Here is a 72,089-nt window from a genome sequence, read left to right on the forward strand (position 1 = left end):
GCTGAAACTGAAACCTAGTCAGTGGGGTGGCGTCGTTGTGTCTCAGCAAGCTTCCCCCCCATGATACCGCCCTTTGCGCTAAATATTCCTCCACGCATTTCACTGGGCACATGGGGGACCCCCGCACGCGCTGGACAACAACACTGTCCCCGATAGCTCCCTGATCGGTTTTGGACCTGGCTATTGTGATTACCATTGAATCACCCTTGATCAGAATGTGTTCTTGACACAGACCTCCCCCCGTATCCTGCTTATTCCTCGCCACCAGCTCGCTCACCCGCATAGCCCCATGGAATGCTAATGCAAAAGCGGCCCGGAACAGCACTGCCTCTGACTGGGATGAACATGTCGCAGGGAGTACGGACATTAACAGGGACAACCTTTCTAGCCCAATCGGGCGCCTCTCGTCCACTCTACGACCCTCGAGGCGTTGCCACCCACGCAGTGCCTTCTTTACCAGAAAGGACGATGTGGGGTCCTTGATGCCATGCGCCTGCGCCATGAAGGCAATGGCAGCCCGGTGCCTATTGGCCGATGCCGCTGATCGGCCTGCCTGGTGGAGTGACACTAGAAACTTCAGGACATACTCCTCCTGCCCCCAATGATCCCCTCTTGCTGGACCCAAAAATGACCAATAGGAACGGAACGCTCCTTCGTATGCCTTCCTTGTCCTGGGGGCTAGACTTGCTCCCACGAGGTCCTGTAATCCGGGGCACCGAGTAACCAGAGAGCTTCGGGAAATGGTGCCGCCACCAAGTCCGCGGAAGGTAGATAACCCCTGAAGGCCTGCATGTGGGAACGAGAGAGTGCATCAGCCGCCTGGTTCAGTACACCCGGCACGTGTCTCGCCCTAAACTGGACGTTCAGTCTCATACACAGTAGTACAATTTCCTTTAGTAATCTCAATATCCACTTGCAGCGTGCTGCCTGATTATTTATACATTCGACCACGGTCATGTTGTCGGACCAAAACACCACTGTGCGATCACGAAACCCATCTGGCCATGCATTCAAGGCCACAAAAATGGGGAACAGCTCAAGAAACCCTATGTTACCCGTGAGCCCACTGTCGTGCCACCACGTCGGCCATGTTTGTGCCGACCATTGATTACCGAAGATGGCGCCAAATCCTACACTCCCCGCCGAGTCGGTCCATAACCCCAGCTCCTCTGAGGAAGCTGGTGGCTTGCTCCACACCACTCGACCGTTGAAGTGCGCCAGAAATGCCAACCATATGCGCATTGTAGGAAGGTGGATATCTGACTATGGTTACCCCCAAACTTTTTGCCTGGTGTTTAGCTGGTTTTTTACTTAGTTGGCCTGGGATCCTGCTATTCAGGGCCCCAGGCCGATTGCTCTCTCCTTAAAATGGACTCCATGTACCTTAGGTGCATAAAACAATTGGAATTGGTTCACCTTATAGGCCCCTGTAACAGTGTACCATAGGTACCCAGGGCATAGGTGTAGCCAAGGCCTACCAGGGGCTGCAGCATGTATTGTGCCACCCCTGGCCTGGCCTCCATATTTGACACAACTGGCTGATCACTCAGCTGGGGTGAATTGGTGTAATCACCTCTTGCTTAGATATAGTATCCCTATATCTAACCCTAAACTGGACACATATGTTCCTATCAGCCACTCCTATGGAAGGCCTCATCAATCCTGGAGGCAGAGTGCTTGGAAATATGTGAGAGGGTGCTCTAGCGTGAGCTGAGCCTGTCTGCAGCTGTCGGGAACCACTCCCTAAGCTGTTCTGGGATATTGCCATACCATATATTCTTAAGTGCATTATAATCCTTGCGGTTATATGCTATCTTTGGTTTGGCTTTATCAAAACATGTCGAGTAAGGTGTCATACGAATTGGAATACTATCCCCTCGACAGTTCTGTCGACGGGGATAGCATTCCAACCTTCTAGAGGGACACGACATGTGTGTAGCCTTAACCCCGGTTAAAGTTAACCAGAGCCTCAGCATCACAAAATGGATGCTGCCACCACAGACACATGTCTGACCTCCTGCTGCTGGGAGTTCTTCCAGCGAGGAGGGCCTGGACAAAGGGTTTCCTGCCTGGGGAGGTGCGAGCACCACCCCAGACAGGGTTTTGTGTATTGGGTAGGACAGGGCTGAATAGATTGAGACATGCCTGGGGCACACAAGGTGTCCCTGTGCATAAGCCAGCCCAAACCGGTTCTGGGGCTTTCCAGCCCCAGTCCTGGCGAGGAGCTGGACAAAGGAAAGGGGGTGTAACCACCCCCCTTCCTGGTCCCACCCATAGGGGAGGGACCTAGCAGGAGATCCACCCCTCAGATTGGAATAAGAGTGGGAGCAGTGCCAATGCAACTCAGATCATCCTGAATGAACTTTACACGAAGAAGAAGACTGGACTTCGACATTCTGCTGCACAGAAGACTGAAGAGAATCTCCCTTGTGGCCTAGGAGTGGCCACCCTGTGAACACAGGTACCAACCAGCAACTGGACGTCTTCTTTGCCGCAGCCCGACAAGAACCAGACTCCCAGACCTCTCAGAGCCCGATCCACAGTCCCTGCAAAGAAGGGACCCGTGGAGGCACCGAGTGACGTGGGACCGGACCTCTTGGAAGACACTCGAAAAGCTGACTGCGCAGCTTCTGAGGCATCCTCGACGTTGTGCTTTGGAGACTGAGAACCCCCACCGCCGAGCAGCCCTTGCACCGAAGATCAGCCCTCCAGCATCTCCACGATCTGCGTGGGGCCCTTTTGCATTGTGCCACTCGACGCGCCATCCCGGCCACTAGCCACGTGGTCAGCGGCAATCTTGGCGACGAAACCGACGATTTACACAGCAGGTCTGGTTGCTCCAGACCTAACCCAGCTCCTGTAAAAAGGAGCACCCGCTCTGACCTTGCTGGTCTGAGTGATAAGCATCTTTCAACTTCTGCGTGGCTTGCATTTGCCAAGGCCTGTTTGCTCCGATCAGGTCGCCAACACCGCCAACAGTGAGAAGCCTACGTGGGACAGCTTTTGACCGACTCCTGGACGTCCTCGACCCCGGGTATCCACGTGGCTGCAGAAAGAAGCTACCCGACAACGCCTGTTTGCACCCGACATCGCCTGGTTCCAATCTGGTTCCACGGTAGTCACTGGCTAGTGACTTTGAACACTGTCCCCTCTGCTTTCAGGTTTTCACATCTTCAGATCCACCCTTGGATCCACCGGAACTCTTCACATCGAGCGGCCTGCAGCATCTTCAGCTCCAAGCCCCATCGACCAGCGTGACGAAACCCGACACTACTTCGACCCTGTGCACCCGCTTCCTGTGGGTGAGGTAACTCAGCTCCGCCGGTGCTCCTGCACTGGTACACATCTCAAGGGCCTGTGTCTTAAGTTTCAGCTCCGTAGGTCACTCGGAAGGTTCCTGACTTCCTAACTTTGTACTTTTTACGCACCATAGACTTTGCATTGGAAAGTGCGTGCACTTTGAACACTGCACCCGAGTCCCGTGGGCCTTTCCCGACTTAATCATTGCTAGTCTCGAATAGCTCCAGCGATTCCCAAGGCCCTAGGCCTGTTCCCTTTCCTTTTGGTATCTCTTATACCACTTTCTTAGTATATGTTTTAGGTGGCCCCTAGGGCTCATCCATATTGTGCAACTTTTGTGTATTCCAGGGGATTTTACAGTTAATAAATCAATATATATTTTCAATATATATCTGTGTGGTGTCCCTTTCATTTGGTATTAAAGGGGGTTGTGTATGGTATAACAGCTGGCTTCACATGCCTTTCAGAGTTTAGCCTAAGACTGCTTTGTCCACGTTACCACTAGGATAACTGGTCTACAAGGTTGAATTACAACCATCATCATAAGGGTTGCTTGGCATGGTACAAAGTGATCACTAAGAATTAGTGAGCATTATATACCAGGCCAACTTCTCACACGCATATCCTGGCGAACCTCTGCCGACAGTCTCGTGCGGTGGTGCCCCTCCTTGAGACCGACCATGGCTTGTGCAATAGAGCGGGAAAAGGGGCGAGCCATTGGTATCACTCTAAGGGCAAAGTTAAGCTGTCCCACAGCTTGCTGTAACTGATGGAGAGTTACTTTCTCTTTGCTAATGCATAGTTCTAGAGAAGCCCTGAACCTCACCACTTTTTCTTTGGGCAGACGGAAGCATCCCTTCACAGAATCGAGCTCAATTCCAAGAAACTCGAGTCGATGGCCCCACCGTCTTCCCTGGTGCCAATGGCACACCAAACTGCTTCATGAGCGTGCAAAATTCCAGTAAAGCCTGTGCACATTTCGTGTCACCGGCTGGCCCCAAGAACAGGAAATCGCCTAGGTAGTGCATAACCTGGGCGTAGCCCATGGCCCTGGTGAATGCCCATTGCAAAAAACAACGGAATTTCTCGAAATAAGAACAAGAGATGGAGCAACCCATTGGCATACATCTATCCATGTAATAGCGTCCCTGAAAAACAAAACCTAACAGGCGCTGATCCTGTGGGTGTACCAGGAGCAACCGGAACGCTGACTCAATATCCGATTTAGCCATCAGCGCTCCAGGCCCCAGGCGATTCAACATGGCGACGGCCTCATCAAATGATGCGTACCGTACCGTACAGATTCCTGGATCAATCGCATCGTTTACCGAAAGACCCCTAGGAGCCGATAAGTTATGAATTAACCTAAACTCACCTGGGTCCTTCTTGGGAACCACACCCAGTGGTGAACACACGAAATCATTGACTGGCGGGTGCCTATATGGGCCAGCAACCCGGCCAAGGGCAACCTCTTTTGCAATCTTACTTTCCACCACCGTCGTATGCTGCTGAACCGACAGTTGGTTTTTACACCGTGATTCCCCCCGAAAATCCCCCGCCGGGATGTGTAAACCATACGAGAAGCCGTCTCGCAACACCCCAGCGGAGACATGATCAGGGTATTCATTCAGCCAGGGGATCATTGCCATGATGTCCACGGGGGTAGGTAGCGGTGCCCCTTGGTCGACATTAGACCTGTTTGGCCCCTCCTCTACCCCCTGTATCACCATTCTTGGCTCTGCACGAACTCTCAGGGTGTGAAGAGTGTCCGCACCCCGCACACTCATGCCTGAATTTACATGTCCCTTGTGGCCTCGTGCACTTGCCTCTGTTAAAGCTCCAACAGACCCCTTTTCTACCCCCGCTCCCACCACTCCTTGGTTGGTGATCACTAGTGGTGCCCGCTCGAAAGGGCACCGCCGAATAATGGCGGGAGGACTCCGACCCATTCCCGCCAAGCGAAGACGACTTCGTCGTGCCCGGCAGGAGCTGTTTCTGCCAAGAGATGGAGTCGAAACAATCCCACGTCAGGGATGAGTCGTGCTCCTTGGCCTTGCGAAACTTACTATCATAACCCAACCATTGATTGCCTTCATAAGTTTCATAGAAATCCATTATACGTGTCTGGTAGCAAGCCAATTCAGTCAACACCTCAGGCTTACGTTCCCCCATGATCGCAGTGAACATTGCAAATGCCCTGGCCCAATTCGAGATCGTCTCATCCACCCTGAATCCCGCCATTTTTGCCCGCCATACGCTCGGGTGCAACAAATCCTTCTGACTTTTAACATGCTCCACCTCGTGGTGGTCAGTCAAGAGAGAAAACATATTCACATATTTATCAGCCCAAATTAATTCTTTTGTGGCCAGCGGGATATGTTGGACCACCCTTTCCCTTCTCGAGGGTAACGATCCCTCCCTTGCCATTGGCAACGGTTGCTTACCCGAATCGGTAGCTGGTCCTGCTGCTGTTCCAACGCCAGACGCCGGTCGTTCCGAGGGAACCTGAGGGGAAACAAGAGGGAGATTCGCCTTCGCAGCATCTCTCGATTGCCGCAACTGCTTCATTAGTAGCTTGGCCTCTTCGGCCGTGTCTCCTGGCGCCATAGCACCCTCGGTATTTTTTCACAGTCATGCGGCTAACTGGGCGGCCAACTCCGAAGGCATATCCCCCTCATTATTAGGCGTGACTACAACAGGGATTGGTTGTCCCGCGTCCGGGATCGGAACCGGGGCCTCAACAGGACTAACCGGGCTTGCCGGGGGTGACTCGGGAACTGGGGCCTCCCCCCCTGTCGCCCTATTCCTGGCCCTTTTACCTCTCCCATTGGGGACTACTCCCGGCAATGCTGGCCGATGACTTTCTTCGGCCTGCCCGTATTGTTCATTGCCGCCATCTGTTTTTTCATGCTCGCCATATCTTTCATCAGCATGCGAAGCATATGTTCGGTTCCAGCCTTCTTTCCGACCTTCTTGCCAGGCATCGTTGTCGGATATTCGAACCTTGCTGCTCGACGAGGTCCTAGATCCAAAGATTCCGAGTTGCTGAAAGAGAAACACAAAAATTACAAGTTCTCAAAATTGGCTCCTTGTTCCGTCGAGGGCTCACGTGCAACGAGGAGGTGCAGCTTCCAAGCACAGGAACAAGAGGATGCTTCCTTGGATTGTTGCTCCTTTTATCCTTCTTCGGGAGGGCGTGTACCCTCCTCCGGTCTGCCTACAGGGCGTGGCCAACGGTGTAGGTGTCTAGGACAACCCCTCTTGGGCGGGAAAAAGGCGCGCCCCGGCTACGCCGCTTCGGGCATACCAGCCGAGACACGCCTCCCGCCCAAAATGGTTTCCCGGGGGGATCCAGGCCCCCTACCATACATTCGGGGGGACCGAGTGGTCGCCCCTTTCCATGCTCGGGGCCTCCTAATTTTCCCCACCCATCATCCCAGGAACATTGCAGTGTTTTGTGCATATTGTATACCTGTCTTATTGTGTGTATTGACGTGTATTAATTACTTATTTCCTGTTTAGAAAGTGGTGTTGAAACATGAATGTCGGATGCAATGGTGTCTCGTGTATATTGTATACCTGTTTTATTGTGTGTATTGACGTGTATTAATTACTTATTTCCGTTTAGGAAGTAGTGTTGAAACATAAAATATCGGTTGCAATTTTGTTTAGGCCTTTTTCCCCTAGTAGCCTGACCATGGTATGTCATGTTGTGTTGATTTAGTTAGTGTAGTTGTCCTTTAGATCTTTTTCCACAGGTCGTCGTATTTATTAGGATATGGACATGCGGTAAGGTCATGACCGGTGAGCAGCTATTTTGAGGTCTGAGGGGGCAGCATCATCCTTTGGAGGTGTCCGCCCAGGGGGAGGGGTCACTGGCCCCTCCCAGAACTTCAGGGGCAGGTATAACTGGTGCTGCAAAGGGGCGCGGGTAGGGGAGTCACGCTATCCTTATGGCTGGTAGCCACCCCGCGCGTACTCATGACGTCAGCGAATGGCGCGAGTAAGGGCCCTCCTTCAGTGGGTAAATGGAGTTCACAGAGTGGACCGAGTAATTAACGAGCTCGGCTGCGCATGCGCACCTGCGGTAAGGGCGCAGCTAGTAGGACCTGACACTGGTTAGGACCTCGCCATATGGCCAGTAATGTTAGTATGCAAAAATTTCAGAGGAGGATGTTAGATTCGGTTAGGAAACAAGCTGTATTAGAATCTTGTTAAGGTTAGCACATCATACTTGTTGATATGATTGTATCTAATGTCCCTGAATATTTTTGCATAAAACGGTATCTTTTGTTTAATAATTTTATTATTTTGTATCTTAATAAATACGGCCTGGGGGTCTTGCGATCCCCCGCCTTCCAAAGACAATTATGTTTCGTGTCAATGTGTCTCGGGTTGATGTGGGTCCACAGGGAGGGGGGCAGTAGCCGTCGCTGACCATGTGGTATTGTTATTTATTAGGTACAATGAACAGCGCCTTTCTTCCGACAAACTCGAAATCAGTGCCAAAATACTGCTGGCAGTTATCTGTTTACTTTTTCAAAATATCTTTATACCAACATATATAAAAATCATGAGATCTTCCATTTATTAATAGGCCAGTGCTGATTTGCCGAGCATAGTACGTCTGAAGTACAGATGTCTTATATAAAATGTGTTGTCCTGAAAATAAATGTTTGTATTCTTTCTCAACATTAGCTGCTTTATCCCCGAAATACTTGCCTCTAAAATTGATATTCATCTATGTTCGGTTTTCCTGGGATTCGCAGTATAGTTAGTCATACGGAAATTGAGAGGCATATTTAGATTTTAAAGGACAACTCTAAAACGTGGAGAGTACTGTGTCTGCCAAAATCCAGTTTTGCCTGGCCTATACAGAGTCGGGAAACTGTCATGTTTCACTAGCAGAGCCTCTGCTGGCTTACCCAGTGGAAACCGTTGACTGCCTGATTAGGACACAGTATAGTTTTTAACAGTTGCCCATCTAAAGTATATAGATATTTTTTTCCACCACCTTCCTTACTCAGTACCCTGCCAGTACCATTGCTTTGATTTCTGCCACACTGATGCAACAACAATTCTATTTACCTCCATCTCTTTTAGTCCTTTTTACTGCGCCGCATGTGTATATCTCAGTCTTTCATTCTATTGCTTATTGTCTGTAAATTGGACATCAGAACATCATTTTGACGCTGAGCAATCAGATTAAGAATTTGACATCTAGTTCAGCCATTCTTCAGTTAGGCAATCAGAGAACTGTTTATCAACTGTCTTATAGCTTGCTTCCCAATCCAGAGTTAGTCAACAAAATATGTTTAGCGAACATGAACAAGTGGTACAACTCCCTTCACAAATGAACAGCCGTATAACAATGTCATGCAGTCCTTTACTCTGTACCCTTAATAAAATATTTCTTGTCTCCATTTTGTAAAGTGAGAAATCTTTATGAACAGATCCATCTGCTCAAATCTCTGTTGCAGACTAAGGGCCACATTTAGACCCAGATGGACTGTAGTTCATTCTATCACAGATCCGTGGGTAGAAACATCGTGGTTCAAGTGACTCTAAACGAAGTGGGTGAACCAACAGTTTAGTTGAAAAGCCACTCTCCCACATTAGCGGTGGGATACCCTGTTTGCCAAACTCGAAATAAGGCTGGAAGGCAAAATATATATTTTTTTTCCTATTGAGTGAAGGATGTTTTGCCTTAGCTTGTGTTCATTTTGTGATCACCAGAATAAAAGAGCATTCAAAGGCATATTGCTGCAAGAGGTATTGGGCTCCACCCATATGTTGATCTTCTTTTCTACAAACTTTCTTCTATTAGTCAGAAGGTGTGTGCTTCCACTAAAAAAAGAGTGTTTGTATTTTATCTTTTACCTTGTAAAAAATGTTATACTCACTACAGTATGCCTGCGTTGGTTACATGGTGACAAATCCATTATCAAGGCTTTAGACTTGATTAGTTAATTGGGAAAAGTTGTGAAAGGTGCCATAATTCTGATTTTCTTATGAAAAGGAGTAACACAGGAAGCGACCTGATTAACAATCATAGATGAAGCCTTTTACAAGGTACTGTATATTGATTTGCCAACTGTAATTTTTTAATTGTATGTATAATATTGGTTACAGCTATGTGTGGAACTAAGTACTTTTTCAATTTGGTCTAAAGCTTTGGCTGTCTGACTGAATCTTGTGATAAAACAAAAGTACAGACAAGCATAGAGTGGTTTTATGGCTATCCTCTTCAGCCAGTAGTCTATTCAAGTATAATTCACATTCTGCTTCCACCCATGACAGAATACAGTATGGGTTATTATAATGAATAATCCCACTTTAAACATTGGCTCTAATGTTTTTTGAGTGACAGCACCTGATTATATGTACATATATGCCTAACAAATTAGTGTGCTTTATTGTTAGGGTTTGTAGGAGAGAACCTTTAGTGATTAATTTTTTTCTTTTAAGGGTTCCTTTTCACTTTTTCATTTCTTGTTTTCTATAGATCCTCAGGCAGCTACACAGGTGATGCTATCCAGCTCTTTGCTTGCCATTTATTTAATCTTCAGTGCATCACATTCCTCGCAACTACTGCCTTTAAACCAGACAGCAAGCAAGGAATGGTATTATCCTGTATGTGTATTATTGTTTTACCATTCACCATCACAGTGAAAAACAATATGTTGGCCCTCTTTAATCGGTACAACGACACACTTTACATAATACTATTCCATGATGACTGTCTGCTTGTATGGTTAATTTTTACTGTGGAGTAGAACATGTTTCAATTATGATAAATTTCTTTCACATAGATTATCATCATTGGGACATTTCTCATACCTCGGGAATACCTTCTCCAGGAATGTTCCTTGTATTAAGAGTGGATAGCACACTTCTACCTTAGTGAAATGTTATATAGAAGTATGTGCAAAAATACGCTGTATAGTTTGTGAATGTATATTTTGTTATGTTGTTATAAGAAACCCTTGAAACCGATCATTTAAATATGAACAAACTGATTGCTAATATATTTCTAGTTCGCCTGCTTCTTCATTGAGTGTTTTTGTTGGATGAATATGCAATATCAGATCTCGGATTAATTATTGTCAATTTCGTTTAGTGCCTTGTAGCTTTCGAAATGAAGAGATATTTATTTATAGTATTTCTTTGCTTTTGTATATGATCAGGTTGGCCATTTATTTTAATTTATTTTTTCAAAAGCATTGGAATATTCCCAGTATTGGCCTAATTGCAATATATATAACAACCACAACCAGAACAATGGCAACAATGGACTTAAATATCTTCATGCTCAAAGGGCCAAAAACCTCCATCAACCACCTCCACATGACTTTAGGACATAGGTTGGGCTATGTATCTCATGAAATTTAGTTTCTCTACACTTACCCTAATATAATATATCTTGTTGTGTATGCCAAGGAAAATTATAGCAAAGATGAGTGAATTATTCAGTTCCTGCAATTGCATAGATGCCACTTTGCTTGAAAAGAGATAATCAGAGGCCTTTACATTTTGGGTAAGCATTTTGATTTGGGTGTTTAACTGTTCTGTCACTAATTCTAAACGTACTGTGGTGGAACTTTTTATTTCTTCAAAATTTCTCAATGTCTCCCTTTCTTGTCTAAAGCAACAGTCAGTCCATATAGGGGGATTAAGGTGAAGAAGAACATAGAGGTAGTTGAAGCAGCCAGACTACCCCGCTTCAGTTCCAAATAATTGTCATCAAGGTTTCTCATGTCTGGAATGACTATACCTTGATTAACAAGTCCCAGCCCAGTCGAAGGACAGCCAGGAGTATATTTTAATTCCACAAATGAAATATGCATGAACTATTGCAGGTGGTATTTGGAAAACAACACTCCATAGGGGAAACAGTTCTGAAATGAAGGTACCTCAAAAGGAATGTTCTTCACTGTTAAATCACATTTTCTGTGTCCAACAAACTTCCTAGAAATATTTGCTGCCCAGTACTTGCAAATAAATCCTTATTCTGTCATTGTATGATCGGTCACATCATGTGTTTTGTGGTTGAAAGGATTACTACATTTTCAAGGCCTGGGAAAGAAGAGGGGGAGATGGCAGTGCACTTTGGCTCTGCCTGAAGTGGGAACACTAACAGCAAGTGTAATTAAAACCTGGGGCAACCCAATCGAAGGAATGCTATTTCCCACATCAACCGGGCATGTGTTTGCACATCCAGCAGGAGGGAGACTTAACATTCTAGCTGTACTTCTTAAGCAGAGCAGCAGTTTCATTCAAAAGAAGGTGTAATACAGCTCAGTCTTAAAATAATTCCCCATTCTGCAGCGCGGATGCACTACACCATCAACCAGATGATTCAAGCAGGCCGGATTTACATGAGGATCCGGTATCCAGAAGAAGGAAGCTTCTTACTTCAGAAGGAGGCAGTAGCAAAGAGAGACCTTAGGGACTACATTATAGGGTGGGGGTGGAGCAGGCAAAGCAAGTGAGCATAGAAACGTTGACCAAACAACACATGGTAAAGCAGCATAAGAAAAGGTTTCTTTAGATATTATGGGTCCAGTCACATGTCCTGGAGTAGCCATTTAGCACTTTTGTTCATAGGAGGAAGGTATCACACATAAGGACCAAAAGGCTAATGGTAGAGTATTTCCTAGCTATCTTATACTTCAGGGTCCCATTATTTCTCTCTATCTTGCATAAGGGACTAAGGGATTATAGGTGCAATGGAAATGCTGATCTAATCCTGAAGCCGTACAAACTGCTTGCACTATCAATCATTTCAACAATTTTTTTTTATTGTTGGATTAATAAAAATCATTACCATATAAAATTAGAAATGGACCACATGTTCAAAACGGGATAATGTTAAAAAGCTTTGTAAAAAATGATTTTAAAACGGTTTCTCAAGTCCCCCCATAATGTTTGTAACTCTGTTAAACTGGAACGTGCCGATGTGGGAGTTAAGATTCTTTGCTAACTGTCCTGCAGCTGTTTTCTTACTTCAATCAAGAATTTGAGGCCCGACAGGTCAAGATTGGAGAATATCCTCCCAGCCAGGTTATGACCGCCTGCCGACAAGTTCTAATGTTCATTGGAGCAAGATGTCCCATAAGAGCAGTCTTCTCGCTGCCATAAGAGCTGTGCATGCACAAAACAAGTGGGTTAGGGTTTCGTTATGGTATCCACACAGTCTCCATTGTGTGCTTTCTTCTTGGTGTTTCCAGGATGGTCTTAGGTCTTTAGACTCGTGCAGATCCATTCGGTAGTCTGTGTAGATTTTCTTTAGATATTGGCTAAAGTGGATGGCCAGATAAGCTTGTGGTTTTTGGAAGTTGTAGGAGGAAATTACTGTCAAGGCGTGACGTCGGTGGGTCAGAGTTTTTTTGTCTTGCCTGCACTACTGCTGACACAAATTGTGTCCCTTGATTATTAGTGAGTCTACTTGGTACCTAAACCTAGGCATGAAGTCGCTCGGTAACTGCTTAGCTACTGTGATGGCAACTCCACAGGCACAGGTGTATACCACCACTTATCATGAAAACATAAACACCACAACAAGGGCATAAGAATAATTTCCTCCTTTGGGCATCTGAATGAAGTCTATCTGGATCTAGGCGAAGGGACTCCAAGGTGAAGGATCAGATGCGGAGCTGACATGGACAGCTCCATGATGTATCCTGGTGAGATTTGGGCGTAGAAATTCGGTACAACCACATGTCCAGTGCTGTCTCTCCATCCCCCTCCAGTGTCTCTTTTACATTGTTGCTTGAGCCAGGCTTGATCCTGCAATTGAGACAAATCCTTTAAAGTGGATACAAGGAATAGATCAGTTCTCACAATGTCCAAATAAGCATCATTCTTTCTAGCTGAAGCAGCCTAAACAGCAGGCCTTCTGTATGGCCCAGGCTTTCGAGTGTGATCATATGACTTTGCTCTTGTTGGCCCAGGGCAGAATGCGCATGGTCTCTAGATCAATCCACAGTAGTGGAATTAGCCTGCGAGCAGGTCTCTCTGCTGTCAGCTAATCATGTTGAATCACTTGTTTGCTAATGAAAACGATAAAAATGAACAATGCCCTAACTTCAAAAATTTGCTAAAAACTCTGGAAAAACATCATAAGAGTGAAATGACAAAATGGTGGGAGGTTAAATCCCTGGAAAAATATCATGAATCAGGAAGAGTTCCATGTGGACTCCGCATTATGCTAGCGCCAAGGTTTGACAAACCTAACCCATTATTTTTAAAAGAATGGACAGAAAGCAATCTGGATGCATCCATGCTCTTAGTATGCCTCCTTATCAAATATGCAACTGTAGATCGAGAAGTTGACTTGAAAGAAATTACTCGACTACAAGGGGAGATAGATTCACTTACCAACGATAGTAACAAGGAAACAATAAAAAAATCTCTTCAGGAAATGTTTGAAAGAAAAAAGAAACAGTAAGATACGATCAAAAAAAGAAAAGTATGGAAGTTTGCTAGGGACAAAAAATGACTATGAACAAGGACAAGTCTTTACTTTTGCCCGCAAATATGACTCAGTTAAAAAACAGAAAATCAACAAAATGGCTAATCCCTCCACGGAAGGCACTAAAACCATGACCCAATCTATATCAGGTGCTGCCCTTGAAACAACTTCTGGATCTGAATCCGGTGCTATATCGAGTGACAATGATTTAGATAGAGGTAGCACCACAGGAAGCGCACTAGAATCACTGGGCCGTTTATCGTATGCGGAAAAGATGGAATATATCAGAGAGCAAAGAATCCAATCTCTTCGACTGCGCTTTCAACAAAACGCTCAAACACAGAGAGGAATCGGCGCCGGCGCGAACAAAGGAAATGCGCAAAGTGGGCGTGGAAGAGGCTTTCAAAAGAAACGCAATTGGAAAAAGTAGCCAAAAACAATGATCAAACTATTATAAATCTGACTGACATACAATTATCTGAGGCAGAAGAACAACTACTGAGCTTGGGTCTTAGCTTTTGCCCTGAAAGCAACTTTAACTTTGTTCAAACTAGAGTTGACGTTTACAAGTTCATTAGAAAACGAAACTTAGCAAATACCACACTTTTGAAAATCATGTGGATACTAATACAGTGGAAACGGTCAACAAACCTAGAGAAATGGGTGGACTGACAGTAAGGGAAATACCACTGCTAAAAACCCTCCACAACTTACGCATAAATACCACTGCTCAAGAAGCAGTGAGCACACAGATGGTATTGGATCAAGAACAAGTCCCAACCAATCAAACTGCTGTTAGTCCCTTCAAAGCGCCATCAACTTTTGTCCCCATCATGCCAAGGGACGCTATAGACGAATTCCATGAAAGAATCACCGATGAACTTAAAAACCTACACAAAAAACATGTAAAATGAAAACTAAGGTGAAGGATAAAGACAGACAATATTTCCAACTCATGAACAAACTAAAAAGCAATGACTCAGTTGTGATCAACAGAGCCGATAAAGGAGGCAATATCGTGCTCTGGAACAAATCAACCTACAGAACTGAAGACTTTAGACATCTAAATGATGAGAACTGCTATGAGGTATCTAATGGCACGGTTGTTCGCAAAACTAATGAACAATACAAATTGGAATTAGGCAAGTGGCATAGAGAGGGACTGATCACCAAAGATAAACATAAGTTCCTCCACAACACCCATCCAACCCTGCCTACTTTCTATCTAATCCCGAAAGTATATAAAAGGGCTAAATCCTTTACAAGGACGTCCAATCATTTCAGCGATCAATAGTACCTTTGAAAATACCTCAAAGTATGTGGACTTCTTTTTGCAAGAATTTGTCATCAAACTTCCATCATATCTACAGGACTCTCGAGATTTCTTATCCAAGCTCAGTACCATACAATAGGATGAAGACTATAAGTTGATGACTTTGGACATCACATCTTTATATACTTGCATCAAGCATGGGTATGCAAGCAGAAGACTATTTTCTAAAACAAAGGAACATAGAACTGTACCATCATAATTCCATGCTATTGAAAATGATACAGTGGTGTCTGAACAACAACTTATTAATGTTTGGTGGCAGAGTGTATAGACAAACACAAGGGGTGACTATGGGGGCATGCTTCTCCCCAAGGTATGCATGTCTTCATATAGGCTGGTGGGAGGAGCATGTCCTCAGAACAGAACATCGGGCCATAGTAGAGAAACATGTGGTACATCTATGGAGATATATAGATGATATCTTTATAGTTTGGGAGGGATCTGAAAGGGAGGCAACAGATTTTGTACAGACTATCCACAACAATAATCTGAACCTTCACTTTACATCACATATAGACCCCCTTACGATATGTTTCCTTGACATTCTAGTAACTGTACAGTCAGGGAAGATAGAAACCAGTCTCTACACCAAACCAACAGCAGGCAACACCCTTTTACAAGTGAGTAGTTTTCACCCCCACCATACAATCGCCAGTCTACCATATGGTGAATTTTTAAGAATCAGAAGAGCCTGCAGCTCTGAAAAATCTCTACAAGAAGCCCAAAATAGCGCTAAAATCAAAATAATGGTAAGAGGCTATTCAGAGAAAAAACTTAACGCAGCAATGCATAAAGCAAACCTTAAAGACAGGGCATCCCTCATCCATCCAGATTCTAGTATCATTAATAACCTTGATACAGAAATAGGGAGGGCTGCCACCAACGTAGAGATCACTAATAAAAACAAGTCATGGAGATTTATTTCTACTTTTAGTAAACAATCGCAGACCATTAAAAAGATAATCAACCAACAATGGCCCATAGTACAAACTGATGCTGTTCTCGACGAAGTCTATACATCCAGACCCAACTTCACATTTGGGAAGGCCTATTCGATGAGAAGCGACTTGGTCAAATCTAGCCCTGAGTTATTCTATAAAAAAAGTGGGTTCCCCACTAAAATAGGTTGCTATAAATGCTGTACCTGCAGGGCCTGCAAGTTTGGTATCAATACCACTACATACACTAGCACATTTTCTGATATCCCTATTCAAATCAAGGGACACTATACATGTAAAATCGAGAAGTTGACTTGAAAGAAATGACTCGACTACAAGGGGAGATTGATTCACTTACCAACGATAGTAACAAGGAAACAATAAAAAAATCACTTCAGGAAATGTTTGAAAGAAAAAAAAAACAGGAAGATACGATCAAAAAAACGAAAAGTATGGAAGTTTGCTAGGGACAAAAATGACTATGAACAAGGACAAGTCTTTACTTTTGCCCGCAAATATGACTCAGTCAAAAAACAGAAAATCAACAAAATGGCTAATCCCTCCACGGAAGGCACTAAAACCATGACCCAATCTATATCAGGTGCTGCCCTTGCAACAACTTCTGGATCTGAATCCAGTGCTATATAGAGTGTCAATGATTTAGATAGAGGTAGCACTACAGGAAGCGCACTAGAATCACTGAGCCCTTTATCGTATGCGGAAGAGATGGAATATATCAGAAAGCGAAGAATCCAATCTCTTTGACTGCGCTTTCAACAAAACGCTCAAACACAGAGAAGAATTTGCGCCGGCGCGAACAAAAGAAATGCCCAAAGCGGGCGTGGAAGAGGCTTTCAAAAGAAATGCAATTGGAAAAAGTAGCCAAAAACAATGATCAAACTATTATAAATCTGACTGACATACAATTATCTGAAGCAGAAGAACAACTACTGAGCTTGGGTCTTAGCTTTTGCCCTGAAAGCAACTTTAACTTCGTTCAAACTAGAGTTGACGTTTACAAGTTCATTAGAAAACTAAAACTTAGCAAATACCACACTATTGAAAATCATGGGGATACCAATACAGTGGAAACGGTCAACAAACCTAGAGAAATGGGTGGACTGACAGTAAGAGAAATACCACTGCTAAAAACCCTCCACAACTTACACATATATACCACCGCTCAAGAAGCAGTGAGCACACAGATGGTATTGGATCAAGAACAAGTCCCAACCAATCAAACTGCTGTTAGTCCCTTCAAAGCGCCATCAACTTTTGTCCCCATCATGCCAAGGGATGCTATAGACGTATTCCATGAAAGAATCACTGATGAACTTAAAAACCTACACAAAAAACATGTAAAATGAAAACTAAGGTGACGGATAAAGACAGACAATATTTCCAACTCATGAACAAACTAAAAAGCAATGACTCAGTTATGATCAACAGAGCCAATAAAGGAGGCAATATCGTGCTCTGGAACAAATCAACCTACAGAACTGAAGCCTTTAGACATCTAAATGAGGAGAACTGCTATGAGGTATCTATTGGCACGGTTTTTCGCAAAACCAATGAACAATACAAATTGGAATTGGGCAAGTGGCATAGAGAGGGACTGATCACCAAAGATGAACATAAGTTCGTCCACAACACCCATCCAACCCTGCCTACTTTCTATCTAATCCCGAAAGTACACAAAGGGCTAAATCCTTTACAAGGACGTCCAATCATTTCAGCGATCAATAGTACCTTTGAAAATACCTCAAAGTATGTGGACTTCTTTTTGCAAGAATTTGTCATCAAACTTCCATCATATCTACAGGACTCTCAAGATTTCTTACCCAAGCTCAGTACCATACAATGGGTTGAAGACTATAAGTTGATGACTTTGGACATCACATCTTTATATACTTGCATCAAGCATGGGGATGGTATGCAAGCAGTAGACTATTTTCTAAAACAACGGAACATAGAACTGTACCATCATAATTCCATGCTATTGAAAATGATACAGTGGTGTCTGAACAACAACTTATTCATGTTTGATGGCAGAGTGTATAGACAAACACAAGGGGTGGCTATGGGGGCATGCTTCTCCCTAAGCTATGCATGTATTCATGTAGGCTGGTGGGAGAAGCATGTCCTCAGAACAGAACATCGGGCCATAGTAGAGAAACATGTGGTACATCTATGGAGATATATAGATGATATCTTTATCGTTTGGGAGGGATCTGAAAGGGAGGCAACAGATTTTGTACAGACTATCAACAACAATAATCAGAACCTTAACTTTACATCACATATAGACCCCCTTACGATATGTTTCCTCGACATTCTAGTAACTGTACAGTCAGGGAAGATAGAAACCAGTCTCTACACCAAACCAACAGCAGGCAACACCCTTTTACACGTGAGTAGTTTTCACCCCCACCATACAATCGCCAATCTACCATATGGAAAATTTTTAAGAATCAGAGGAGCCTGCAGCACAGAAAAATCTCTACAAGAAGCCCAAAATAGCGCTAAAATCAAAATGATGGAAAAAGTCTATTCAGAGAAAAAACTTAACGCAGCAATGCATAAAGCAAACCTTAAAGACAGGACATCCCTTATCCATCCAGATCCTAGTATCATTAATAACCTTGAAACAGAAATAGGGATGGCTGCCACCAACGTAGAGATCACTAATAAAAACAAGTCATGCAGATTTATTTCTACTTTCAGTAGACAATCTATGACCATTAAAAAGATAATCAACCAACAATGGCCCATAGTACAAAACTGATGCTGTTCTCGACGAAGTCTATACATCCAGACCCAACTTCACATTTAGGAAGGCCTATTCGATGAGAAGCGACTTGGTCAAATCTAGCCCTGAGTTATTCTATAAAAAAGTGGGTTAACCACTAAAAAAGGGTTCTATAAATGCAGTACCTGCAGGGCCTGCAAGTTTGGTATCAATACCACTACATACACTAGCGCATTTTCTGATATCCCTATTAAAATCAAGGGACACTATACATGTGAAACGGAATACGCAGTGTATATACTTAAATGTATATGTGGTTTGGCCTATGTAGGCAGCACAAAATTGCAAGTACAAGCTAGGATACTGCAACACTTGAGAGCCACGGTCAATTCGGACCCTACATATCCAGTGGCGAGACATGTGAAAAGCGAACCTGACAACAAATTAGATGTTTTGCAGTATTTTGTTATAGACAGCATACCATCCAACAAAAGAGGGGGAGACAGAGTCAAAAAACTACGCCAACTTGAAACCAAATATATTCTTGAGCTAGATACCAAGACCCCGAGAGGGCTTAACACCTGTGAAGATCTATACCACTACTTATAATAAATAGCCCACTCTTCTTCCCATAGGTTTACAGTATATATAATAGGAATTTCTTAAGACATATATTTATTTATTGTTTTAGGTGATTGCTTTTAAAAATATTTATACATTTTAAACATTTTTAATGTATATTATATGTGTAATTTGGGCCTGCAGTCTGAATTCAATATTTACCGTTAGCAGACCATACATTCATTTCTGAGATATAGCAATCAGGGGCTTTTGTAAACTGAGATACCCAATGCACTGTCAGTATGTTTCCGAGGTTCATGAGTTATGTTTATATTTATATTTATACTTACGTTTATACCTATGTTTATGTATACATCTGTATATATATATATATATTAAAATGCTGGTTTATTCTCCTCTATCCTATGATATTATCCACATTAGATCCTCGATTTTTGCAGTATTTGTACAGATACTAATTGAACTTCTCGCTTTACCGAGAAGCATTACCGCCTGAGTGCCATGCCTTACACTTTTCACTTTATATTTGCACTATTTTGCACACGCATTTGCTCTTTTTATGAGATTACAATGAATGGATGATCCACACAGGGTACTGATGGCACATACAGCATTATGCAGTAAATAATTGTGTTGTACACTTTTGTCGATTTAAATGATTTTAAATACATACATATTGGTACTATATATTAGGCAAAGCATTGCAACATTTTAGACAACTGTTTTTAGATACATTTTAAGAATAGTACGCAATACATGCTATATTAGAAAATAGTCTGTTTTCTATTGCCATCAATAATGCCATAGTCCCTCGTCGATATCCACAATGGAAAGTGTATCCTCATATGATTGGTGGAAGGTGATTTAAATGTATTGTAGTCATGAGCACTAATTACCAGCGAGCAAGGCGGCAGGGACCGCCGAAACGCGTTTGGTAGACACGGCTTTGCACTTTATAAAATAATTTAAAAAATACCAGATTTATGAAAGATATTTTGAGAGTCCATTTCACTCGTTTTTGTTGCTAACTGGCGGCTGAGTGTGGAAACCAGAGATATATATATATATATATATATATATATATATATATCCGGTTATATATATATATATATTATACACACAGAAATATAGTTAGCTGGACATTTCACTTGTACAAAACCATAGAAATTCCTCCGTTATAGTTAGTTCTGATAACTATAACTCACGCACACGCAATTCACTGCTGATGATGTCACATATTACATCATTCATGACATGGTCAGTGACATAATATGATGTAATATGTGACATCATCAGCAGTGCATTGCGGCTGCGTGAGTTATAATTAGCAGAACTAACTATAACAGAGGAATTTCTATGGTTTTTGTACGAGTGAAATGTCCAGCTAACTATAACACCCCTAAAATCTATGTTTTTTTCAATGAATTTCTACGTTTTTTTAAATGCTAATTTCTAACTATAACATCTCTGAAACCGATGTTTTTTTCAGTGAATTTCAAACCTTTTTCAAATGCTAATTTCTAACTATGACGTCTCTGAAACCTATAGCTTTTTTTTATGAATTTCAAAGGTTTTTTAAATGCAAATTTTTAATTGTAAATGGTAGTTATACCTATTTTTTTGCACTGATTTTCAACAGTTTTTTTATTCATTAAATAACAATATATATTTTTCTGAAAATTGCAACAAAAAAATGCAAACTGAAATATTGTTTAATTTTTATTTTTTATTTTTTTAATGCATTTATATATTTATTTTTTCCCCCCAAAAAATCAGAGTCACATACACAAGGCGAGTTGCTTTGAACCCCTCACCTGATGTGGCAAGTACGTCTGGAGCATCCTCAGGAACACCTGCAATGGACATTAGACCGGAATACGCCTTTCTCGAGCAAAACTGCGTGAAGTGTAAGAAACTTATATGCTTCAGTGACGTGTCGGTGGATTCAGTTTGTGCTGCACAGCGCAACCTGCGTTGTTACTTTTTTTGTTGTTGTTTTAGGAATGATAAGTAATTCAAAAAGTTTCCTGTTTTATTTGTTCTTTTTGTAGTTTATTGTTTGAAAAAACACCCAAAAAAATACTAAATTGTTCCCAAAAATAAAAAAAAATACAAAAGAAAAAAGAACGAAAAAAGTTCTTATCAGAACCGCCTTTTCTGGTTAAAGAAAGGACTATAATTGCAAGTTAATGTGTGAATGTTTGGTTGAATATATGTATACAGCATGATTGACTGAAAAAATGCATTAGTATTGTTGGGTGATTTTATAGGTGAAGATTTATGAGGAAGTACTGCAGCGTTACACTGCAAGCTCTTTAGCTGCACTGCACTGTGGCACTTCCGAAGCACAGGGATGTGACATATGTACATGAATATGTTGCAACTCTGTGCTGCCCTCTGCTCCGCTGCACAAGGATGTGTCTGTCATGCGGAGCTTGTTTTTGTGCAGGAAGTGACACCTTCCTGCACAAAAACAATCAGTAAAGGCATTTTCCTCTTTCAATGTACGCTGTGGAATGCAACGGCGCTATTTTACGTTTGATACAGGACATTGTCTGATATAGGTGAACTGTTCTAAATAACCAAAACTACATGTCCCAGAAGTCATGGGAGCAGTAGAAACTGAAAACAGTATGAACAGTTGCAAGAAAGTAGTGGCACCTATAGTGAGCAAGGCCGCAAGGCTGAAACGCGTTGGTGTGTCAGACAGGATACTGAATAAACAGTAAAATTGAAGTTGCTATGTGCGGCATCTTTTGGTAAAAAATTGACTTTGGCCACTGGTCTGGGCCAACGCCGGCACCCGCTGCAGAGCGATCCTGTCAGTAGACCACATTGCAGTAAACTGAATTGTAGAAGGATGCGCCCGACTAAGAGAAATGCCATACAACACGCCGAGCGAGCACCGAAGCCCCTGCAGGGTTGAGCGCTGAAGGACGGGTCAGAGAGCGCTGCCCGCACAGGAGTCTCCCTTCTGGGTACGTGCTCATAAACTCGCGACTATTTCTTGGCACTAATTCTTAATATCGAAGCGTCTTGTGTGGGAGAAAGATGAGGAGTTGAATCCTGCGTTAAACAAAACAAAGCGGCATTCCACCTCACACCACGAAAGAAGCAACTTCATATCAATAGCTAGCAACAGTGTGCCCTTGTCCCTCTGTTAAAAATAGCAACACGCACATTTCAAAACATTGGTACTGCATTTTCACAATCGACTTGAAAGAGTATAAACCATCGTGAGCAATGGAAGCGTGCAAAATAAAACATGCACAAAAGGTCGCATCTATGTTTCTGCCAAACAGTGGAGACGAAACGACAACAGACACGGAAAACCCCCAACAATCAACGGCAGACCCAAGCCTAAAACAACTCTTTTTTCAAATAGAGAAACAGTATAAATGTGAGATCAACAAGAGTTGGGAAGTACTTACTCTACAAAAATATTTAGAAGTGGACAGAGTGCCGCGAGGCTTAAGGATCTTCACTATGCCTACACATCCAGAAACGAGGATGGATAAGCTAGAAGAATGGGGGATCAACAACATGATGTGCAGTAAAAACATGATGCACATACTAATCAAATATTCAGAGAAAGACTTCCAGGATCTACATACTCTCATTAAAGAAATAGAGGAAAAAATATCTAAAAAAGTGAAAAACGATTCAGACTGATTGCGCAAGGAAATGGAGGATCGCTTAGAAAAATACGAAGACGATATCCAACAGCGCAAATAAAGGCTGATTACAAGAATGGCCAAATTCTTACTTTTGCCAGAAGGTTTAATGCTCTAAAAAAGCAATTATGCCAAAAAACAATCACAAATTGAATCCGGAAACGAATCTGATGTAAGTGTCATTGACAGTAATACCACCACAAGCAAAAACATTAAAAGCACAACCTCCACTACATTTTCTTTTTTAGAGGAAATGCACCTGGTCATTCTAGACCAGAACATCTCTCGCAACCGCGGTCAAGGCAGAGGCAGGGGGCGAGGCAGAGGGTTTGGCAGAGATGCTTCAAAATCTTCAGAAGCCATAGAAAAACCTGAAGATCAAAGCGCAAAAAGATTCTATCCTCTCAGAAATCGCACGAAGAGAAACTAATATCGGGAGATCTAGTAATCAACCTATCAGACTACTCTCTGACTCAAATAGAACATCGAGTACAGAACAAAGGACTCTCTTTCTGCCCTCAAAAACACTTTAATTATACAGACACTAAAATTGATATATAAAAATATGTGCGCAGGGGCGTGGCTAGCAGCCGATGATGGCGGCAGCAACCTAGAGAGGCTCCCGTAGCGAGGCGGCTTCCCGCATCAATCCGCATGCCTATCCGCTCACTGCTCAGTCCGAAGAGGGTGTCCTGGGTGCGGTGACCGAACGGCGCCGGCACAGAAAATTTGGGAGCGCTTGGACCCCGGTATCGGGGCGAAACTTCATCTACGTCCCTCGTGGAAGACAGGCCTGGTGACACGAGGCGAGCATCGGTGTCGAGTGAATCCTGAGGCCGGGCGGAAGTTCACCCTCCCCGGCGCAGCTATCCGGAAGTAGCCGACGACGCCACTGCCCGACATTCCTGGCTGGTGATCCTCCCCGCCGCACGCTCCATCCTTCACGCTGTGTACCCAGTGACGCTAGGCAGCTGTGCCCCTTGGCTGCGCTCGACACAAGCCGGAGGACCTGTGCAGCACCAGTCGCCATTTTGCTTGACCTAGCCGAAGCCGCCACAGCCCTGCGGCAATCGGCGGCACTCTACCAGCGTCAGCGATCTCTGGCCCGCACCCATTCTGGGCCCCCCTGCATACCCTTCCCCCCCGCGGAAAGCTACGGACCTCCGGCCCGCTCCATTATAAACCTTGTCTCACTGGACAGAAATGGCGGGGAAGGGACAGCGGCAGACCGCTGCTCAGGCGAAGCTAGGGAAATATGCCTACGACAACCAGTCGTCCACCCAGCCTGAGCAGCGCAGATCACTGGGGAAGGGCGCTGACAACGACGGTGCTAAAAAAGCCACGCTGGACGATGTACTACGAGCGCTGGAGCAGGTACAGGCCACGGTGGGCTCGACCGCGGCGGAGGTTACCCTTATCAGAGCTGACCTCCAGAAAATGGGCGAAAGAGTGAAGCAGGTGGAGGTGGTGACTAAATCTTTAATAGAAGACGTCTCCGACCTACAAGTGGCAATGGAGAGGCTGCAGGCAGACAATAAACTTCTGAAAAGTAAGCTGGATGACCAGGAGGGGCGTTCCAGACGCAACAACGTCCGTATCTTGGGGGTTCCGGAGTCTGAAACAAAGGGGGCCATGGACCTATAGGTTGAAGACCTTATAAAGTCTAAGCTGGCCCCGAAGGGACTGTCCAACTTTTTTACAGTGGAGCGGGCCCACCGGGTCCCGGGAGGGACGCCTACTCCGGGGGCCGCCCCACGCCCCATCCTGGAGAGACTCTTCAACTTCAGAGACCGTGATGCGGTCCTCCAAGCAGCCAGGGTGGCACCACCCATCCAAATCCAGAATTCACGGATTTCGTTCTTTCCTGACTACACGGCGGAAGTCACCCGTAAGAGGAGAACATTCCTCGAAGTTAAGAAGTCACTTCGCGACCAAGACCTGCCGTACTCCATGTTATTTCCGGCCCGGCTGAGAGTGGTGGCGGACAAGAAGGTCTGGTTTTTTGACTCGGCGGAGAATGCCAGGGAATGGCTGGATGGCTGGCGCACTGTGGACCGCACCTCCAACCGTCGACGCAACAGGTCGGGAGGGGAGAGCCGGCGGGGCTCACGTTCTCCAACCAGGAACAGCGAGAATGGATCACCATCACAGGACCACTTGGGAGCTGCTGGAGGCAAATGATATGACCACGGGGGACTAACTAGTTACGCCTGAACTTTACTCCCCTTCTGATTCTTCACCGAGTCGTTCATGGACGCTGGCCCGGACGACCCGAGGACTGCAAAGGGACCGCCTGCTTTGGGGGACACTCTCCCCTGACGCGCAAGTACTCTGTTTCTGACATGGGATAAGCGCTCTGCTAAGTTGGGGTGGCGGGCAGTTTTGAGTCAGTTTGGCAGGGAGGCAGGGTGGGGGGAGTTGGGGGGGGGAATTGTTTGGTTTTACGGGAGATTCATGATATCGATCACAAAACGTAGAATGTACTGTGCTGTTCACTGGAACAATGCTGGGGGGGTGGGGCCTGTACTGATGGTTTCTGTCTCTAAGTTTCGATGGTGGTGGATGCACACCCTAACGTGATGCAGGCGGGAGAGACGCGATTGGGCGGCTCCTCCCTCAGGCTTCTGGCATGGAATGTGCGCGGTCTGGGTGATAGAGTGAAGCGCGGCCTTGTTCTGTCAGAGGTTAAGCGTCATAAACCTGACCTCATACTCCTTCAAGAGACCCATCTAATGGGTAATGCCACTAAGGCCCTGGACAGACGAGGGTATACAATGTTGACCCATTCAGAATTCTCTGCTGGGTCCCGGGGCACGGGTATCCTGCTCAGAAAATCCTCCACTTTTATCACCCTTGGCACAAAAACTGATACGCAGGGCTGTTTCGCGGCAGTGTTTGGTCAATGGGAAGGGCGCCCCCTGACTATAGTATCAGTATACATCCCGCCGTCATTACACTCAGTGATGCTGCCTGCCCTGGGCGAATTCTTGCTATCCCTCCCTGAGGGAGACACCCTGCTAGGCGGGGACTTTAATGCCCCTGCTGACCCACAACTCGACAGGTTCCCAGCGACCACTCTCCCCAGGGGTCCCTCCAGATTTCAGCGGTTCCTTGAGGCACTGGGGCTGATAGACCTATGGCGACACGTCCACCCAACATTGCGACAGTACACCTTCCACTCCACCGTCCATAATAGCCTGTCCCGCATTGACCACTTCCTGGCGTTGGGGGATGGGTTACAACGCGTCGAAGAGGTGCTCATACACCCTAGGGGCATCTCGGATCACTCCCCACTAACTCTCACCATTACCTCACAAACACGCACACGCCACCGCGTCTTTCCGATGCACGCCTCTTATCTTAAGGTCCCTAAGGTCAGGAAGGCACTACAGACTGCCACGACACATTACTTCATGGAGAATGAGCCTACCGCAGCCTCGGCTGAGGTGCTATGGGAGGCCTATAAGACCGTCCTGAGGGGGCAAGCCATAAGCTCCATAACATCACATAGACGAGAACAGGCGGCTGAACACTCGGCGCTCGAGCTCCGACTGCGCGAAGCAACTGCCGCACACGAAGCAGACCCCACTGATGACACATTGCATGCGCTCCTGCTGGCCCAGCGCCTATATACAGACCACGCTCGGCACATTACACAAGGTCACATCACTGACACACAAAACCGAATATATGATATGGGGGACAAGGCAGGGAAAATGTTGGCTTGGCTCGACAAGAGAGGGGGTAGCGTCAAGGGGATCCAACAGGTTAAGGACGAAAAGGGAATTATCCAGACTGACCCAGCTCGGATAGTGGAGGCATTGGCTGCCCACTTTGAGAAAGTCTACACCCCGGAACGGGACGTCACTGCGATTGCGGCCCAAAGCGCACTGTATGATTTGACCATCCCGGCACTGTTGCCGGAGGCGGCAGCTGAGCTTGAGGCGCCCTTTACTGCTGACGAACTACGGATCGCCATTGGGGCCCTCCATACGGGCAAAGCGCTTGGACCGAACGGTATCCCAATTGAATGGTTTCAAGACTGCACTGCTGTTCTTAGCCCATACTTGCTCCGAATGTACGAGGAATGTCGTGCTACGGGGGTGCTCCCACTGGACCAACGAACGGCCACGATCGTGGCTATTCCTAAGCCTGGTAAGCCCCCGGAGGAATGCTCCTCATACCGCCCTATATCCTTACTTAACGCGGAAAGCAAAATACTAGCGAAACTTCTGGCAAATTGTCTCATGCCCCACCTATCTGACCTTATACACCCGGACCAGTCGGGGTTCATGCCCCACAGGAACACCTCACTCAATCTACGACGGGTGCATGGGGTGTTGGCTAAAACGGATGAAATCGGCGAACCCGCGGCCATCTTGGCCCTTGATGCAAAGATGGCCTTTGACATGGTGGAGTGGGCGTATCTCTTTGAGGTTCTCCAATACATGGGCTTTGGTCCTGTCTTCATCTCATGGATCAAACTGCTATACACCATGCCGGTAGCACATGTGGTGGCGAATGCCCACATTTCGCACTCCTTTCCGCTCAGGCGCGGCACCCGACAAGGTTGCCCTCTTTCCCCCCTGCTGTTTGCGCTGTCGCTAGAGCCCTTGGCGATCCGCATTAGGACCACCCCCTTGCTTCAAGGGATTCAATGGAGAGAGGGCTGGGAGGACCGCATATCGCTCTATGCGGATGATATGCTGGTCTACCTGACGGATCCTGAACACGGCATTCCGGCTCTCTTGCACATTTGCAATGCCCACGGAGAGGTGTCTGGCTACACCATCAATTGGAATAAATCCGAATTATATGCCCTGACGGGCAGCCCACCAACGGGTGGTTCCAACTGCCCTCTGCGACTGGCCGGTTCATCATTTAAATATCTCGGTATTCACGTCACGGGTGACCCGGCGGAATACGAAAGACTGAACCTAGCGCCACCACTGGACCGCCTCAGGCGAGATGCGAGCTTCTGGGCAGGATTACCGCTGACGATGCTGGGGAAGGCAGCCCTCTTCAAGATGAAATCCCTGCCCCGCTTTCTATATATTCTGGACAATACCCCCTTTGCTGTGCCCCCTAGGTACTTCAAGAGGGTAGCGGCGGTGGTCTCCGGTCTGCTATGGAGTAACCGCCCGGCGCGGATTGCTCACGCCAAGCTTTGTAAGGGCTGGTACGAGGGTGGCATCGCACTTCCTAACCTCCACCTTTACTATTGGGCGGCCCAGCTTAGGCCGATCAATCAATGGTTGCACGCATCGCAATCGGACCCAGCATTCCAGGCGGATCGGGACCAGTTGGGGGCTGGTACCCTGCTGGCCCCGCTTTACGATAAACGAAAACTCAGGTCACTGAAGGGGCCCACTAAGATCACGGTGGCCACCTGGCATGCAGCCACCGCTGCGCTGGGATGGAAAGATACTATCACCAAGCTCACCCCACTCTGGGACTCGCGTGCCCTGGGCAACCTTCAGACCAGCAAGGGGTTCTCCCGCTGGGACGACATTGGCATTTCAACGGTGGGGGACATGTGGGAACGTGGGGCTGTCATTACGTTTGACCGCCTGAAGGAACTCTACGACATGGGGCCACATGAAACCTACCGATATGTCCAAGTTCGCCATGCTCTGCTGGCGGTTATTCCGGTGGGGTCAACTCTCCCCGAGTCGTCCCCGCTAGAGGATCGCCTTTTGACCGACTACATGGTGGAAAAGGCCACCTCCCTCACCTACCGAAAACTCCTTAACAATTCCCCAGACCCGCTAGTGCCTCTTAAGGGTAAATGGGAGCAAGACGTGGGGGAGTTGGATGAACATGAATGGAATGAGGCACTAGCATCCCCTAAGGAAGCGGGCATATCCTCTAGAATGAGACTCATCCAACTCAAGGTTTTGCACAGAACATATTACACCAGGACATTGCTTCACCGCATACAGCGAGCCCCTGACCCCTTCTGCTTACGGGGCTGCGGGGAGGAGGGCACACTCTTCCACACACTCTGGGACTGCTCCCTTATACAAACCTATTGGCTTCAGGTCATGCACACCATATCACAGGTGCTGGAGGTCTCAGTGCTCCCAGACCCTCGTCGCTGCCTTCTTAATGTGTGGGAGCCAACTGACTTGTCCCGGCATGGCCGCCTCTGGGTAACGCTAGGAATGATGATGGCCAAGAGGGATATCGCGCAGCGCTGGGGGGTGGCGGACCTACCGAAGGCCTCACAATGGTGTGTCAATATGGACAGGGCCATGGTCACAGAACGGGCAGTGTATTTGAACAGGGGGTGTCCGGCCAAGTGGAACAAAGTTTGGTCCCCATGGAACATTTACCGAGGTGAGATTTGCGAGCCACTTCCTGAAGGTGACGCACTAGAGTCAGACGAAGAAGAATGAATGTGCGGGAAGGGCTTAGTGATGGAGGGGGGCAACACCGGGAGGGGGCGGGATACCGGAGGGGAAGGCTCACACTGTACCTAACAAGACGTGCAAAGTGCTGATGGCTCGGACTCAGAAGTACGCTTCCACCTAACTGGCATTAAGTTTCCTGTATCGATGGCTATGTGATTTCCCGAAGTTTTGACTGTTCTTTTTTAGGTGAAAAACAGAAAACGAAAACCTCTTAATTCAGCATGGACCATGCGCAATTTTTTCTTCACAATTTCTTTCTGGATCATTACCTTCACGTCCTCACGACCGCAGGTGCAATTGTATTGTGATAGTGAATATTTAATTTGCCTAACGCCTCCATAGCGGCCGGCCCGGTTGGGTTGTAGGCGACAAGCTGTGTAATAACTGTGAAGGCTCAATAAAGGTTTTCAAAAAAAAAAAATATGTGCAAAGATTCATGCAACTAAATCATCACCAACTTTGAGAGCACAAGATACATTAAATCTGCAACCCACGGATTAAGGATCACTGACAATCCAAAAAATACCACATCTGAAGAATCTATATGATATAGCGAATGAATTGACAGATGATGAGAGTACATCAATTACAGTACTGCAAGATTTGGAGATCCATACAAAATAACGTGAAAGCAGTGGACTCAAAAAGAAATCAAAACATTGTCCACAACTCTCACCAGGCAATAAAATAGATTCCTTTTCAGATGCAGTCATGGATGAAATTGACAAAATGGAGAAACTAAGAAACAATAAAAAAAAAGAGAAAACGTGTCAACCTGTGAAATCAAGCAATCCAGGCATTAGCAAAAAATACCAAAATAGTGATAAAGCCCGCGGACAAGGGCGGGAACATCGTTATACAAAACGTGGATGACTACAAAAAAGAGGCTTATTGTCAACTCCTTGATTCAAGCAAGTGCAGGAAATTACCATCGAATCCAATACATAAAATGATCATTGAAATTTGGAAAAATCTGGATGAATGGTATGAACACAAACTGCTAAAACTTGAGGAACGTCAATTTTTATTTAAGGAAAATCCAACTATTCCAACAATCTATTTTTTGTCTACAGTGCACAAAACAATGATAAACCCTCCAGGAAGACCAATTGTTTGTCTCATGTGACTCAGCATATGAGAATATTGCATCTTACATTGATCACTACTTGGCATCCAGGGTCACAAATTTAAGTTCATACAATGAAGACACAGGAGACTTCCTTCGTGTTCTCTCAAATACATCATGGAATCCATCTTATTTGCTGATCACCATCGACGTGGTCTCCTTATACACGTCCATCACACACTTGGTCGGCTTGAATGCATGTGCCTACTCTTTAAAACAAGGAAAAATAAATGAATTAGAACACTCTGCCATGCTACTAACCATGATTCAAATGTGTCCCAACAAAAACATTTTCTTATTCAACCATGAAGTCTATCACCAACTCTGTGGCTGTGCCATGGGCATGTCATTCTCCCCCAACTATGCCAACTTGATCTTGAGTTGGTGGGGCAAGGATATAGAGTGGGGCCCAGACGATGGTGAAACATTAGAGAAAATCGTACTATGGACAAGATATATAGACAAACTTTTCATAATCTGGAATGGAAACAAAGAATATTTCACCAAATACTTTGACTCATTAAACCAGAATGAAATTGGATTGCCCTTCACCTACAATATCAGTCACCACAAAAAAGACTTCCTGGACATCTGTGTATATATTGACCAAGGTCAAATACAAACCACTTTATATAGGAAGAAGACAGCCACCCACAGTATCCTGCACGCCAAAAGTTTCCATCCACACTCGGTAATCAGAAGCATCCCCTTTGGGGAATTCATAAGGATGAAACGCAACTATTCAGAAGATAAGAACGCTAGAAAAGAAATTGAAAAATGTACTGACAGATTGAGGAGAAGAGGCCATCGAGAACTAGATCTACAAACATCTATAAATAAAATTGAGAAACGAACACAAACAGAAATCTTGATCAGACAACCTAAGGAGTCAAATACAGCTGATCAGGGAGAAGGAGAAAAAAATCAACAAATTCCAAGATTGCTTCTATCGTACAGCAAAGAGTCCCACAAAATATGCCAAAGTGTACAAAAATATTGGTCCCTTCTAAAACAAGATCCAGACTTGGAGAAGTTAATAGGTGCAAATCCACAAATTACACTTAGAAAAGCACCATCAATCCGAGACACATTGGTTCAAAGCCATTTCAACCAAATAAAAACACAAAGTTGGCTGGAAAAGCAACAAAATGGATTTACAAAGTGTAATGTCTGTAAAGCGTGCAAAATAGGCATGAATAAAAAGAATATAAGAGACCCAGAAGGAAGACTAATCCAAATCAACAAAAGAATTACATGTTCAACAAAATTTGTGGTATACGCTTTTCAATGCAATTGCGGAATGCTCCATATAGGAAGCCCCATCTGTATGCTGAAAAAGCTAATACTAGAACACATTAGAGCAGTCAAAAATCAAGATCTATTGTATGCAACAGCGAAACACCTATTAACATGTCAAGGTGGAGAGTGGCGCAATATGAACTACTTTGCAATAGATACGGTGGACCAACATGAAAGAATGGGAGACCAAAGAAAGAAATTGAAACAATTGGAATCAAAATATATTATATGGTTACGGACAAAAAGCCCGAGAGGCATGAACTTTGATGAGGAACTTTATGTTCACTTAGAATAGAACTATGCTACCATGCTCCAAATTAGGGGTTAAAAACAGCTTTCGTGGAAAAAACAGCCTTCAAGTAAAACTGATGTTAAAAAATTGAAATGGTTGGTTGGGGATGGTACTATACCGAGATTGTCTTAAACACACATGACTAATCAATTGTCACTATCACACAAATATTTTCATGTACTATACTGAGATTAAGCGTGATACCTATACATCAATAGAATATGTATAACTGTCGTGGCAAAAATATTTTTTTCTTGATATTATCAGAAAATAAGATAATACCAACCTATCCATTCAACAATGAACACGTGTTTAGAAAAACTGTGAAATGTAAAGCACAATGGCGCTATTTTACGTTTGATACAGGACATTGTCTGAAATAGGTGAACTGTTCTATATAACCAAAACTACATGTCCAAGAAGTCATAGGAGCAGTAGAAACTGAAAACAGTATAAACAGTTGCAAGAAAGTAGTGGCACCTACCGTGAGCAAGGCCACAAGGCTGAAACAGGTTGGTGTGTCAGACTGGGCACTGAAAAAACAGAAAAAATTGAAGTTGCTGTGTGAGGCGTCTTTTGGTAAAACATTGACTTTGGCCACTGGTCTGGCCCAACGCCGGCACCCGCTGCAGAGCGATCCTGTCAGTGGACCACATTGCAGTAAAAAAAAAAAATATATATATATATATATATATTCACTGAAAAAACATAGGTTTCAGGTCATATATAGTTAGGAATTAGCATTTTAAAAACTATTGAAATTGCTCCTATATAGTTAGTTGTACTAACTATATTTCACGCACCCGCAATCCACTGCTGATGATGTCACATATTACATCATTCATGACATGGTCAGTGACATCACTGGTGACATCACTGATGACATCTCAAATGACATCACTGGTGACATCACTGAGGACATCACTGATGACATCATCCAGTGACTGTGTGTTCTTTAAAGTTTAAATATGTTTTACATATTGAAGAATGAGTGGATGTATAAGTGTCTGGGTGAAAGATTTAGTAGGTACATGACTGAATGTATGCGTGAGTGATTAAATGTGTCTTACTGAATGCATGGGTTAGTGACTAAACTCTCTGAATGTGTGCATCAGTATGTCTGTTGTTGTGTAAGCTACTGCATGTGTTGATCAGTAGCTATATGAATGGCTATATGTGTTATTGATTGGTTGCCCGAGTATTTGTATGGGACACTGAGTGTGTGTGTGGGTAGCTGACATATATAAATGACTATACATAAGAGCCACTGATTGTGCGAGTGGCTGTATGGATCATTGCGTACTTGTATCAGTAATTGTATAACAAAGTAAGTATGTGTTAGTATATGTTTGAATAAGTAAGGTATTGTGTGTATAACTGTATAGTTGAGGAAATGAAAGTGTGATTGATTCTTTGCATGACTGACTAGATGTGTGAGTAACTCCATGGATGAGTGGCAGAGTGTGAGTGTCTGTATAGGTGTTTGAGTGCAGATGATAGTGTTGTATTGATGAGTGACTGTATGAATGAGTGGTGAGTGATTCTATCGGTGAATGAGTGAATGTGTGTGTAGACCTAGGAATCAGTGAGTGCGTATGTAGTAACTGGTATTGGTGTGTCAATGCTTTCAAGAATGGTAGTCTGTGTTTAACACTGGGTGTATCTAAGGTTATATTAGAGTGTGAAGAGGTGCATCGTATTATCACATGAATGATATCATCAGTGATGTGATCAGTGATGTCAATTGAGATGTCATCAGTGATTTCATCAGTGAAGTCATTTGAGATGTCATCAGTGATGTCACTGACCATGTCGTGAATGATGTAATAAGTGACATCATCAGCAGTGGATTGCGGGAGCGTGAAATATAGTTAATACAACTAACTATATAGGAGCAATTTCAATGGTTTTTAATTTCTAATTCCTAGCTATATACGACCTGAAACCTATGGTTTTTTCAGTGAATTTGCAAGGTTTTTTAAATGCTAATTCCTAACTATATATGACCTGAAACCTATGCTTTTTTTCAGTGAATTTGCAAGGTTTTTTAAATGCTAATACCTAACTATATATGACCTGAAACCTATGTTTTTTTTGTGAATTTGCAAGGTTTTTTTAAATCCTAATACCTAATTAGGCTTGAAACCTATGGTTTATTCTGTGAATATATATATTTAATATAATATATATATATAATTTTATATTAAATATTAAAATGTTGCCATACCATCTACATGTGGTACAATCAATGGGTTGGTGCAAATTTTGGATGCTAGGGATTCAATAAAAAGAGAAAGCAGAAATGGTGACAGAGTGCATTCCTGACTAGTGCCCCATTTAATCTTAACTACCCCAGCTTTGACAGTATGTATAATAATTTTAGCCTTTTCTCCAAGATGAAGTTCCTTTAGCATGCCTAAAAATAAGGATGGGAGCCCAAATTCTCCAAAATAAAGAACAATGCTTGCCAGTCAATAAACTCAAAGGCCTTTTCTGTGATGGAGCAGGGTTTTCCCGAAGTTAAACCTGCTCGGATGGAACCCTTCAATGTGACAAATACTAACCAAGAAATGTGTGAAACTAATGAGATAAGACTAAGGGCCATATGTAGGAAGCCAAATTGTGATCGCAAATGCATGAAATTCGCAGAATTTCAGCGTTTGCGATCGCAATTTGGGCACTGTGCTATGTAGCAAACAAAAACCCACTCGCAAAATAAGGAGTCGCAAAATTTGCGATTCACTATTTTGCAAATGCATTTAAGGAATCTCAAATTGCGATTCCTTAAATGCAATTTAGGAAGCACCCAAGTTGTGCGGTTTTGGCTCAAGAAATCGCAAATTACCACCAACTTCAGGTTAGTGGTAATTTGCGATTTCCTTGAAAAATGCACATTTTTGCATTTTTCAAAGTGCCATGTGGCGCAAATACATGCCCTTAACGCATGTATGTTTGCCACATGTGCACACATGCTTATTTCCGGCGTGCATCAGGGTGTCCTATTGACACCCTTGCAACCTTGAAATTGCATTCTCAATTTGTGATTCTCCATTTGAGAATCGCAAATTGAGAATGTCTTACCATTCATTCCTATTGGCCTTCTAGCCCATAGAAATGAAGGGGAAGGTATTCCTTATTTTCAAATCTCAATTTGCGATTTGCACATAAGGAATATGTAGAATTCGCAAAATATTTTGCAAATCCTACCTACATTGCGTTTTGCGATTCTCTAATTGCGATTCTCTAAAAATCGCAGTTTGAAAATCGCAAAAACCATTTTATCTACATATGGCCCTAAAAGGGGAAAAATGAAAACTGCGCAAGCGCGTGCTGGGAGAGATGGAGTAGGCCGCAAATGCACATGACTAATGTAGAAACTAAAAAAAAGTCGAGAGGTTTTTTTTCACTAATAAATAGAAGATAAATGTGCAGGATTTCAAGATTGCATATGTGCAATACGTCTTTCAGAACCAACCCTCTATTATCGGACTGTCTGCCTCAAGTTCCTGCCATGCCTGTAACTGAATCTAGAATGTTCACAGAAGCATTACTGTAAGCAATCTGACTAACTGAGCAAATCCCAGCACTAAAGGGTGCTCATGTCATTGGAAAGCTTATGTATGGCTTCCAATGCTTACTTATTATAGTATCTAATCATATTATTTGCACCCTTTCCAATCTGTTTTAACTTTTCTATTTCATAGAACTGCTGCTTCTTCGGATGCCTGGTTAACTGTCAGTTGCCTGACTGCAAAGGTTTTCCTAGCTTCTCATACTTCAGTATGCTGAAACTAGCACAAGATCCATGTATGCACTGATCTCGTGAATCAAATTAAGGAATTGTATTTGAAATGGAAAAAAGAGAAGCAAATTTGAAAAAATAAAAGTAATCATGTTGTGCAGAGCTAAATCTTTAGAGACATACTGGTAATACTTATCCTTAAATGTAATATCTTGAAATTGAACATACACATGGGAGCCTTTTACCGTTGTTTACAATATTCAGCTGCACATATTTCTGTCATAGGCTGAGCTTCTGTGCTTCGGGTGTATCCAATGCTTGAATAAGAGTTGCGTCTACGTTCAACATTTTCTTTGTATTTGATCAGGACAATTGAATTTCTTTTTAGATTTTCATCTTGCCCATGCCAGAAACCCTTAGTTTAGTTGTCACACAGTGTTGTTTTTTTACTTTTACTTTCAGATTCACTTTGCTGCTGCAAAATGGATGTGCCACTTTCATTTCTACTGGGCTTAAACAAACCCCTTAAAGTGTTACTATATCAAACAGTAAATTCAAAGTTAGTTCCAAAGTGGTGCATTATGTAGATTAAGACTTGTTTGATTATGCAGATGGATAATGGGGTCAAAGCAATAAAAGCAACAAAAACTTAAACGTTTCTAATTTGGGAAATATGCTCTATCAGTATGTTTCTGGTGCATAATGCCAAGCCTACTCTTGTAAGGGCAGAGGTTTTGGAAAGTACTGTTTTCCTTGCAGTAATCATATATAATTCTACGAAGAAAGCCTGACAAAGTGTGTAGAACATATGACTGAGAGTACAGAGGCATGTTGGACTCATTCCCTCACAGCAGTAATTTGTGTGACAATTTCATAATTTCCTTTCAAGGGTGTTGTTGCTATGCAAGGTAATTGTAGTCAGTGCTTAGGATTCCATAGCTTGGGAGCAACATGTTGAACGTGAAAGTGCTAAATAAAGCCGTATTGCAAGACGTGGATGGGAAATATCAGTTTAGGGTAGCACAACAGCCTAGCTCTATTCAACGGTGATATGAGCTGAGCCTGAGAGTCCACTGGGCAGTAAGTCTACTTAATTTGCAATTGCACTCAGTGAGAAATGTTGGAAACTGGACAGCCTGTAAGAATATGGACAGCCAGTCAGAATGTTCCCGTTGCAGGCTATGACTATCTTTATAGGATGTTGTAATAGCAATACGACACAGCTCCTGACTGTCTCTCCTTTGCACTGGTGAAAAGAAACATGTTCTTGCGTCACAGGCACAGTGGCCTGGCTTTACCCCCCCCCCCCCCCCCCCCGCTCAACAGCAGATACCTGTCCTTTCTGAGGCATTTTTTCTTTCTTTCCTATTGAATGAAGAGGTGGAGCTGGCACATTATGCCTTTGAAGCATGACTCACTTTCTTTTTTTCCACAGTGGGCCAAGGTGTGCAAGCAATGCTCTTAGCATGGCAGGTTCCAAGAGGTGCCAATAGCCTTATTGGCCACACTTTCAGACAATACCTGTTTTTAATTATACTCACATCAATGTGACCCATCTCCTGTAGCTTGGGACTATAATTAAATAAATAAAAGGCTAAGAAATTATGTATGCTGACAAGCAAATAATAAAAAAGATTACAGTACTCAAGACAATATGCAGGATTATGCACAAGAATATGTGCGCAATCTAATTCGTTTTATTTATTTATTTCTTTACCTAACTCCAATCGCTGTATGCCGGAGTTTACTACCCCCACCCCACCCTGCCGCTCCCGCGCCCTGCCCCACCGCCCGCAGCACTCCCTCCGAGCCGTTACTGGCTAACACAGCATTAATATAACTGAAAACATGTCCGTGCTCCTATAGTTTATGAGTTATTGACGCCCTGATTATGAACTGCAGGGTACTGGTGGGATGAAAACTCTGTGCCCACTGTTTGAATTCCAAAGGGCCTAATGCGCATATATACCATATACTCTTAGCAGGTGTTAAATGTGTGTGTGTGGAGTCTGCTATGAGGTAGTGGAAGGAAGGAGGATAGAGGAGAAAAGCAGAAGTCTAATGTAGGGGTGAGAATGGTGCAGAAAGATGTTGGATGGGGCCATGGGATGAGGCCTTGTTGTTGTTGCAGCTCAATCCTAAAGCAATTTTAACACCCTTTTTCCAAGCCAATAAAATTAGATCTGGTTTTCCAATTGTACAGAATGCAATTCTGCATAGAAATTCAGACCTGTCCGATTCAAAATTTGGACTTAGATAAGGATAGGTATTGAATCGATGACTTTCCAAACCAGCAGAATGCTTTATTGAGAGCTGTAGTATGCTTTCAATACCATACCCATACATACTTATAGGATTTGTAAGGGAAATAGTGGGTTTATAGACCAATATAATGATTTATACTCTTAAGTTATGGTTTCCCTTCCAATAGGTTTCTCTTTGCAGTCATTTTCCCTTTTCAATTTCTGAGCACCCTTTTCTTAGGGGACCTATGTTCATTTCTTAAAGTCTGTTGAAAGAGTATATTACTTCCAGATTTACTTAAGTCCTTTATTTGCATCCACCACAGGATCTTTACAGCTAGTCTATCATAACTGTCACATCATCTGCCTGTTGCCAAGCCTCTCACACATTTTATCCCTGGTTATGTACGAAACACTCCATGGAATTACATTACATTAAAGTGACAGCATCCACAATTAAAAACAGGCCACAACAAATTCTCTTTTCCTTCAGGTTCCTCTTTCCAGTTTGGCAGATTCACTTTTCATTCATTGGTCTTCATTTTCTCAGTGTTCCTCTTTTCAGTCTTTGTTTTCCCTTTTCCTCAAGAATTTCTTTTCATTCATTGGGATCTCGGTTCCCAGTTTCAGTTTCAGTTTTTTTAATCTCCCTTTTCCGATTCTTTGGAGCTCTCTTGTACGCAGAGTTCCTCTTGACAAATACTATTCTCCTTCAACTTCCACTTCCTGGAGGAGACATGAGGTAGAAGCCGGCTGAGCAGGTAGGTAGTCTAACATTGTTTTTTTTCACTTTTGTTCTCTTTTCCTTCGTTTTTAAACATGTTGTTCCTTTCTCTCTCATTTCTGTGTCTCTTTCCCGTTTTCACGACCCCACACTTACCTGAAAGGGAGATGAAGTAGCTATCAGTCTATCAGGTAGGTTTTGTGGCACTGCCCCTTGGTCTTTGACTCTTTTGGATTTAAACAGGGAGATGAATCCGGAGGAGTTGTTGTGAATCCAGCCTTTCCCCTTGTAATAGGTGATGTGATAGTTAACGCTGCCTATGTGTGACAAAAATAAAATCTGGTTAGAGGTTCCAAATTGCGAAGGAGGAGGATTGTCTGTCTCTATACCCCCCATTTCAAGATCTGTCTCCTCTCTCTTCCTTTGCAATGAAATATTCATGGCTATTATCTCTCATCATAATTCATCATGGCCTATTTAAATACCTTTTATGATTCGGCATTCAGAACCAAATTATTATAAGAATCCCTAGACTTGACAAAGATATTGCAAATCGCAATAACACAAGTGCAACCAGGAGCTCATTCTATAGCACGGTAGTAGGAAAAGGTGAAACAATAGTAGGATGGGTGAACATCAAAGAAAGAAAAATCCAGATATACTCAGAAGTATAGGGCAAGACAATAAACTATGTTACAAATGTTCATGTCTGACCTAAATACTAAAATTGCAGATGTTGAAAAAACAATCATTTTGCTTCTGTATACAAAAGCAAAGACACACAAACAAAATAAGATAAAGAGCAGAAATGTATGGAAGAAAAAACATATAATAAATAAGATATAATGTAAGATCAAGAGTAAAATTAAATATATCTCAACAGAAAGGAGTTGTTTGGAATTTATATAACTGATGAATGATAGAGGAAATTAATACATTAACTGTTAGGACAGAAGCAAGATTAAATTTGACAACATCAGTAGGATTACACAGAGGACATACAACACACAGCTTCTTTTGTACTTGATACTAGAGTCAGTTGGAACAAAATATGTGACCCTGAATATGAGACGATGACCCACTTCATGCATCAAACACAACCCTTTTCCACTGGGGAGCATGCCACCACGTAATCAATCTAGACAAGTTTCTAGAAAAATTATATATGACATTACAACACTCAACACAAAGTCATTGGCTCATTCAGATTAGGCTTGGGCTATACCAAAGCTGTGCAGGCATTATATCATAGATCAGTGGCTCAGCTGCAAATGATGGGTTGTCAATCTGGACCAGTTTATATTGAGAGGGGAACTAGGCAGGGATTCCCTCGCTCCCCCCTGATATTTGCACTATATATTGACCATTTTGTTTGTAAACTTGAAGCTAATCCAGCCGTATCAACAGTTTCGCAAACTGGTTGGGACACAAAACCCTAGCCTGCGCAGATGATATTGCAGTTGTGGCACTGCTTCAGTGAAGGAACAAGCCACTTAGGGCCATATGTATCAAGATACCAATTAGCGATTCCGTAATAGAGATTTTTAAGAAATCGCTATTTCAGAATCGCTAATTGGTATATATCAAGAAAATTGCATTTTTTTTGCGATTTCTTGATATTCCTTAATTGTGAATTCGCAAATTGAAAATTCGCAATTAAGGAATACTTTCCCATTCATTTATATGGGCCTCCTGGCCCAAGGGAAGGAATGGGAATTTATTCTCAATTTGCGATTAGCAATTTGCTAATCGCAAATTGAGAATATTTTCAAGGGTGCAGGGGTGTCCAAAGGACACCCTGTTGCACCCCTGAAATAAGTATGGGTGCACATGTGGTGCACATACATGCCCTTAGGGCATGTATGTGCGTCACATGTCACTTAGAAAAATGCAAAAATGGGTATTTTTAAAGAAATCCGCAAATTACCACCAACTTGAAGTTGGTGGTAATTTGCGATTCCTTGGGGACAATTGGCAATTTTTTTTAGCTTCAAACATTGTATTTAAGGAATCGCAAAATTTGCGGTTCCTTAAATGCAATTGCAAAATAAGGAATCGCAAATTTTGCGATTCCTTATTTTGCACCGGATTTTCATTCATACATCCCATTTAGCAAATTCGCATTTGCAAAGGGCAAAATTCTGCGAATTTCGGCCTTTGCGAATGCGAATTTGTATGATACATATGGCCCTTAGTTCGGCGAGAATACGAGTTACTTGATACATAGCAATAAAATGCAACTGACAGTGAACAGTCAAATGATAACTCAGTATGCACGGGTGATTAAACATACAGTATAGCTAGGAGTTAGTATCAGTGCAAAATTAGATCAGACTATTAACCCCTTAAGCGCTGCCGTTGGCCAATGGCCGAAGGCAACGCTACCTCCCCAGTGCTGCCGTCAGCCATTGGCCGACGGCATTCCACCCGCGCTCGGAAACGCCCGCACCGGCGCGGAATTACTGCCGCGGTTAACGGGTTAAGGTCATTATTGCTTCGATTATCAGGAAAGCTAAGTGGGACTTTGGCAAATGGAAAAATCTACATCTGTCAATCGGGGGATCATTGCAATATTGTTAAAATATTATTTTTTGCCAAAGGTCATGTATCTTTTTGCACACTACCCCCCTTGAGTTTGAAAACAACTGGTTTAAAAAAACGGATGCCATGAACTCCAGATTTATCTGGTCTTATTGTAAAACAAGGAGGGCGATCAGGTATCTGTCTTTACCCAGGGAGAGAGGTGATCACCCCATCCTCAAGCTGTACCAGCTTGCTGCAGCTTTTCAAAACTTACCGCACCTTTTAGGAACTAATGCTGGTGGAAAAGGATCCAGAGAGTATGTCCCCTCCACTTATGAGTTGTTAATTGGAGAGGATGCCAAGGGCTGGCTATTAAAACTAGTTGAGCCTTGTTAATATAAAAAAAAGTTTGTCTTAAGACATTAGGAGCAGCCTTTACGATTTGGGCTGCCAGGCGGAAAAAAGGCTGGGTTGGGCAGATTCAATTGGTACACACCCTTACGGAGTAACTCAATACTCCCATACATATTTCATGATGTTTATTTGCTTCTGCGGGAGAGGCAGGGGCTGTTTAAATGTTTGTTCTGTTTAAAGACCTAATCTGGTATCATTCGACGAGCTTAATGTCAGATTCGATCTAAATCATAAACATTTCTTCAAATACCTGAAAATCTGTGATTTTGTGCACAGGAAGATCGAGGGTCATACCGATTTTTTTTTTAGAACACTTGTTGGAAACTGCTACTTTGGAAACTGAGGATTTTACAGTTAGCCAAATGTATGTAAATCTGGGTTCAAACTTTCCAAACCCGCGAAACACAATTGTAAGTGGCAGCAGAGACTTGTTTCCAACTATCTTAGCTTTAATGAATTCCTGGAGCTTAGTCGCGTTCTACTCTGCTCTTCAGGGCTGCAGGTGCAGCATTCCAAAACAATTGTTGACTTATATTATAATCCTGCAAAGGTCGCTAAATGGGGGGGCACAAAGGGTATACACTGCCAATGGTGTCGGCTTCTGGAAGCATATCTGAGTCACATGTTTTGTACATGCCTGGGGAATCGATGCATTTAGACTTGAGATTTTTACATTTCTGAGAAATGGCCTTGACACTAATCTGGTATTGACCCCACAATTATGTTCCAAGGGCTTCAGGAGGCAGGAGGTGTTATTGTTGGAGAGTCTCAAGTATTTATTGCCATGGCAGTATGCAGCATTTGTATTGCTTCAGCATGGCTAGATCTCCAATACCCACCTTCCTGCAATGGCAAGGGAGCTTTTTGTCAGAATTTAATTTACCAACTCCACTATATGAGCGCAAAGGAAGGAAGGCCAGATAGAAGTGGAAGAAAATGTGGGGGTCCTCTTCAAATTGGGTTAAATCTCCCTAGCAGGCTCCAGGTGGTCTACAGGCTGAATTAAGTTTCTTTATTGTGGAGCTTTTATGAATTTCGAGGAAATCGTATGCAATAGTGATTATGTATATGTACGTCCTCAGCACTTTAGATTTAATGTATATGCATGTTTTAAGAACTTTATGAATATGGGGATTTTGATATGGACTCTATTGCATAGCAGAGTTAATTCAAACCCCTGGAACTCTTTTTGTTTACCGAATTGGTATATAATTATGATAGGAATCTCTGCAATGCAATTTATTCTCTAGATGTTATCTATTTTTATTTGGGCTCGCTGGTTGACCTAAAGAATTGATCAGTGATGTTGGTCTTGATTCTTGATATATGTTTGTGCATCACTAGCTCTATATTTATCATGGGATGAATTAGACACTTATGCTCCAGTAATTTCTAAATCCACTATGAAAGGAATTATGCACATACGCTCTTTCAATCCATGTGTTTTTTCCCCTGCGATTTCTGGATGAAGTATATTCTGATGAACTGTTAAGTATATTTCATTCCCAGCTGTATGTTCCCGTCTTCCCCGTCTTTTGTAATGATGGAGTAAATATTTAAAGCACCAATACAAATATTTATTTGAAAATAAAAGAAATGACAACACTATAAGAAGAGAGGAGAAATACTTTCCTTGTCTCCTCAACTATGTAACTGAACATGTTATTTGTCTGGTGATCATGCCATTCAAGCTGACTAAAGAGCATCCCATGATAACAACATTTCCACAGCTAATAAAAGGTTTCGAGAAGTTAAGGAATGCACATCATGTTACATATCAATAAAGCTATGGCCCATGGCAGAAAACCACAGACAGTGGGGATACACCTACCAGTGGAAAAAAGAGCTACAAAGGCTTTAGGCACAAGAAATAATAGCTAGGAATTACAGCTAACCTCATGAGTGTTTTCTATTGCAGCTGTGCCAAAATGAGAGATTGTAAGAAATTGCATCTGTATTGGCATGTCAATACCCAATAAAGCTATTGAAGAGGAGAGACACCCAGGGCCTTTGCTGGAACACATGTGGCCAATCCACAACGGGCTTCTGACTTCATGGCGAAGGCCCCGCAGTCGTGGGGGAGTCTCCACTCTCATAGCAGAATCTCTGCAATGAGACTTCTCACCGCAGAGATTACACCCTAAGTGCGGAGACTCCCCCACAACTGCGGAGCCCCTGCTACGAGTGTGGCAATCCTTTGTTAATCAAGCCCATGATAAGCAGCTTGAATGAATGTGGCATGAGTTGTCTTTTCAAAGTTGGACCTGTGCAAAGGATATCAACAACTTAAGTTAGATGAACAGTCTCTATACATATATGTCTTCTCAATACACTCAGGTGTTTTACAGTTCAAGAGACTCAGCTTTGCAATATCGCCTTGAGCAAAAGGTTTTCAAGAAACAATCAGGAACATTTTACAGCTAGTAAGGAATAGTTTAAATTATAGTGATGATATTTTGGGCCAGATTCATAAAGGTAACTTACACTTTTCAGTAACTTTACATCTTTTGTCAATTTACAAAGGGTCTGATTCACAAAGTTAGCTTACACTCTTGAGAAATGTACACTTATTCGCAAATTCAAACTGTATGCTACTGAAAAAATCAGGAGTAAGTCCAGCACCACACATAGCTAATCAACTTTACTGCAATACCCTCCCATACAAAATAATGCAAATTGGGAATTAAAATAAAACCCCATAGGAAATAATGAAACATAATATGTAAAATACTTACAAATATGAGGAAGTATAATTTAATGTTGAAAACATATATAACAATAGCACATATTTATTATTTAATAAAAACATATTTTAAAGTCCTTTTTTACATTTAAAAATTAATGTAACAATATTTCTTTTTAAAATACCTACATTATTTTAGTAAATTTTGTACATCACTGTAAATCATTATTAATGACTGTTCATTTCTTTTTATTTGGGTGTGACTGTTTTGGGCTCCTATGATAAGGTATAGGGAAAAATAAAAACGTTTATATAGCTCAAAAACAAACATTAAAATAATTGTATTTTAATTGATTACTGCAAATGCATCAGTAGGCACCTGGAATCTAGCCTCAGTTCAGTAGAGGAGCATTTCGATGGATTGTCGTGGTCATCCGTGGCTCAATTCTAGTCAAGCTGAATCCCATAACTTTCCTTAGAGTGACAGTTGTCTGTTCTTCACCAGACAGGCTACCAGATGACACACACGTGCAAGTAAATGGGGAGTTACACCACTCTAAGGTACTCTGGCAGAATCTCACACCCTATGCTTTCTAGGATAGGCAGCGCTATACTGGAGTACAATTATGTGTTATGTGTATTTGTATAATCACTGCAAACACATAATGGTTGAATTCTTCCTCTTCTTCGCCATTCTTGTAATGCTGATACCCTTTTTTGTTTCCTTCTATTCAACATTGAAGAGCACATATTTTACACCACAGTCCAATTACTTCACTAAATATTTGAAATGCCAATAAGTGCACTTCTTGTGTCTCCCTCTGGACATGCCAGAGTTAACAATGAAAGGTTAGATCTGTTTGGACTATTTTCTTGGCGGAATTAGGGTTATCATGTTCTGAGGTTGCAGACACCAACAGGTACCCTGTAAATTTTAGGGGTCCATATGGCAGATTGTGAGCTAGCCATGGAACTATGTCAACATATTCTGATAGTAGGAGTGGACACAGTACTCTATAGTTTCGATGCTTGTGTCGCCCAAACAAACAGCCGCACAATATTAGTGAGACAGTGGCCTCCAGTTCCTGCTTGTTCTAGGCTGATCCAGTTTACACACCCGTTCCCTAGGTTTTCCTGCTGGGGTTTTCCCAGCTGGATTTTCCCACTCACTATTCTTCCCACCAACAAAAACCCTGTCCACCCCATGACCTACTTAATGCAGGCCACAGCATGACCACATAGGGACACATAGCCTGCCACTTGCCTGTTGGCTCCAGTTCCTGCTTGCTCCAGACTAATCCAGTGACACCAACGCGACCTGGGTTTTCCCACCAACGTCTTCCTGCCTAGGTTTTCGCACTCACTGTTCTTCTTGGCAATAGAAGCTCCAACCACCCAAGGACCAACCTAATGCTGGCTGCAGTGCAACTGCGCGCAGCAGAATCACGGCTGGTGCACCAAAGGCAAGGGTGTCTGTGCCTGTTTGTGCCAGGACCATGCTGAATGCCACTACTCCTGGTCCACCTGCCCCATCGAAGATACACCATCATTGAGCTCTATACCCTCAACCCCGGATGCCGCACCAAACACTGATCCAGGCTCCATGGTAGGACCTTTCACCTGCACCCACTGCCACTTCACCTGTCACACCACACACATTAGCCCACTGACCAGCCCCAACCCAAACACACCACAGACATCACCTGAACAAAAACACCAACTTGAATGTGCCCTTCACAACACACACTCACTATGTATGAATTCCACTGAATTATTGGACCTCATCTCTACCCACGCCCCCAGTATCATCTTCCTAACATATACCTCAGACCTTGCCACAGCGATTCCCAATGGATATAAAATCACTCACCAGGACTGAACCAGGACTGAACCAAAACGTGGTGGGGAGGAAAAGCAATCATCCGCAAAGAGACCATAGAGTGCACCACCCCAACAACACCACCACCCCCATGGCATATCTCAAACTCCACATGGATGACCAGACAAAATCAGAAGCAACCTGGCATACCAACCCCCAGGTCCATGCTTCAGCTTCTGCAACAACATCACAGGCTTCATTGCACCTCTTTCCTTATACTTCAAGGGCTACATCTTCCTCTGTGACCTGCACACCATTATTGACCCAGATTTTTCCCAACCCTACACATACCACAGGACATATGCTGGACTCCATTTTCACCTCCAGCAACAGCATAAAATAAAGAAACTTCACAGAACTCACTTAGACCAATCGCTCCATTGTCCATCTCCAACCTCCACAGAGCCAACCACAAGATGACCAGTGCCCCTCACTGGAGGGGGAGCAAAATCTCAAAGAACAACAAGACGGATGCCCTCAACACCTATAATCCCTTTGCTGCCAGCAACCTCAAATAAGGAGTGAAAAAAGTAAATGCCTGTATCACTAAAGGCCAGCTGGTACACCCAAGAACTCAGAAAATTAAAATGAGACAGCAAATAGCTGGAGAGTAGATAGCATGCCAGCAATAACACCTCTGACAGGGCAGCCTACATAACACCTCCCTCAACTTCTATCACCACCTACAGAGGGCAACAAAGAAGACAGCCCTCTCTGAATGCATCAAAACCAGTGCAAACAACACCAAGGAACTTTCAACATCATTGAGAAATTCTCCAAACTGGCTGCCACCGAAAACATCACACCCTCACCGGAGCTGCGCAACAACCTCACCAATTTCTGTCATGACAAGATTAGATTAGATTAAAGCTTATGGAGTGCTTGGTTACTCCAACAAAGTGTCCTCGCTCTAAGATATCCCAGTCCTTAAACAGCCAAACTCTATCCACCAACCCCTAGTCCTAGCAAAAAGACCTATCTGAGAAAAAAATAGAGATTAACACCAGTACCCCAGGGATGACTGGAAGAACCAAGTCTTAAGTTTTCTCCAAAACATCATTTCTGAAGGACAGTATCCTCAGCTCCAAAGGCAGTTTATTGTATGCTTTGTCTGATAAAAATTAAAATTGTGTAGGTGGTCTGCACACCATTTTCTCCCATTATTTTCCGTTTCATTTAATCTAAAGACATTTTTAACCAATTGCGTGCGTCCCTGGGTTGTGCAAGCCCAAATGCACTAATACTAAGTAAGAACATGTGGGGAGCGCGTAGTTACACGCTCCACTTCCAGGTCCACTGCGTATGAGGATGCAATATCCAACTCAATTTTAAACCATTCGACCTCTTCACAGTTTATACAAAATTCTTCATCAATGCTTGTCATTCTGTTGTCATAATATTCATCAAATCCACATATTTATAGTACTGCATTTCAGAAACTTCTCGTATTTCCATGTGTCCATCCAGACTTCTTTTGAAAATAAGATCATAATACACTGAGTGGTTCAGAGCAGCATTCTTTTATTTTATTTCAAACCCAATGCATTTCGGGCTAAAGTCCAGCCCTTCATCAGGGGTAACTGTGAATTGACAATTATAATAATGTATTATTTACCAATAATATCAATATCTACTTTACAGACTTTTTCAAAAAACATTTCACATGCAAGCTGTCTAATGTTCAGTACTCGGCGATGCTAAATAAATATACGAAGTGCGTGATTGTCCCAGTCCTTAATTTCCGCTACAACTATTAATTTAACTCAAGTCTGTAAAGTAGATATTGATATTATTGGTAAATAATACATTATTATAATTGTCAATTCACAGTTACCCCTGATGAAGGGCTGGACTTTAGCCCGAAATGCATTGGGTTTGAAATAAAATAAAAGAATGCTGCTCTGAACCACTCAGTGTATTATGATCTTATTTTCAAAAAAAGTCTGGATGGACACATGGAAATACGAGAAGTTTCTGAAATGCAGTACGATAAATATGTGGATTTGATTAATATTATGACAACAGAATGACAAGCATTGATGAAGAATTTTGTATAAACTGTGAAGAGGTCGAATGGTTTAAAATTGAGTTGGATATTGCATCCTCATACACTTTGTCTGATAAAAAGCCAAAAGACCCATATCCCAAACATTCTTTTTGGATTTTTGTCACTACCATCTTAGCTGTGCCAGCGGACCTAAGAGTCTAAGTAGGTCTGTAAGGGGTAAGTAATGGGTGAAGGTACCTAGGCCCTCTCTCATTAGGAATCCTATGGCAGAAACACAGAGCCTTAAAAGTAACTCTGCCCTGCACTGGTAGCCAGTGTAGCTCCCTCAGGGCTGCTTCCACTGGGGTACACCTCGGGATGTTCAATATCATCTGGGAAGCTGCATTTTGAAATTTCTGCAGCATATTCAAATTGCTTTTTGTGACCCCTAAATAGAGGATGTTGCAGTAATCTAAACAAGATGTAACCAGGGCCTGCACAATGGTCTTTTTGGCATCTAGAATATCTAAAAATGTTCGTAGCACTCTTAGTAGGCCAAAACACATGCCTGCCAGAGTTGATATCTGTTCTGTGAAAGATAAGGTGTTATCAAACCAGACTCCCACATTTTTAATCTTTGGTTTGGGCGTCGGGGTTGGTCCTAGTTCTTCTAGCAACCACCTATGTGACCAGATGGAAGGCTGTTTACCAATTATCAAGAACTGGATTGTGCCTCAATTTAATTGAAAGCAAAACCAAAGGGGATGATGGACAGAGTGTTAAACAATACAAGTACTCACCCCCAGTCAAATGATCTGGGTTTAATCCATCAGCATTCTTTAGCTCACTCCGCCACCCCTGTTCAGACATGGCCATATGCAATTCAGTGTGACCCTGTGCCTCATGGGAACAGTCCAGCCCGAACTGCCAAGCCATGTCTTCCCTGGACCGAAAACAAGCATCCTGGGACCAGTTTCTGGCTAATCAGCCATCATCAGTCAGGCTAGCTTGAATCCAGTAGCAAAGTGAGCAACTGACCCACGCCTGGGCATACCCTGCCAACTGAGGGTGAACAAAGCAAAACCAAAGGGGATGATGGACGGAGTGATGAACAATGCAAACACTCACGCCCAGTCAAATGATATGGGTTTAATCCATCATCATTCTTTAGCTCACTCCGCCACCCCAGTTGAGACATGGCCATATGCAAATCAGTCTGACCCTGTGCCTCATGGGAACAGTTCAGCCCGAACTGCCAAGCTATGTCTTCCATGGACCGGAAACAATCATCCATTTCTAATGAATAGAAACAAAATAAATAAAATTACAATTAATAAAGTGTAAATTATAATAAATTGACTACGAAAAAAACCCAATATTTTCAAAATCCCTTAATAAATATTAAAAGCGATGCATTGAATCAATTAAAAATAATGCAGTTAGTTTCTATTAAAAATGATAGTTACATAAAAAAAATTCTTCAAAATAGCCTTTTACATTTTGTATAATATATACCATTAGTATACATTGTTTTAACATTGCATTATATTTATTTATATTTTTGACAATTTAAATTTTTTTAATGTAATTTTACATTATTTTCTATTTTTTTTTTATTACTTACCACCATTACTTTCTATGGGAGGGTGTTGTGCTGGTTTGGCATGTGTGGTGCTGGACTTAGTGTTTTTTACTAACATGCACCCCAAATTTGCAACTAAGTAAAAGGTGGTAAACTTGCTCAAATGTGTAAGTTTGCTGTGTGAATCAGTCTCTTTGTGAATAGCAAAAAGTAGAATCAAAAGTACCTTTGTGAATAAGGCAATTAGTGTTTTGGATGTCGATTTTAAAATAAAGAAACTGCAGGGAAGGTAAAATACACAAAAATAACATATTTTGCAGCCCAGAAGCCTGGTCCATTAACGAAATAAAAAAGTGCCTCTATATTTATTCATACCCGTTAACCTTTCTGTGAAGGCTGGCTGCTATCCTCTCTGGGCACATTAGTAACGAGTGATGCATTTATCTGTGCATATGCAAGAAGGATACATAATTAAAGCAAACAGTCTCTGTTATCTTCAACAGAGTACCCCGACCATTAATCCAGCATTGCATACTTACCCTGATTTGAAAGTGCTGTTTTGGCATATATAGAAATTAAGCTCTTGCAATGTTCTGTGATATATAACAAAACACTCGGTTCGGATCACGCACAGCTTCAAAGTCTCTTATGGTTACAGTGATGTTCAAATTAAAACCATAATCTATTAACCCTTAATTTTTCTTGGCTTGAGGGAAACATTCCGTCTAAATTAGCCTGTAACTTTTTTATTAGCTCTCATAAAACTTAAATTATTTTTCTTTCTTGCTCCTTCCAGTGCGGGCAATATTTGTAGATGCATTCATCCCTCTTCATTGCTGAAGCCTCTTGGTTAGGGTTGATATGCAGTTGTATAGGGAGACAGCGCCACGGTGATTCAGTGCGGGTGACAGCAACAATACCCTGCGCTTTTTTGTTTCCAGCATCAATCACATGAAAGCAGGAGCTCTCCAGTCGTTTTGCAAGTGATTGTTCTTGAGTTAAAAGGAAATCTTGCTTTGAAGCCTTTTTTACATTTTGGTTTTTTGAAGATTGGAGTGATATTTTAGGAATATCTAAGAGAAGTAAATACTAACTTTGTTGCTGCTTGCAACCCATATGACTTCCATAATTAACCACTTCCCCTCTAGCAGCAAAATGTCTTCAGAATTCGGCTTCCTTAGTAGATGGTTGTTTGCTATTAAGAAACACGCAAGGCAAAGCAAATACGTCACAGCAATGCCCGAGCTATTGGCCTTGTCAATGTAAATGTCTTTTATGTTGTCTAGCAGCACACCTACTGTTCAGCACGGCTGAAAGACACTGAAAGACCAGAACCACAGGATGATGAGCCGAAGCAGTCTCTTCACCCTCTACATACTGAGTTGATTGTCCTGTCCCTCATAACACAAAAAATCACTATGACATAGCCTGTGCTGGTCGCATCATAGCTTTTTTCAGAGGTTTTCGGCCATGCTGAGCAGCACCATGGCTAAAAGACATTCACATTGAAAAGCTTGGGTATTGCTGAGATCTATTGGCTTTGACAATGCTGGTTCAGTGATGACTGGGTTTTGCTGAACATATGTGGAAGTGATAGTGATTAACAGTTGAGGAGCTTTTAGGTAAACTGGGGATATGGCATAATGGCCAGACCTGACAGGTTATAATCTAGGGGTTGGCTGAACAGTTTGTGATTCTAGGCAAACCACTTACGCTTTTCCCTGGTTAAGACAATGAATGTGTCATTGTGTAATACAACTGGTAAGCACATAAAGCGCTCTAATACCTTTGGCTGGTGTTAGCACTATGGCAAGATGGGGGATAGAACAAGCACCCCAATATCATATGATCATGCACAAATTTTTTTTTAAAGTAGCGACAAGGGAGGTTGATGGGAGATGGGTCATTCAGGGAAGCAGGAGGGGATGGGGAGATGGGCAAGCAATGACAGGAAAGGGAGGGAGAAAGCAACAATAAACGGGGAAAAAAGTACCTTAATTGAAGAAAGATCAGCAACACAAATGAATATGTCATTATGAAATGTAAATGATAAGCACTTAAAGCTCTCCAATACAATTGACTCGAGTTTGTGCTAGGTCGGATAAAGGAGCAAGAGATCCAATACCATCGGATTGTGGAAAAAAAGTACTGTTCATGTTTTGGCAACCTTTGAGGAAATGCATTCATTTATCAAAAACACGCATTTGGTATGTGTGTATGTTTACAAGAGAGACTATGAATTTTGGAAAAGGTGATGGACAGAGTTTCTGAATGATGCAGAATACTCCTACCCAGTCAAGAGATCAGGGCTTGATCCATCACAGTTTTTTAGCTCACTGCACCATCCCAGCTCAGAACCTGGCTACATGCAAATTAGTCTGTTCCTGTCCCAGTGCATGATGGGAACAGGGCAGACCAAACTACCAAGCCAATTCTTCACCAGAACGGAGACAAGCTCCCGGGGACCGGTTTCTGGCATTTCAGCCGTCTTCGGCCCGGCTTGCTTGAATCCTGATGGTGCAATGAGCTAGGGACTCACGTCTGAGTATACCCTCCCAAACTTAGTGTGGATAAAATCAATTTTGGAAAAGGTGATGGACAGAGTTTCTGAATGATGCAGAATACTCCTACCCAGTCAAGAGATCAGGGCTTGATCCATCACAGTTTTTTAGCTCACTGCACCATCCCAGCTCAGAACCTGGCTACATGCAAATTAGTCTGTTCCTGTCCCAGTGCATGATGGTAACAGGGCAGACCAAACTACCAAGCCAATTCTTCACCAGAACGGAGACAAGCTACCGGGGACCGCTTTCTGGCATTTCAGCCGTCTTCGGCCCGGCTTGCTTGAATCCTGATGGTGCAATGAGCTAGGGACTCACGTCTGAGTATACCCTCCCACACTTAGTGTGGATAAAATCAATTTTGGAAAAGGTGATGGACAGAGTTTCTGAATGATGCAGAATACTCCTACCCAGTCAAGAGATCAGGGCTTGATCCATCACCGTTTTTTAGCTCACTGCACCATCCCAGCTCAGAACCTGGCTACATGCAAATTAGTCTGTTCCTGTCCCAGTGCATGATGGGAACAGGGCAGACCAAACTACCAAGCCAATTCTTCACCAGAACGGAGACAAGCTACCAGGGACCGGTTTCTGTCATTTTAGCCGTCTTCGGCCCGGCTTGCTTGAATCCTGATCGTGCAATGAGCTAGGGACTCACGTCTGAGTATACCCTCCCGCCATAAGTGCGCTGGGGATGCTCAGACGTGGGTCCCAGGCACTCCACACCACTGGAGTCAAGCTAGCCGGGCTGATGAGAGGTGTTACCTCGAAACCGGTCCGGCCCTCGGATGCTTGATTCCGTTCTGGGAAGGACATGGCTTTTGTAGTTCGGACTGGACTGTTCCCATGGGGCACAGGGTCAGAGCTGATTTGCATATCGCCATTGTCTAACCCAGGGTGGTGTGGAGTGCAAAAAAACGATGGATTTGGGCCCAGATCTTTGGACTGGGGTGAATGTGTGACATTGATCCACATTCTATCCATCACTTGTTTTGTTTGCAATTACCGCCATAAGTGCGCTGGGGATGCTCAGACATGGGTCCCAGGCACTCCACACCACTGGAGTCAAGCTAGCCGGGCTGATGAGAGGTGTTACCTCGAAACCGGTCCGGTTCTCGGATGCTTGATTCCGTTTTGGGAAGGACATGGCTTTTGTAGTTCGGACTGGACTGTTCCCATGGGGCACAGGGTCAGAGCTGATTTGCATATCGCCATTGTCTAACCCAGGGTGGTGTGGAGTGCAAAAAAACGATGGATTTGGGCCCAGATCTTTGGACTGGGGTGAATGTGTGACATTGATCCACATTCTATCCATCACTTGTTTTGTTTGCAATTACGGCCATAAGTGCGCTGGGGATGCTCAGACGTGGATCCCAGGCACTCCACACCACTGGAGTCAAGCTAGCCGGGCTGATGAGAGGTGTTACCTCGAAACCGGTCCGGTCCTCGGATTCTTGATTCCGTTCTGGGAAGGACATGGCTTTTGTAGTTCGGACTGGACTGTTCCCATGGGGCACAGGGTCAGAGCTGATTTGCATATCGCCATTGTCTAACCCAGGGTGGTGTGGAGTGCAAAAAAACGATGGATTTGGGCCCAGATCTTTGAACTGGGGTGAATGTGTGACATTGATCCACATTCCATCCATCACTTGTTTTGTTTACAAGAGAGACTATGGCAAGACAGAAGACAAAATAGGCACTCCAATACCATCGGATGGTACAATAAAAAAAAGCAGCATCGACGAGGGAGATAGTTGGGGGACAGGTCAAGCAGGGAAGCAGAAAGGGATGCTATGGCAGGTCAGATAAAAGAGCAAGAGATCCAATACCAGCGGATTGTGGAAAAAAAGTACTGTTCATGTTTTGGCAACCTTTGAGGATAGGCATTCATTTATCAAAAACACGCATTTGGTATGTGTGTATGTGTACAAGAGAGACTATGGCAAGACAGAGGACAAAATAGGCACTCCAATACCATCGGATGGTACAATAAAAAAAAGCAGCATCGACGAGGGAGGTAGTTGGGGGACAGGTCAAGCAGGGAAGCAGAAAGGGATGGAGAGATGGGCAAGCAAAACCATGCGAGGGCGGGAAGAAGCAACAGTGAAGGGGTAAAAAGTACCTTAATTGAAGCAGGATCATCGACAGAAATGAAAGAGTCAGAGTGGAATGTACCTGGTGAGCAGTTAAAGCTCTCCAATAACATTGGCTCTTGATATTCTATAGCAAGACAGAGGACAAAACAAGCCCTCTAATACCATTGGATCATGCAAAAAAAAAAAAAAGTGTTGTCAGAGTTTTAACGTTTTAAGAAAAGCATTTGTTTATGCACAAGCACAAGTATTCTAGTAGTATGTCTGTATATGTACAACTAAGACAGCCTGAAAACACAAGTACTCCTTTGGAGCACTTGAAAATAAGAAAACGAAATCGCGCTGCAAACCGGCAACACTGTAAGGAGACATATACTTGGTCCATGCACTATGGGAGGGTTGTACTCAAGAAAATGGTTTGACACCTGCTTGCCTTGATGAATAGCATCAAAGAAAATGAGAGCGTTGCTCAACTTTACCAATGGTAGGAGATGGGTGGCCTGTAAGCCCACAGTTAAAACACAACACCTGTCCTTGAGACAGCACATGCGCTGTCTAGCCGAGACCTGAACACAATAGATTTTGCACAGGCAAAATCTACTTGCTTTGCCAATGATTGTTGTGTTGAGAATCGGGGAGATTAAGTGATTTATCTGTAATCACAACATGTAGAACTGAGGTTAAGGCTGGTGAGATGATATGGTGTCCTTTCTGGAGAGGATGTGGCGTAAGGACCAGAGCTAAGCAAACACAAGGAGATGATAGACAGAGCGCTGAAACTTTTCAGACACTCACCCCCAGTCACAGATATGGGTTGAATCCATCATTGTTATTTAGCTCACTTCGCCACCCCAGTTCAGACCCAGCTATATGCAAATCAGTCAATACTCTGTGCCTCATGAGAACAGTGCAACCCGAACTGCCAAACCAGGGCCAGAGCTGCCAATTAGGGAGCTGGAAAACCAGGGTTGAATTTTGACATCGACCCCTTAGGGCATGTGTATGTGCCACATGTGCACATATACCATTTTTGGGGGTGTATCAGAGGGGCCTTATGCCCCACTAGCAACCTTGAAATTGCATTCACAATTTGCGATTACCTATTTGGTAATCCCAAATTGCTAATGCTTTCCTATCCATTCCTGCGAGTCTCTAAGAAGTAATAGGAAAGCATTCCCAAATAGTGAATCACAATTTGCGATTCGCTATTAGGGAATGTGTAGGAATCACTAATATTTTAGCAAGACCTACATGCATAAGGAATTGTGATTCTTTAATAGCGATTCTTTACAAAACACTATTAAGGATTCGCAGTTCTTTAGCTTGATGCATGTGCCCCTAAATCTCCTGGTGTCAACACAAATGTATCTGTCCTTGTGTAAAGGAACTGGTGCTACTGTAAAGCACTTCAATACCTTCATGTGGTGCTGGCGCTATATAACACTGCTCAAAAAAAGTAACTGGTGGTAATGTTGTTGTATAACATTTTAGGACCCTATTGTAATTTTCCCGATTCATGCCCTTATATAGGTATAAATCACCATATCCTTTATATAGGCATAGAAATCATAACCATATTTAGACATAACTCATGCAGTCCAAATACGGCAGGGCTACTTCCACTAGTTCTGAAAATCTACAACGATTTCTTGGAAAACTCGGCTTCAGCAGCTAGTGACTTCCCCTTGCTCGAAAACTGACTTGTCCAAGAACTGAGACTCTTTGAAGACGTTATTATGTCCACCTTTACGTCAAACTCGGTACCTTCAAGGTATAAATATGCCCACACTTGCCATAGCAAACACACTGTGGTTTGGAGTAGTTCTACTATCTACTTGCCTGACACGCCCTGCTACTGCAAGTGCCGAAGGAAGCGGGCCCTCCAGCAAACGCACTGAGAGAGACGCTGTCTTTTCTCCTGCCGAGAAATCCAGCTCCAGTGTTTCCAAGCTACCCTTGCAGGTTGTTGGGAAATCGAGTCCTGAGCCTGACCTTCTTCATTCCAAATCAAGGGTATACAACGTTTAGCACACATTTTTTACCACGCACTACCATTACAACGCAGGCATTACCACGCATACCATTACAACGCATTGCGCTGGGGGGTGCTCTAGGATAGGGAATAAGTTAAATTTTATATCCAACACCTTCCCTAGTGTCCACGGGGACTGGAGTTGGAATATAAAATTATACTTACCACTATCCAGCACATCAAAGCGCTATGCGTTGTAACGGTATTCGTTGTAAATACCGCGTTGTAAAGGTATGCGTGGTAATAGTATGCGTGCTAACGTCATACATCCCAAATCAAGGTATGGTGCTGATTAGACCCTAAGAGAAATCTTGGACAGATTCTTGGCAAAGAATACTACATTTATGTTAGGTACATCGGGGTAGACGTATTTTAGAAGCACCAGTTGAGTACTTTTTTAGCCTTTGTTATTTATGTATATATTTATGTATGGTCTAGGAACCATACAATGCTCTTACAGTATTATTTTATTCTACTCTTTTTACTGTATGCATAATATTTTGCAACCAGTTTTACGATTGTAGCAGTTCATTTCTTATGCTTGAGAAAGAAGACTGTTCAATAAATACTTTTATTGAAAACACCTGTCTCTCTATTTCTCTGCACCTCTGGTGAAATGAAGCATGCACGATTGACTGAGTGAAATATCTATCTATTGCTTCCACGACTCCGAAGATCAGTTTTATTTAGGGGAAACAAAGTTGTCATGTTTATGCAGTTGTCAGAAACTAAATCCCTTCTTGTGAACTCGAGAAAGTTTCTAGTGACCTCTGAGCTAGCTGGCACTCACAATTAAGTCTAATGTATTCAATGGCGGCCTAGTAGACATAAGTCCTACGTCACATCTATAGGATATATTATTCCAATGCACAAAACGTATTAGGTATATAGGAACTACACTACACTGCGCCCAAAGTTTGGTAAGGCACTAATTTAACGCTAGATACTAGAGTAACTCAGTCGTGCTTTTCACAGAGACCCTTCATCCCGTAAAATACTTCAATAGACGTCTGGAGTGGGTTAAAGGATAAAAAATCCACCATAACTGAGTAGGACGAAAAATCCTATGTATTTGTTGTTCAAGTCAAGTCAAAAAGGCTTTATTTCGATAAAAAGTTATCATAAAAGCTTCACATAAAATTCATGGATACATTTAAAAGAAACGAAATAAACAAAGTACAAGAAATTTATATACAGACAGTTCTTTTAAAAATAATTCAATGTTTTTAAAAAGAATCATTTCATAGATTATTTAAGAAAGAATTAAACAATTGATTTGAGCCTTTTGGCTCTGATGGACCAGGCCCATGATAAAAATTTGGCAAGAGCACAAGCATAAGTAGTACGACGATCAGACATTAGTATGCGTATTGCGTCCGAATGACACCTAGTGCCCAGCTAGCGACATAAGTGTTTGAGCCATATCTTCCTGGGTAAAGTATACTCTCTACATTCAAACATGAAATGCGCCACTGTCTCTGGTCTGACTAGACATACTGGGCAAAACTCTGTAGTTTGTGCAGGCAATTTCCATTGTGATGAAAAAGCATACAAAGGGAGAGTTCCTGCTCTAAATTTAAAATAAAGGGCCCTATCAAAAGGTTTTTCGATAACATCTAAGTATAGTTCCCGTTTTGGTAGGTCCTTGAACTTCAAAAAATCTTCAGTGAGTCTGCCCAAGGAAGCATTAGTGTTCCGTTGTAGCGCAATCCAATTCCAATAAAGTTTCTTGAGGGTTGCCTTTGGGGGAGAGGATCTATTTGCCCACGCATCATTTAGGCCCAAGTTGAATAACAAAGTTTTCATGTCGCTCAGCCATTTAATTTTGTGCCACCCTGATAGAGACATAATTTCTGTGAGGCCTTGCGCGTATTTGCCGAGTTTGTGCACTCGCCACAGTCGTGCCCATAATAGAAGTGGGCGGAGTTTTGCTAAATCGTCAATAGGGCGACAACCTAGATCCAACATTAGTGGGACCGTAGGAGTACCCTGAGGGAGTGACATGATCGCCCTACAGAATTTCTTCTCAGATCTTGGCAAGTCATTGGTAATGGATGAGCCCCATAGCTCCCCCCCATAGAGAGCAGAACTAACCCCTTTAGCTGCATAAATATTGAGGACAACAGCTATCGGTCTAATTGCACATGAGCGTTGTTCTTTCAAAAGGGCTCCTGTTATCCTCTTATGGGTTAATAACATTTTATCAAGATGTGGTGTCCATTGCATTTTGTGGGATAAGCGAATGCCAAGGTAGTCAAACACTTCTACCCTCTCCAAAGGTTCTGCGTTCAGAGTCGGGGAGCGTACTGTTTTTTTGGGGGGGGTTCAGCACAAGGTATTTTGTCTTGCCCGTATTAATTACCAGGCCCCATTCAGAACAGAAGGATTGGAAGTTGTTCAGAAGCCTTTGGAGGCCTATTGGGGTTTTCGATATTAAAAGCGTGTCATCCGCGAAGAGAAGGGTAGGTATACGTTCTCCAGCCAGGGATGGTTCGTCTGAAGGATGTTTCCGAAGGTGCTCAACCACCCGTCAACCGGGTTACTGCTAGTTTTTTCCCCTCCTGAACCCCACCTTATCTGGGCAAAACTATTTACGTGGAGCCTGACAAGTAATGAAAGTATATAATGTGGTAACCCCATATCGGCCAAGACTCTCCACAGGGTCTCCCTCGGTACAAGGTCAAAGGCAGTCTTTGAATCGATGAACGCGAGATAAAGACTGCCTTTGCCTATAACCACGACCTTCCAATACACCATCATCAGCCTAAAAGCTTGTTCGATTGTCCCAGTACCCACTCTAAAACCTGCCTGGTAGTCAGAAAGGATTTTATTTTCATCTATCCAGTCCAGTATTCTGACCAGTAGAACCTTGCCAACTACTTTTTGACTGATGTCCAGCAGGCTAATAGGTCTATAATTGGACGGGTCTTCTCCGGCACCTTTTTTAAAAATAGGGACCACCTCCGCCCCTTTCCATGATGAGGGGATCGGAGCACCCCTGCAGATGGCAAGAAGTAAGCAGTGAATGAGTTTCCCCCACTTCAGGATGTCTAATCTCAGAAGGTCACCAGGAATGCCGTCCGGGCCAGCAGCTTTTTGGGGCATGATGGTGCTTATAGCATACTCCACTTCTTTTATTGTGAAGTCAAATTTTTCGAGGTAGATGCCCCAGTCTATTTGGTTCATTGTTAAGGCCATTTCCCTCCCTTCAGCATCATTGGGAGCATCAATAATAGTGTGATCATCTTTGCGGGTGTATAGCTTTGAAAAGTGGTTAACCCACGCCTGACTTGGGATATTGCATGTTATAAGATCACTATCTGGCCTGTTTCTGGCTCTAATTGTATCCCAGAAACATTTAGGATCTTTTTTGAGGCTAGCTTCTTTAAGAGTACACCAGTACTCCTCTTCCCACTCTTTTTTTGCATGTGCCAGTGTTCTCTTATGCTTTTTCCTGGCTATCTGAATCAGGGATTGGGATTTACCTTTAACGGCCTCTATTAGGAGAGACTTTGCCCGTCTGCATGCTGGAGTTTACCAATCATGCTTTCCCCTGGGTTTGTAATGAAACGAGTTCCTCCCTGCAGAGCCCCTTACCAAAAAAACTTCACCTATGGACTTAACAGCTGCTTCAAAAATGGGTGTTGCCTTTTCGGCTAGCAAGGCTGGGTTAGTATTATCTAGTTCTATTTGTGAGGCCATAAGTAATTCGTCTATGGTGGAGAGTTAGGCAGCATCAGTGGCAATTTTGTTCCACTTTAGACGTCTTCCACAGGAAGAAACAGTGGTTTTGTGTGGGCAATTAGATGGGGCTATAGATGCATTACTAAGCCAGGGATTAGTTAAGGATAGGGAAAGTGAATTGTGGTCGCTCTCCACAGTGGGTAAAACTACCATATCTTGGACCAGTCTCCAAAGTTTTAAGTCCAACAGAATATAATCAATCCTTGAGGAATGGTCAACTCTGTTGAACGTAGGAGCACCCAGGCGATCTGAACTTGTGCGACCATTCGTAGCTCTTAAACCAAACTCTAGTGTCAGCGCATTTAGCTGTATTGCGCTACGGGACCATCTTTTTATCGGGGGGATAGTGAATGTAGGGATGCCCCATCTGCTGTCATCCTCACCTAGGCCTGAGATGTCCTCCATAGGGAGTGGCTCATAGGTGCAATTAAAGTCACCTGCTACTAGGGTATGGTCAGCTTCCGCATGGTCTCTAAGTTGTGCTTCGAGGTCAGATATCACCAATGAGAAACACCCATTTTTTGTGCCTCTGGCGTAGATATTATATAAGGCAAGGGATAAGCCCCTACTAGGATTAGTCAATAGGATTCCTAATTAACCTGCTTAGGTGTTATACAGCAGTTAAGGGAAATGCTAACCCAGATAAGAAGACCCCCCGAGGGACGTCCCTTCCCATGCGTGGCTTTCTCAGCAGGTACAAAATGGGTTACAAATCCGACCCGGTGGAGCGGTTCAATACTCCAGGTCTCCTGGAATAGGCAGATTTTGTGTGCCTCAACCAGGTCGTTCCATTCAGGCAGGCCCAATTTCCTATGGATGCCTGCAAGGTTCCAACTAAGGATTTTTATTGATTCCCCGGCGGGTTTACTATTATTAGTGTTAGTATCAGTAAAGCTTTGGGGTTCCAGGCAGTCATTTGCCGGCATAGGAGGTGTTGGCTGGGTTGTACTAGTGACTATCATGGTAGGAGGATTAGAGCACGTGGGTTGTAATACAATCGGCGCGCGTTCCTCCTCGCCCCAGTTCAAGTCCAAGTGTGGGGTGGTAGTTTCCTCGAGAGTGAGTCCATCTACCTCGTCAAGGGCGCAGAATCTATTCCAATGTGCAAACTGGGATAAAAGAGGGTCAAATACAGGGGGGCCTTGCCAGGGTGGCTGCCAATGATGGATAGTATGATGGGGAGCATGTGTATGAGCCCTATTGGTTGGAAAGCTAAACCTCAGAAATTGCTGTCTTGGTGCCACAGGGTAAAAATAAGAAAGAGGAAATGGGTGGATTTGGGTATTAGGTCCGCTACTAGGTGCATTACATATGTAATTTACTACCTCTGTGTCCCTGAAGTTAACAGTTATAACGTCCCCTGCTATAGTTTTAGTGTTTCTTCCAACCCACTCTCCTCTTCTAACTGCAAGTATTTCACCAGACATGTGTTGGGGTAAAGGTCTATGTAGCTGCAGCCACTGTGCGCATTTATTTCTCAGCTCAACAAAGGATTCCCTTCTTCCCTCCTTCAGAGGTGGTACACCCGCTAACACAACCACAAAGGGTGAAGCTTCCGGTGGCAAATTAATTGTCTTAAAGCGAGCCGATCTTGTCTTTGGCTCTTGATTTTTATTTGGAGAAGAGGCTAGTGTTGCATTTTTACCAGTGCTTTGAACATCCTTCGCTGATTGGTTAGGCGGTTTTCTAGTACCTAAATCCTGTTGCGTCTCCGGAGTAGGGCCAGTGGTGTTGGGAATTGAAGGAGTGGCAGCAGGTTTTTCCCCAGTTTGGATTGAGGGTTGAGTAGCTGCTCCTGTGGTTGCTGGAAGCAGTTTAGGCTTAGTGGGGGCATCTTTTGATGGTGTGCTAGTAATTCCTCCCAATGACACCCCTTTCGAGTTTCCGTGGGATACTGTTGCCATATTTCCGCTTGATTTGTTGGAGCCAGTCCCTTTGGTGTTAATTAGTGATGTCAGTCTATCAATTTTAGACATTAGAGGCTTTATGTGAGCAATAATCGTGGCTTCAACATCTGATTTTAGATCAGCTACCATGTTTACTACCCAACACGGTATGCCTGATGCGGAATTAGGAGCGGGAGACACTAAATTATGGTTCCGTATATTGTTTTTGGGCTTTTTCTTTGTCTTTGGTTCGCTGTTTATAGGACCTATACTCCCTTTTCCTGACAATGTGTTACTTGTCGATCCACCAACCCTTGTGGGACTTAGGTTAGGTTGGGTATTTTGTGTATTCCCTAGTTGTTCAGTGAGAGGCTGGCCACACGGAAGATCAGCAAACGAGGCAGTGACTCCGAGGCTTAAATCCAGCTCATCAATAACATCTTGAGATAAAGCCAAAGGATCAGCTGCTACCTCCTGGGAGTCAGGCACAAATATTGTTGGTGGCAAAGATAACCTCCTTTCAGTATTAGCAATAGCGGAAGATACAACCCCTATAGTCTTTTGTAACATGATATCGATTGCAGTGAGGGTAGGAACCGGTTGCGGAGTAGGTTCTTTTTGTCTAGTTTTAGATCATAGAACGGGCATTTCAGACCCTTCCTCATACTTTATCGAATCAAGGGGGTAGAGTCAGAGAGCGCAAGGGATAATGAGTCTTAAGACAATAATTGATCCTGACCTTTTGAGCTCGATGATCGAAGGGAAAGAGGGGGGGCCCGGCCCGACCTCCTCTGACCGCTGAGGGCCGTAGAGGGCCCGCCCTTTGCCCGGGCTTACCCCCGGGCGTCCCGCGAGACGGGGGTGATGACGCTTTTAAGCGCCTCCTGGCGCAGAGCAGTAACGCGGCAGACCGCACAGCACTCTGGGGGTTGTGGTCCGCCTCGCGCTCGTCTCTACTGGCTGCCTCGCTCCAGCTGATCAATGAGCGTCGGTCAGCGGGAGACAAGCGGGTGATTTCTCACAGGGTCAGCTGCAGGCTCCGTAGTTCCCCAAGGCTTGTTCAGGTTGCAAAAGACAATGGGTGACGTCAGGCAACAGAAAGGTTTCCCCTTCCACAATGGGGCTGATGACGCTTTTAAGCGCCTCCTGGCGCAGAGCAGTAACGCGGCAGACCGCACAGCACTCTGGGGGTTGTGGTCCGCCTCGCGCTCGTCTCTACCGGCTGCCTCGCTCCAGCTGATCAATGAGCGTCTGTCAGCGGGAGACAAGCGGGTGATTTCTCACAGGGTCAGCTGCAGGCTCTCTAGTTCCCCAAGGCTTGTTCAGGTTGCAAAAGGCAATGGGCGACGTCAGGCAACAGAAAGGTTTATTAGTTGTTGGTTAATTCAACGTTGAAGGACACAGTGTTCCAAAATATTGTGTGCCTAATCTTTGTTTCCTTGAAACCTGCTGTGCAAACTTTCATTAAACAATGCCAAATAACGACAACACCAAAGTGGGTGGACCTGGAACCGCTCGACCAGGTTTTGACACCACAGGGTTTAATGAAGACGACGTGGATGCTATAATAATCCCGGAAAGCGTAAGGAAAACTATAACTATAAAGCTTATAGAAAATGGCCTATCACCGAGAGGTGGTAGGGTAATTTTCGTCATAGAGGCACATGAATATCGGCAGACACTGATGGAGCACTGATGAATAACATTGTGTGCAAAAAATATAAAATGAAATTAGATATTTCAAACGGTTTCTTCTGTCAAAACATTATACCTGAAAGCAGGTATTTGACTGCTTTCTCAATAATGGGGACACAGCAACACTTTTGTCATCTCCCCCAGGGATTCAAGAACAGTCCTAAGTTATTTTTAGCCAGAGTAACAGTTACTACAAACGTGCGATGATGAGGCATGATCTTATGTCGATGACATCTATCTTACAGATGATGACTTGGACAGGCACTTGACCAGGGTGAACACCATAATACTTGAATTCGCCTCTAAAGGGTATAAATTCAACTTTAAAAAATCAAGAATTGCCCACCTCAACGTCCTATTCTTAGGATATGAACTTTCAAGTGAAGGCAAAAGCCTGGCAGCAAACTTTTTAGAAAAATGTGCGCTGCTCCAACCTCCAAAAACACTGAAAAACTTGCAGTCAGTTCTAGGATTCCTAAATTTTGGAAGAACTTACATTCTAAATTACGCAGAAAGGGTTAAACCTCTCTACAAATTAATCAAACCTGATTTCAAACCTACTAATTGGACTCAAAAACACACAAATGTTGCTTTCAGTGCAAACAGACATGTTGGCAACAACACATTTACAGGCACGGGTAAATGAACGCAACCTTGTAATCCGAATCATCCCAGGGAGATGCGGATTCACAGACCTAACCTCTAATGAAGGTGAAAATGTACGAATAGCTTACAAATCACACTTATACACACAAGCTGAAATGAAATTCCTTTCAACAGAAAAAATTCTGACAGCTATTCAAACTGCAGTAGCAAAAGAGAGAGCCCTCGAGCAGGGAAAACGCATAAAAGTCGTTATTGCTGTACCTGCCTTAGAGGCAGTGACGAAAGCAACCATTCCAAATGCAAAAGCTCTACATCCGAGATGGATACAATGGGTTAATTCTCTTGCTGCAACAGACGTTGAATACATTTTTGGCCCTTACTTGACACAAGAATTTCTCCAATACAAACAAGAATGTCCCCTGCCCACTGAGATTCTGCCTCTAGAACATTACGGCTGTATAATATATACAGACGGATCAGAACAGCCCGCAATTGGGGGTAAACAAGCTTACAGTGCTGCATGCGCGATTGTTAAAGGTCGCTGGTGCGATAGTAAATTCTGACCTATAGTTACAAAAACTCAATCCCTAGGAGACTGTACAGCTCAGCGAGCTGAACTACAGGCTTTCAAGATGGTGCTTGAAAATAACGATCGCGAATTCCCCACACTCATAGTGTGCGATTCGCATTACTGCGTCCAGTCTTACAATGAATATCTGCAGAACTGGGTTCAAAATGGATTTAAAGACGCAAAAGGTGGCATAATCAAGCATAAAATGCTTTGGGAACAAGTTGTTTTTTTTGCAGAAAGAACTACAAAAGACTCACGTTATCCATACACTGAGTCATCAGCGTGATGGCGTTCACGTTGAAGGGAATTCATTGGCTGATGAAGCCGCGAAGGCAGCTGTGCAAACGGCTTCTGTAGCTTCAATCACTTGTTCAAAAACAAAAATAGATTGCAAAATAATACAAGCTGTCACTGCTTCAATAAAAGACAGTGGTAAACCACTACCAAAAGGCTTTCCACTCAAGTACTCATATATATCTGATGCAAATAATTTTCCTTCTGCTTGAATCCCTTGGAACACAGGTTAGAAATAATTTTAGCAGCACATGAAGGGCTTGCCTCTGCTTACGCAGGTGTTTCTGCTACAGTATTAATATTATAACAAAGATACTGGTGGCCATGCATGAGGAAACAAACCAGAAACTATGTTTTGGAATGTGAAATCTGCCAGAAAATGAAAGTTTCAACAGGGAAACGTCCTGAGCAGACGCCCCTGTTAATTTCTGATGAAACCATTAGCATGTGTTTATCTGGACCACTGTGGTCCCCTACAAAGGGATGGTAACTATAATTACATCATGGTTGCAGTGGATTTATGCTCAAGATGCATTTGGATGTGGTCTCAGCGCTCGGCTGACGCCCGAACTGTTATAAAAGATTTTCGAGTCTTTATCAGCACATACGCAATCAGCACGCTACATTCTTACCAGGGTGATGCTTTTAGCTCTCGGGCTTATAAGGAGGCCATGGCCAGTTTGTGTGTTGCATTGCGGCTTTCGAGTCCATTCCATCCTGAGGGAAATTCGATTGTGGAGAGAAAAAACCGTGACATAAAGCAATCTATAACAGCTAGGGTATTAGGTTCGGGTGACGGGTGGGTCAAACATCTAATAAGTGTCCAACGTTGTCTTAATAACATGCCAAGAAATTCTCTGGATGGAATCACTCCATAGGAAATCCTTTTTGGTACTAGAATGATGGTTGAAGACCTCGATCGTCATACTTCAGTGGTAGAACAAAAACCCTTTGATATCAAAGATCGTTTGGCTGTTTTCCAGGACTTAAATGAAAAAAGAAGTCTAAGCAACACCATTCAAAAGCCAACGACCACTGAAGAAAAACCACCTGTCCCAGCAAGACCTGTCTGGATTCCAAAGATTGGGGATCTGGTCAGAGAGAAAATAGCAGATAAGAAGGAATTTGGGCCTTCTTACAGAAAACCAGTACCTGTACTAGCAGTCCACGGATCAAGAAAAGTGTTACTGCCGCCCCTTGCTGGAAGTAAGGAGAACCGGTCTGTATCAATTGACCTGGTAAAACCACATCATGTGGCCGATAATAAGTAGCAGGCCCAGTGGGTTCCCAAGATGTAGCAGACGACCAAATCTTGCAACTATCCAAGAGGTTCAAACTGAAAGGCTCACCACCTTTGAAGATTCTGCAGTGAAAAAAGGACTATGCAATAATGCCATGGAACTTGTGCCTCTTGAAACCCAAATAACAGTTCGTCAAGACACTCCTGTCTACAATGATGTAGCATCTGACTATACAAACATGTCAAGGGAACAAGCAGCTCCAGCGATTTCAAATAATCCAGATGCAATACCAACTATTGACAGAACTGCCTCTGGCTATTTCATCAACTTCGATACCATTTCTGAGGAGCCTGAAACAACGCCAACAAACAAAACTTACAAGGAACAATTAACGGAACTTGGTCACCAGCTTGCAAATACCTATCTGGTTTTAACATGGGTTGACTTTTTGATTGGGTTAGGTGTATTTTATCTCCTACTATGGCTCATTATTGTTTTAACTTTGGGAAAGCTGATAGATGGAAAACATATTAAAATGGACACAGCAAGCAAGAACATCAACTTCCTCCTAAAGCCGCACAAATCATCTCATTGTGAACAAAGAGACCTGTCATCAGTGTACATCACAGCCGTTCCTCTCCCTGGTGGTATAGCTTGGGATTGAACTGATTATGAAATTTATGGCCCTGTTGATCTGCTGAAGATTCCACGCCAATTTAAGGTTTCCGGGAGTGATTTTGTTTCACCCAGTACATTTTCTGATGATTGGGACTTTGAGACTGTTAATAACATGATGGCAGACTTAGAAATGTCACCAAAATTTGCAAAACATGAATACTTAGAAGGTTCATCAAATTATGAAGAAATGCATTGTTTTAATCATTTTGGTCATCATTATTTCCATAAATCAGCAAACCCTAGAAATGTTTTAACTTATAATGAATGGGAACATTGTCCAACACCTCCAAAAGGTAGCTCTAAAACATTCTATAGACAATTTCCATATTTTACAGGTTTTAATGTCACAAACCCAGAAAGCTTTTACTTTAAAAATGTTAATAAGACAGGCATAAAAAGTATGTTGACAAATACTAATCAGATTTATTCGGCGACCTTTTATGCTCAATTGTTCACATTAGGCTTTGACTTTTGGAAAGACAACATTGAGACAAAAACTGTTTGGGGCACAAAAGACTGGCAGGTACAAGGTTTAGAAGCAATGTTCAGAGCCTGCATCATCCCAGACAAACTGTTCAACAGACATCTCTTCTTTGCCTGGCTAAGATAAAAGATTTAAACAAACTGTCCATACCTAAGCCCACACCTGATAGTAATAGAACTACAGATGAGTAGGTAGGCGTAAATTATATTTTACAACAAAACAGAACTAATCCTGATTGGAAAAAATGGGTTATTCTGGCCAACAGACATGAATAGTTACGCAGCACTGGCGCACAAAAAACCTTCACCTGTGAATGTAGAAAAATTGAGCTAGTGTCCTGATGGGATAAATATGAAGAAAAGGAGTCACCCCTTGTGAAATGAGAAGTAAGAAAGTGAGGCACAAACAGTTCAATCACTTTGCACAGGAGAAATATGGGTATGCAATTACAACAGAAGACACAGGTACTTTCGTAGCTCTGACATGCCCTGTGATAATGCATATCTGATTCACTTGAGGTCTGATTTTCCAGCTGTAAACACCATTGCCAAATGACCACATATGGTGTAAACAAGCACACACAACTAGTGCCCACACGTGCTGAAAGTAAACGGAGGCTAGACGTGTGCAAGTAATAGCAACTGTGCACACATGCTCCAGTCAGCTTGTCAGATACACAAAAACAAGACATTTAGCCCCTTCGCTGCGCCTGTTGGCCAACGGCCGTCGCGCGCACTACCTCAGTAGTGCTGCACACATCCGTCGGCCGACACTGCCCCACCCGTGCAATAGAACGCTCACAGCGCGGCAGATTTTACGCCGCGCTAAACGGGTTAAAGACAAAACATCACCACCCACTAGAATGAAACATAGCCTACAATGGGGGATTAAAACAGTGACGGGTTCGGGGAGGGAATGACTTGTGAATGGGGCAAGCACCAGAGTTTTCAAGAAGGCAGGCAGAGACGGGAGGGAAGTGTGGGAGAAAAGGAAAGCTACAATGAATGGCAAAGCAGTGGTGGAGAGGGGGAAATCAATGGACGGGTCATGAGGAATGGTGCCAAGAGACAGAGCTAGTAAAAGCACAAGCACAGTGCTAAAAGAGAAAGCCTAAATTGGTTGTGAAATCTGGAGCAGTGGATGTTTACTAGTACTTGGTCCATGCTCTGGGGGAAGCGCTAACCACAAGAGGTGGAATGATCATGCATGTTAAGAACACATGATGACAAAGAATATGAGAGAGATGATGGAGCAAGCAAATGGGAAGCCTTTGAGACAGTGCGTGCACTGTCAAGCTGAGACCTAAAAAGGTAGTATTGCTATGCCACTGTATGAATAAATATTGCAAAAAAGTCAGCAAGGGCCATCACTGTTAATATTTGTTCTCTGTAAATCCCAGATTTTACGGTGTTAGAAAACATTTGGCCTTGGAGCAAGTATATTACACTAGCGTAATTCCCTTAACCTAATGAATTTCACATTATGCTTGTTACCGTGGTGTTCAGGTCAAAATGTACCCCAAACTCATGGGAACTACACATTGTGAGCAGTTGTTGTTAACGGTATTTTGTTTAAATGTGTTCTCGGGCCAAAAATGACAAAACAAATGACACATGATGCATTTCGATTTCTGCCCAATTATGCATAATTTCATGTTATTTTCCCAGAGTTTCACAAAATTGCAGAATAACAAATTGCTCGAATTTTGCACATCACTAGTAATTTTTACTTGAGGTGGCAAGCCAGCATATTAGTGGGTCAAGATAGGTGTCTGTCTTGGCCCTAAGAGTCAAAGCATGAGCTGAGGCATCGCAATATTTAGTATGTATTTTGTGGAATAAACATCATGAAAAATATGCAATAAACTTTGAAAAACTCATGAAAAGGAAGTTTTGGATTATTTATCAGCTTTGAGTACCATTATTTCAAAGGTGAAGTGCAAATAGAACAATTCATTAAAGCCCGATCAATAATGCTATGAGCGAACTAACAGCCTGATTCATGAAAAACGGGATTTGCGATTCTCAAATAGCAAAAAATTGCGAATCGCTATTGAGAAATCGCAAATCGGAATTCATGATGTTTAGCGATAATAAAATGCGATTCGCACGCGGCCGCAAATTCCGTTTGCGATTAACGATAATCGCAGAAAAATCGCTATTTCCGGCTACATCCGTGTCGGGATTGCGATATCGCAAATAGCGATATCGCTAATTGCGAGATCGCAAAATCGCGAGATCGGGAAAATGGGAAGTCGCATTTCGAGCACAGTGATGACATCACAACCAGGAAGCAGCCAGTTCCCACCCCCTTTCACCACAGTGAGGCAGACCTCGAGTCAGCAACTGGGAGAGCTCCTGCTATTCTATTTTTGATTCCTACTCTGCAACAACAGTGCTGCCATGTCTGAGGAAGCTGTTCCTGGCCCCAGAAACACCACAGGGCGGAAGAGGAAGCTGAAATTTTCAGAACAGGTGCTGGAGCATTTGATAGAAGGGGTGGTGGCCAACCACTCCAAACTGTTTGGCAAGGACTTCAGGAGGGTGCCGGAGCAGGAAAAAAGGAGGATCTGGCAGGGAATTGCGTCCACCGTGAACTCCATGGGTGTGGCCGATAGGTCACTGGATGAACTTAAAAAAAGATGGTACGACCTCCGAGGTCATGCCAAAGAGAAGGTGGCGGAGCGCCTTTGAGAGGCATCGGGCACTGGAGGGGGAGGACCTCCAGTCCCTCCAAACACAGCCTTGGAGGACCAAGTGGAAGACACGCTTGAGAGGGAGGCGTGCATTGGATTCACGAGTCTGGACTCATCCCGCCCCACCCAAGACACCCAAGGTAAGTGGCATGCAACTGCGACCCTGTCCCCTATGAATGTCCATGACCATATAGGCTCCCATAATGTTCCATAGTCATGCCATAGTTGCACATCATGTAATGCCCTGAAGCATTGTGGGACATGCAGTGTGGCCACAATGTAGTAGTAAATGTTTTTCTTATCTGCGCACTCCCTAATGTAATACTAATATACTGTTCATATAATATTTGTACACTGTTTGTGTGCTGCTTGGTTGTAAGGCAGCCAGCCCAAAGTAGCCAGCCACAATGTAGTAGTACCACAATGCAGCCAGACAGGTTCCAAAGTACGCAAAGCCATAGCCAGTCAGGCAATGTCATCCAGCATGCATGTAGCAACTGCACGTCTGACAGATACATGCAACTAATGATCGTCCACTTACCCTCACAGGTGGCGCTGAAAGCAGCGACAGCGAAAGGCTGCTAATAGATGAGGAGGCCCAGGAGGAGGAGGAGGTGCCGCCACAAACACAGGCACCAGCCCCTGCCGCAGCAACAACACCAGCAGCCAGGTCCACCAGCAGTGTGCCCCCTGCATCTGGCGCACCAACTACAGTCGCAGCCAGGCCCACAACTAGTGTGCCCCCAACCTTAGCCGCACCAACTACAGCCGCAGCCAGGCCCACAACTAGTGTGCCCCCAGCCTCAGCTGCACCAACTACAGCCGCAGCCAGGCCCACAACTAGTGTGCCCCCAGCCTCAGCCGCACCAACTACAGCCGCAGCCAGGCCCATGACTAGTGTGCCTCCAGTCCCTGCCACACCAACAATGCCTGCTGTGACACCACCAGCAGCTGGTGCTACTACATCAGGGCCCGCGACAGCGGCAACACAGCGGCCAGCCACTCTGTTAGGCCAGCAGAGCAGGCGTGGCAGGTCTCGCCAGCACACCAATGCAGCAATCAGCAGGAGGGGCAATGGACAGCGGCTGGCGCGAATGAGCGTCGAAAGACGCATGCTGCGTATTCATCAGCGGCAGGCACGGCAGCAAGGTGCCATACAGCTACAGCTGTACAACATTGGGCGCAATGTGGCCGGAGTGGGGGACCGCATGGACCGCATGACGGCGGCCATGGCAGGTGTGGAGGAGGGAATGGCCCGCATGACTGCAGCCATGGAGGCCAACACTGCAGCGATAACAACTCAGCGCAACACAGCACGCCGGCGCCACCATCAGCTTTTGACCCGGCTGGCGGCCTACACCAGGTCCAATTATGTTGCAGGCAATGCAACATCACAGTTGTCGCGGCGGTCCCTTGCACAGCAGCACCAACTCATCCAGTGCTGTGAGATGTGACCAGGGTCCTGGAGCACGTGACCACGGCGGTGACAGCACTACACCCTCCTGCTCTACCTGCCACTGTTGGGGGTGATGATGTCAGTGAGGGGACATCG

This window comes from Lissotriton vulgaris, chromosome 3_1 (genome assembly GCF_964263255.1).
Source record: "Lissotriton vulgaris chromosome 3_1, aLisVul1.2, whole genome shotgun sequence".
In the NCBI taxonomy this organism is placed as follows: Eukaryota; Metazoa; Chordata; class Amphibia; order Caudata; family Salamandridae; genus Lissotriton; species Lissotriton vulgaris.